Raw genomic sequence first — 72,089 nt, 5'->3', positions numbered from 1 at the left:
AGAGGCACTGGCTATCATTTGGGCGGTCAATAAGTTCAAACCATATCTTTTTGGTAACAAATTTACGTTACTAACAGATCACAAACCCCTTCAATTTATCAAAAATTGCAATAAAAATCAGAAAATCCTAAAATGGAGGATGGAACTAGAAAGCTATGACTACACCCCTATTTACAAACCGGGTAAAACCAACGTTGTCGCAGATGCGTTGAGTAGAAAAATAGAAAATGAAGTCGAGTTAAACTTTAATAACACAAATTCTCCAATTTCAGAAGTCTCCCAAGATACATTTTCAGAAAATTGGTCGAGTCAAGGAGAGGCATCAACCAGCAACCCACCAGAAGAGGAACATAATCAAACCGATGATGGCCAACCAGAAGAAAATCCATCACAATCTAACAATGTTCTTTCTGCAGCAACGGATAACATTTTAGACGACAATGACGAAGATGACGATGACACTGAAACGATTCATTCAGCGCAAACTTCCGACGATCACTTTATTCATTTCACAGAAAGACCAATAAACTTTTATAGAAACCAAATCATATTTAAAAAAGCAAGCTTTACGAGCGACTTAATTTTCAACCCCTTTCCAAAATTTCGAAGAGTGACTATAGCTAGAAAAGAATTTAATCACGACATAATACGTGACTCCATAAAGAAATTTCATGATTACAAGCAAACGGCTATATAAGCACCAGAAAATATTACCCAACTTATCCAAGATGTATACAAAGAACACTTTAATGAACACGGACACTTTGTAATGACTCAAAACTTGGTAGAAGACGTTGACTCGGACGCCCGCCAAGACGCCATTGTGAGCAAAGAACATGACAGAGCCCACAGAGGAGTCACAGAAGTAGAAAGTCAAATTAGAAGAAGTTATTTTTGGCCAAAATGATTGAAAAAATTAAAATGGTTACAAAAATGTGTAAGATTTGCAATATGCATAAATATGAACGTAAACCTTACAACATAAAAATTTCATCAAGACCCACGACAGACAGACCTTTTGAAAGAGTTCACATGGATATTTTCCAAATTAACAAACAAAATTTTTTGTCTTTAGTTGACGCATTTTCAAAGCATGCGCAATTGATCCCTATGGATACTAAAAATTTAACAGACGTCAAAAATGCTTTAGCACAATATTTTATGACTTTCGGAACCCCAAGACAAATCATAACTGATCACGAAACTACATTTTGTTCAATTCACTTGAAAAACTATCTCGACAATTTAAACGTTGACCTCAAATATGCATCGTGTTCAGAATCGAATGGACAAGTAGAAAAAACACATTCGACAATGATCGAGATCATAAACACTAATAAACACAAGCACCAACACTTGAACATAACATCAATGGATCTATTAGCTACAGCACTTTACAACAATTCAATACATTCAGCGACACAATACTCGCCTAACGAGGTCATTTTTAGACAAAATAATATTCAAAACCCTCAACAAATTAACGAAGAATCTATTCAAATTTACAATAAAATAAAAATTAATTTAGAAAAAGCTAAAAACAAACAAGATAAACAGAATAAGAACAGAATTGAACCACCAATCATAGAGGAAGGCAAAAAAGTATTCGTCATTCCTTACATTAGAAAAAAATTAGATCCAAGGGCAAAACCGACAAACGCTCAAGAAATTACAGATAAAACGTTCAAAAATAATAGGCGCGTTAAAAGGCACAAGAAAAACATAAAAAGACTTACATGACATGAAAATCATGTTTTCTAGATTATAAAAGAATAGCCAACCTTTTCTAATATCTTTTATTTTTCAGATGAAATCACTTGCGATCCTACTATTTGTCTCTTCAATCACCGGGTCAACAAAATGTAACTACTTAGGAATTAGAAACCTATCAAACGACCCGATGCTTTTGTTAAAAACCGGAAATTGTAAAATCCAATCAGGGATTGTCAAAATTATACATCCGATTAACATAACCAATTTGGAATCAAACGTATACAATTTTGTAAAAATATCAAGGAAACTAGATACAAACCATCCGATAACAAATTTAGTTATTCAGAAAAGCAGACAGCTAGTAAATAACTTACACCTGTTGAAACCGCTGAAACCAAGAAGAAGCAAACGATGGGACCAGATTGGAACCGCCTGGAAATGGATAGCCGGAACCCCGGATGCACACGATTTGGACATCATCAACAAAACTATGAACGAACTCATAGGACAGAACAACCAGCAAGTCAGGATCAATTCTCTCATTGATTCCCGAATTTCGGAAATAACAGGGACGATCAACAAGCTATTGGAACATGAATCCATGGAAAACAAATTAATAATGGAAGAAATGGATGCTGTAACCCTCCTCCTATACATGGACACGACGAATCAGATTCTAGAGCAACTAGAAAACACAATCCTGAAGACAAAAATTGAACTGCCAAACAGTAAGCTACTATCTCTCCAAGAAATCCTCACAATCGAAGCTATTCTCAACGAACAAGGTATCGAAACGAAATTTCCCGAGGAAGCTCTAAATTATGCTAAGCCAAAAATAGCATCAAAACACGATTTAATGCTATACATACTCGAAGTCCCTAAAATCAAAGGAGACTGTGACATAATCCAACTCATCCCATTAACAGTCAACAATCATGTGATTACCAACATTCCGAATCACATAGTGAAATACAAAGAACAACTATTTCAAACCGAATACCCAGAAAAATTGATTCAACGCGATGTCTTTCTCAATCCCCTGAAAGATAGCTGTACTAATTCAATTATATTTGGAATAGAAGGACAATGCAAATCTGTTTTAGAAGATGCCACAAGAATCTCATTAGTCGACAATAACAAGATTCTGATCAATAACGCAAGAGGCTCCAGATTAGAAACAGATTGTGGGCCACATAATCGTGAGTTGCATGGCAATTTCATGCTTAAAATTTCTAACTGTAGCATTACCATAGATGGGCAGAAATTTTCTTCAGAAGAACGTGTTAGTAATACCGAAGAAATACAAGGAGCCTTTCCAAATCTTACGATGAAGTGGAATACTATTCAGGATCACAACATCTCATTAATCCACAACGAGACGATCCAGAATAGACTGAAGTTAGACTTGATCAAACTTGAACACTCTGGATTCCGAAAATTTTCGCTTACAGCTTTCGGTGGAATATCCACTAGCATAATCATTTTGATAACTCTAACCTTTCTTTGTATCTTTAAGAAAAGAGTAACTATCAAAATAAGGAATAAACCACGGGAAGCAGCAGAAACCAAGAAATCAACAGACGGCTAAGTGTCGAGGACGACACTTTTTCACCCCCCGGAGGAGTTACATACATCCCTCTCCCAGAACCCGAGACAGGATGTATAAACGTGGCGCTCCCAAGCCACGCGCAACCACGCGGTGATCATAATTGCATCGTAAGCAAATATGATCACTTAAATACCGATAGCGAAGGCATGCTCGTTCTCTTTGGTTCCCGACCCGGCAGCAGTAAGTGGTTCAGCAGCAGGAAGTGCAGTTAGCAGTTAGTTTAGTGGTAGTGATTAGTGAATAAGTAAGAGGAATGTGAAAATAAAACTTTTTTTAAAAACATCCTCGGAGACTCGGTCTCATAATTATATACAGTAGGGGAAAGGTTTCCTAAATGGGCCTATCGGGTTAAATGACCCTACGGCTGTTTGATGAAATGGCTGACTAGACAGCTTATCTGACCAATGCATTTTGAGGGTGATACGCATAGAACATAAGGCAAGAAAGAATTTTATGAATTTACAAACTCAAAAAAATTTAAGAAATCATACAACGTTTTGATACATTTTGATGTAATATTTCGACATTTAAAAATTATACGTAAAGAAGCTTAAAACAAAAACTAGGATGGTTTTTGTTTCTTACTCAAATGAACTGAAGAAATTAAACATATTTCAGCTTTTGTGGAGGTTCAATAATGATTATATAGTGGAATAATAGAGTGTTTTTGTATGCCCCCATCATGTTTGTAAAATGCCTCCATCCTAAAATAACAGGTTAAATAGAATAAATAAATGATTTTTATCATTGAACCTTCAAATCTAAGCTCCGAATAATATCTTAAGAGAGAATTGAAGATCTAAAAACAGATTTGATAAAGTTTTTCTCATGGATGAACTGCCTTCATAGTATGGCAACCCTAACTTTTGTTTTATTCCATAAAATTATAATATACATAGAGTTTTATAAAACTTCAGCTTTGTCGTACGGAAATTATTACTTTCTAGCAGTTTCAATGAAATTATACGAAAATATTGCCCAAAAAACAGAAATTTTGTTCAAAACATAAATAGGCGCATTAAGCCCGCACGGTTTGAGGTTCGGCATTTTAGACAACACTTATAATAAAATCGTTTTCTTGGAAACAAAAGAAAATTTTAACATAAAAATTACTCCAATGTATAGAAAACAGATGCCTGCACACTTGTATATAGTTTTTGTACAGATATTCGATGTGATATTTGATAAAATCAGTGTTCTGCTTAATAGGCGCATATAGCCCGCTCCTCCCCTACCGTTCATAATTGTATAGAAATTGAAAGCACGCGCACTGTCACTTCGGATTTGAACTTCTAAAACTTTTCACTTTGATGAGATTTTTTTACCAAATTTTCTGCGTTAGATATATCAACTATCACACTTTTATACCACAAAATTTGAGCTTTCTGAGGTTTATGTGACTTGAGATACAGTAATTCTACGAACATAGAACTTTTTGGACTTTAACCATTCAAACTGCAATATCTCAGAAACTACGCTGCATTTTTTATTGAAGTTTTGCAGAGTGATTGTTAAAATATGAAGTTAGCATGTCTGAAATTTTTGAAAAGTTCTATCGATAGGGTTTACGCGAGTTACGCGAGGTACAATATTTCAGGCATGAACCTCAAAATGCGATTTTTATAGAATTTTGGACGAATGTTTCCATAAGAAAGTTGTATTCTATGTTTAATAATCAGTAAAACTATTTTAAACAAAAAATCAAAACAATATCGCGAGATTCTGCTTCCAAATCACAAAAAGATCATTTATTCCTTTTTTCTTCATTGCTTTTGCCAGACATTTTTTGACTGATTTGTTGATGATGATTATAATTATTTTTTCATCGAAAAACTTCACCCGATTTCGAATCGTATTACAGGCTCCCAAAAAATCGTCTTTGTTTATTTTTTTCTTTCTAGCTTTATAAAAACAATTTTTGGACGACCAAATTTAAAATTATAATGATGGAATTAGAATTTTTCGTTTGATTTACCAAAAAAAAGTGAATTAATCCGAACATATTTTTCAACAAAATTTGGGCAACCGGGCCGGGCCGAACATTTTCTATTTTTTATAATCAAATATCCGGGCAAGCCCGGGTAAAATGACAAGCTTACTTTAGCCTATTCGATTTGAACTTATAATAAGTTTATTCAGAAAGTCTTCAATTTCGAAAAAATTCTAAAAATATATCCAGTTTTCATAGTTCAAAGAAGAAGATCAAAATTTTGCGGTTTAAATTGGATTTATGCAATCTCGATCCAAATTTGAAAAATTTAGTTTGAAATTTGGTTTTTGAAAAATCTGCAATATTAATAATGTTAAACAAAATGCGAAACTATATGAAATTCCCTCGAATTTCTTTAAGAGAAGGTACTTGTGTCTTAATTTTTGTCATTTTCAGCGGAATTGTGCAAACGAACTGACTTTGCTTACATTTAAAAATCGACCTAACAATCAGAATTATAAGCTTGCGGTCTTTTGCAATTTAAATTCCTTATCGAAATAGTAATCTTGATCATTTTAATTTAATTGTGGAACTCATTTACGAGCTGAATCTAAACCTGAATTCTAAATTTGAATTTTCAATCCTTTTCGAAATTTTAATACGTTTTCTGAAATGAACATAAAAACGGTTTCTGAATTTGGAAATATGAACAAAGTATTGAAAAATGTTTCAGAGCCCTCAATCATTTTTCCATAATTATAATTCGGATATTTTGGGTTTCATTGATTATTTGTTATGTATGAATTTTGCATATGATTTCTAAGTTTATCGAGGAAAAATGAACATTCTGGTTAAAATCCTATAAAAAAAGTTGACTTGTTTTTTCATATTCAGAAAAATATTAACTAAATGTAAAAAATGCGTAAGAGTTTCGAAAACCATGAGTAAAATTTTGAATGAAATGTAAAAGAAAATTAAACGACGATTTCAAAACCAGCTTTTCATTTCAATTTATAATGATAATTCAAACCGAAAATCAAGAATACCTGGGTACCTAATCCGAAATATGAAAACACAAATTTGATTTCGATTTTGATTATAAGGAATCAGAATCTTTGAAATCAGTTAAATCTTATATAAAATTTAATAATCAGAAATGAATTACTATCAATACTCTTATTGAGGATATTTTGAAAAACTGTAGCTGAATTCTGAACCTGGGATTAGTTTTTGAGGTTTTGACATCAGTTCTTAGTCAAGATTGTGACTATCGAATAACCTCACCACTTCATCATCAAAATTTGATTGAGAATTACGCTTGCTTTTGATGGACCCTCGGGGATGGAGAAATGTGAGTTTAACCCTCAAATCCCCCCTCCCGTTCCTACGGCCATGTCTCAAGACATGAAAATTTAAAAATTGACCCTAAGACGACTTAGTGTACTATGTCATTGAGGTATAGCCCATTGGTCACTTTGAACAACTTTTATAATGTAAACTAAGGTTGCCCGATTTTTTTCAGCACGTATCCGGGCCAGAGAAACCCAGACTATTTTATCAACAAACCTGGTGAAATCCAGTCATTTGATTTCAAATTGTTCGATTGAAAATCTTGGCATTTGGTCAAAACCCAGGAATTACTAAACAAAACTCAGAAATGAAAATATTGAACTTTTTTTTTCATTAAAACTCATCAGCAGTTTTTAAACAGTATTTTAGGTTTCCAAAAATCCTTTCATGATTATTTTAAAAACATTCGCTCAGAATATTTCGTTTTGAAAGCATAAATAAATAAAATTACATTAAGCGCCGATGTGGCCTAGCGGATAGGATCGCGCTAGTCAGGTTTTGGTGTGCCTGGCATACCGGGTTCGATTCCCGATATTGGCAAGAAAACTTTTGGGTTCGAATCTCATAAATGGCCGACAGGTAAGATGTGTTTCCTGACTATTTAATAAGAATGTTCAATCAGTTGCCAACTGGCCAGGTATATACACGGATGACAGAATAACTGTAAGTAAGCCCACCTGATTGACTTGTTTCCCCAAAATAAACCTATATCAACACAATACTTTCATGGACTTTATGATATAGTTCGGTTCGCAAATCAGTTGCTTCCCGAGCCGATGTCCGTGGGTTCGAGCCCAAGAGTAAACATCGATCACAGTTGTACCGTACCGGATAAGTTTTTCAATGACTGTCCGCCAACTGCATCACGAATTACATGAAGATGTTAAAACGACTATAAAATCAACACAAAAAAGAACCAATACATTTATCCATAACAGTTCATACGAAGTCATGGGGTCCGGGTATGGTGTACGTGGTGCATTGGAGATTCGTCGAACTCAATAATCTAAAGAATGAATGTGAGCACAATTTTAGGCAGAAACTGCGGTGAATCTGTGCACCCATGGTAGATAACCAACATACATACAAATAAACATGGACATTGAAACCTTCTTCTTACATGACCCTACAACAGGGCCGTAGGAAGAACCGTCTCTTGGGTGGGGGGAGGGAAGGGGGGTGGGTGACTGACTTATTTCAATGATATTTTCGCTCAAACAGAGCATGAACTGAAAAAACACAAAAATAAATCTTTAGTACCAATCCGGGGTAATATTGATCACTTTTTTCAATATATTTCGATTATTTTTTCTGTTAAGGGGAATGTGGCATGTTTTAAATTTTTAAAACCAGTACTGGACTCCTATGAAAGAAGAAAATAGATGCAGAAATTTATTAGACCTCTTTAAATTTGATTTAAAAATCGTTTTCGTCTCTGTTCAGAATTTGATGCTTTGGGATGGCATTGATCAGTGTCTATTCTGGCGGTTTTAACGAGTTTTCTTGATCATAAAGGATTCAAAACACCTTATAAGTATTTAGTATTTAGGCTAGTGAAGAAGACAATGTGCAACTCGAGACCCCATACACCCAACCTTCGGGTAGTGGTCATATCACCTCTTGTCTGCAACTCCGATTCTCTACCTCCCCGTGGTACTAGCTGGGGTGCGAGCAACCTTAGCGGAGATCGGGTACCCAACCCCGGTGGATGCTTTGGTCGCATGCAGAATGAGTTAGGGGGCTTCGTACGCGTCTGTTCTCCATGTTAGGGGCGGCGTGCGGAGTGCAACAACGTCCTGGTGGTGTTCGGGACCCAAAACAGCAACATCACGACGGTCCTCCTGTGAGATAGTGGGGTTAGCTGCGGGCCTTGCGAGCCTGTGACTACTAAAAAAAACATAAGCAACGAACAACGAACAACAAATTTCGTATAAGTATTTAAAAATGCTTGTTTATCAATTTAACCTTGATTTTTAAAGTTTTATTTTAGAAATATTTATAATCGAACAAAGAATTATTATGCTGCCTACATCTAGGGGCAAAAATAATTATAATTGCTAAATAGTTAGACCTTCAAAATACAAATGAAATTTTACCTTCACACATTCCCCTAGACCCTCCCACTATTTCCATTTTCATTTTTTCTTCAAAGTTAACGATTTGATAGGGTTCCTATCCATTTGTCCAATACGGGCTTACTCTTGGAAAATGTCTTTATGTTTTAAATATCAAAAATTTATCATTAAATGACTACAAAAATAGCACTCTAACTGTTCATATACAAAGAAAAAAAGTTGTTCTTTCACATTAAACAACCCGTTTGCTTCTAAATGCTTCTTGGTATCATCAGGAGAGCTGTTTGTTTGCGAGCTTTGAAAAAATAGACATTTTAAGATTTTGAAATTAGATTTTTTTACTAACAGAAAAAAAATTCAAATACAAACCAATTTTTGCCTATTTGATACTCAATAAAAAGGCTTTCAAACGTAGAAAACAGTTTTCAAAAATTCAAACTATAGACTGAGTTATTGATGATAATGAGGAAAAGTTTATTGTTGATCAAATTTACCCCGGTGATCAATGTTACCCCGTTTTACGGTACTACATATTTGATTATTAACTTTTAAGTTATTTTCCATTGAAAGTTTTGAAATATTAAGTACCTAGTAATTTTGGAAAATAGGTCCTAAACTTTTTGAAATGGTTAGTTAAATTTGAAGAATGAAGCATTCAGTAACGAAATAGGGAACTTACTTTCATTGTGGGTTGAAATTTTCGAATTTGTTCAAGAATCTAAGAGATTTAGGTCATTTGATTTGGGCAAAGAATATGCTTTTTAAGAAAATCCTTATTTTTTTTTGGGGAAAAAACTTATTCTATGCTTAAATCTAGTAAGATAAATCTACTAAACACTTGGGCAAATTTAATAATTTTTTCATCGATGAAAATTATAAATCAAATTTTCAAAAGTTTATGAGATTATAATATTAACTAAGGTACAAATTTTATTCTTGCAACTCGATCCAATTTTATGATTTTAGTTCGAAATTTGGCTCCAGAAAAAATTGTAATACCTATTTAAAAGATACTCAACATACTAAGGAAATATGGTATTAGGGGAAAAGTTCATATAACGCCCCATGTGGCTAATACGCGCCACCTTTGTTTTGAAGAATCTGAAACATATTTTACAGGCTTCAATGTAAAATATTACCAATTTGTTCTAAATGCTGTGATTGGTCATGGCAAGTATGAATTTTTCTTTAAAATGCCCCTGTGTCGTGATAATTTCACAATTTAGGGTTTTCGTCATTTTGATCTAAATTTTAAAACACTTTCAATAAGGTGTCACCAAGCAGAGAAAAATGAATAAGACAATATTTTCTGACACATCGATAGAGGAGAATCTAAACTATGATTTTATGCTAAAAAATCATACTGAACTCGCAAAGGTATGCTTTTTATGGGTATGTTCTATCACGGTCCATGCGCTCGTTATAACGCGCCAATCGCCAATTTTCATTGAAAATGAACAAAAAGTCTAAAACCATATTTACAGCGTTAATTCAGCCCAAAAAATCTACTTTTCATTTTTTTCAAAATTTTGATTAGTCCATTTTGATTTTCTTTTCAGTCAAAGTGTCTGTAAGTATTGGTGTGTTTTCGGTCTTCGGCTGCTAGGCGCGTATTGAATACACAGCGGCGCGTATTCGCAACACAGTTTTGCTCGGTGGCTTTGAATATGGTTTTTAGAAATCAAGTTTTTGAAGAAACTATAGCAATTTGAGAAATGAAAAATCATAGGCATTTGCAGAAAACACTTTTCTTCAACGATTGCACCCATTTTTAACACAATTTGTACGTGGAATACATAGAAAATCAGCGATTCGCTTAGGTGGCGCATAATAGGGCATGTTCCCCTAATGCAGATGTCGAGCGAGGATTTTCTACCTCTGGAAGAATACTCACAGATGATAGGTCATCAATGTGCGAAAGAACTTTAAATTCTCTGATGTACATCAAAAGCGCCCTGAGGGCATTTGGAAACAAACCCCATCGCGTTCCCATCCCTAAGGAGCTAATAAAAATCGCCCACACAGCTCATAGCAGCTAAAGTCCGTTTCACATAGAATCTGGTCGGACAAAATAGATCATTTCTCTGAAAAGTAATATCGTACAACAAAAGTAAAAATGTCATTTTGTAGGGTTTTTATTGCACTTTAAGGAAAGAAATACATAAAAATCATTCGTCAGCTTTTCGGATGAATTTTCGAACTTTTTTGTGATACCACCAATCATTTTCTGCACAGTACTGCTGGTAACCTCATTCGCAATCTTGTTCCACCACTTTTCCATTTGAGCGGGTTTTTTCATGGTTCTGCCACATTTCTTCAGTTTGCCCTTAACTATTGCCCAATATTTCTCGATGGGACGAAAATCCGGACAGTTTGGTGGATTGATACTTTTTTCAACAAAATCGATATTGTTCTCCTTATACCACTTAAGGACATCCCGACTGTAGTGGCAGCTTGCCAGGTCCGGCCAGAACTTCACCAGACCTTTGAGGGACCGAATGAATGGAAAAACCCTCTTCTGGAGACATTCTTCTTTGTAAACATTTCCATTCATTGTGTCCTCAGTGATGAAAATCTTAGTCTTCTTCCCACAACTACAGATCTCTGGCCAAATCATCAATTTACGAGCAAATTTATCTGCGAAAACAAACTTGAATCTACCCGCAACATTCGCTTTACGCTTCGCAAGGTTAAATTTGTTACCGGGTATTTGTCCAAAATCCATTTCGACGTAAGTTTCGTCGTCCATCAAAATGCATCCGTTGTACAAACAAACAAACAAAGTTTACAAATTGTACCCAAATAGAATAACTTTGATATTTTTATATTCTTTAGATTGTTTTTGGAAGCAAACACACGACTAAAAAAGGCCATCGAAACCCGTAAGATGGCAGAAGTCGAACTAGCTCAAGCGATGCTAGAGGGAGTTTCGACTGTTAGGAAACAGCAGTCTTCAAAAAAAAGGTGCTGCTGACCAAGTTCAAGATACCGTAGGAAAGAAAAAAGCGCGTTTGCTAACTGGCTTCTTCGCCAAAAAGCCGAAGAATTACCGAAGACAGTGGACTACAATTCGTTTTTCATGATACAATTTGTAATCCAATGAACATTTAACATTTTGCAGATCATAAATAATCTTTATTAAACTTGATAACTACAGAATTATCTTTGGCTGACTATTTTAATTGCTTCAAAATCTATTTAGTCACATTTTTTGTACTTCAAAATTACTTTTTTCATTCTACATAGTCACAATTTGGTTACTTTTTTCGGTCCTCAAAGTCACTATTTGGTCACTTTTTTTCAAATTTTGGTCACTAAAGTCACTATTATTTCATTGTCAAACCGCTACCAGCCCTGCGTCCGGAGTATACGTGTTCACCACAATGGCTGACAAGACAACATATCTAATCAATGCTATTTGAGGGTGATACGCCTTGAACATAAGGCAAAAAAGAATTTTATGAATAAACCAACTCAAAAAAAATTTAAAATTCATACAAGGTTTTGATACCTTTTGATGTAATTGTAGTGACCGGACAGGTTTCTGGAGAACGCAATTTTAGTCGTTCAAATTTGTTCAATTTTTTCACGCGTCTATCGCCATCAAAAGTCTTTTCTTAACTCCTTATTCAGCATTTTCCTCTACCGTTCCAAGGATCAGCTTCACGCACACCAATTCATCAATTCGCATGACACGCAGAGACACACACAACATGCTTCGTCCTCCTAATACTATTTGCTTAGGATACGACACTCAGGAGTTCATTTGTGTTCACTCACACGCTTGTAGCTATCGAAGATTAACGGGCTACTCGTTTGACCTAATCCGCTTTACATACTCACGCTCAATTCAGCTCAATCATCTACAGTATTATTTATATACAATTCTTCTAACCATTCCTATTTCCTACAGTAATATTTTGACTTTTAAAAAATATACGTAAAGAAGCTCAAAACAAAAAGTTAGGTGGTTTTTGTTTCTAATTCAAATGAACCTTAGAAGTAATAAAAATTTAAGCTTTTATGATGGTTTCATAATGATTGGAAAGTGGAATAAGAGAGTGTTTTTGTATGCCCCCATCATGTTTGTAATATGCCAATATCCTAAAATAACAGGTTAAAATGAATAAATATATGATTTTGAACATTAAAACTTCGACTTTAAGCTCTTATTAACACCTTTAGAGAGAATTGAAGATCTCAAAACAGATTTGATAAAGTTTTTCTTATGGATGAACTGTCTCCATAATATAGCAACCCTAACTTTTGTTTTATTCTGTAAAATAATAAAAGAAATAGATTTTTATAAAACTTCAGCTTTGTCGAGTGGAAGTTATCAGATTCTCCTAAATAATGAAATGTGGCGGGGTAATGTATGGTGTACGTTAATAATTTTATCTCGTAAAAATGCTCTTTCACTCTTTTACACCTGAAGATTTTCTACTAACTTTTCTATCCATCTTTATCAATTTTTAATTCTGATATTCTTTCTCCAAGAATATACAATTTCAACGATATGCCGAAAATAAATTAACAAAAATCAATTAACGGTGGATAACTTATCTTAGGAATGATAATTATGCATCTAAATTTTGAACTTGAATTCAAATTTGAATTTGATTTCGTTTGCAAATTTAAATTCTTATGTTGTTGGTTTGAATCTGATTTCGTTGTTCCAATATTTTTTATCTGAGTTGTAAATCCAAATTAAAAAAAAAAATCTTTCGATTGATCAATCTGATTCTGAGTTTTGTTTGAAACCCAACTCCAACCACAACCCCCCCCTCGTTCCTACGGCCACCCTACAATAAAATTCTTAAATCATTCTTCGTTTTTGTTTCCCCAAAAAATGTTTAACATTCATTAGAATTTGTCATCATTTTTAATTACAAAACTATAATTTATTTCATAAATTATTTATATTAGTTGACTAATAGTATACTTGCTGTACCAGTAATAATTTGAAACATAACTACAAGAATAACCAAATTGAAAAATTAAATAATTTCTCTTATCGAAAAACATACGAATTGAAATAACTATTTGCAGTGGACACCTTCTGCAGTTCGGTTCTCCCCGGCTGTTTGCGATATCGGATCGCTCGCTGCCGATAAAGTTGACCACATCCGCTGGGACTATTTTCGTTTTCCTCTGGAGGCGTTTTGACTTCTCGTTCGTTGAACATCTGGTTAGAGTTGAGGAAACTCTGCAGAAGATCAACACTGACTGGATTCTGGTAAAGGTCCATAATTGAGGATGGATGCATTTTGTTGCCCACTGCCGGACTGTTTGGGGTTTGTTGACCAAAATGAACGGAGGACAGTCGTTTGGAGAGAGTTTTATTTCGCTCCCGACGAGTTCTAAGCTTCTTAGTTCGTCCTTGGGTTGAGATGCGCGAAGTCAGTGGAGTGCTACAATTTTCCTTACTGGACGAAAAGTTTAATCGTTTGGCTGCACAGGATAAATCTAGCGGTTCGCGGTCACTTCGGGTGGCACGGGAACACTGACACTGTCCATGAGTTGCGCTACGTTTTACTGGACCGGAAGAGAGACGGCACTTCCGGGGACTGTAATAGTTGCCCAAATCGTTGAAAGCAAATGAGTTGTTGTTTTCTATTTCGATGAACTCCTGGCAGTGATTTTCCTTGTTGCAGGAACAAGTGTCTGGCGTTGCGGCTGGGATGTTGATGGGAGGCACTCGGAGGGCGTTTGTTGCCGATAAAGAGGTGCCCACACCATTGGGTCCACGTGTTACGACCCACTTCAGCATTTTGTAAATCTGTAAAAAACGAAAAAAAATTAATTAAATTCTTGTATTTATTTGTCAATTTCTCCAGTGTTAATTTTTTTGTTCTAGAATCAGGTGAAAAAACCAAAAAATAATGTATCTACATTCTAAAATACAACATAGGTGAAAAGTCTTTCCACCCAACTGTTGTTTGCTGGAAACTGTCATTTTCTCTAAGCAAACAGAATGTTGCAGTTTCTTAATACGATAAAGCACTATTACCGCCTGAATGATTCTTATCTCTCGAGGTATCAGTGTATCATATTCCATTGTTATGATATTATACACAAATAAGTAGATTAGCGTGCCCATAATATCTCCCATTAAAGCAACAGAAAAAAGTTCCCTCCCGTTATTGTCCGCTGATGGCGGGTCGGGACATCCATACTGGATTGCATCATCGGGTATTCCTCCCATCCATTCATACAGAGTATGAAACGGCTCACGTGAGACCTTTTTATTCCCGGGCTTTTTCTCTCGGTATCTGTCTGTGATATCCGGGCACGTCCAGGGCGACCTATCATCGTCAATTTGTATCCATTTTTTATGCACCGATGAAAAGCGGCTGGCCGAGGATGACGACAATTGTCCATGGCACCGGAGCTAGAGCTATTTGTTGTAACGAAAAATCCTTCGGGGACTCCGGGATCCGGGCCTACCTTCATGAAATCTCGTAACACTGCTGTTAGATTGGGACATTGAAAGTCCTTCGGGTTCATACTAGGCAACTGTTTTAAAATTAAACACAAATTTCATCTGTTTGTAACGTTTTGAAAGTAATAAAATATTTAAAAGGACAAAATAAAAATTGCCATGATGACCAGAAAATTGAATTGCTTTATAGAGCTGCAATTTCGTGGCACATCGTTAAATCGTTCGTTTTTTTTTATTATCCCATGTGGGTCGTTAGAATCTACCGGTGAATGGACACCGGAAGCTCCGGATAAACGTAAGAGGATCAAGGACTTATTATTTTCTGGGCGCAATTTCTTTTTGATTGAACCTTGCTTGATTATATGCGTTCGCTGTAAAGCATTCAAAATATTTTGGTTCATCTATTGTAATCGTTCGGCCAATGATTCCGAAGGCCTCCCTACCAATTCGATAAATAACCTCTCCGAAGGTGAAATCTCGAGTAGAATGATTTTTTTAACTTATTTGTCCATTTGTATTCCTAGTTTGTGTGAATATTTAGTTGAATTGAAACCTGATATCTGCTGTCCCCAAATTAATGACGTTAGGATTGTTTTCACAATAAGGGGGAAAGTTCATATTACGCCCCATGTGGCTAATACGCGCCACCCTTGTTTTGAAGAATCTGTAACATTTTAAGCCTGCAAAATATTACCAATTTAATTTAAATGCTGTGATTGGTCGTGGCAAGTATGATTATTTCCTTAAAATGCCCCTGTGTGGTGATAATTTCACAATTTAGGTTTTTCTTCATTTCGATATAAATTTTAAACACTTTCAATAAGGTGTCACCAAGCACAGAAAAACGAATAAGACAATATTTTCTGACTCATCGATACAGAAGAATCTAAACTATGATTTTATGCTAAAAAATCATACTAAACTCACAAAGGTATGCTTTTTTTCGGTATGTTCTGTCACGGCTCATGTGCTCGTTATAATTCGCCAATCGAAGTAGGCTGAAAATAGCATTAAGCTGGTAGGTTCTCACTTGTTGATGATGTTTAATGTTTATTTAAAGAGGGTTTAAGCCTTCACCTGCTACCATCACTTGCTGACTGAAATTCAGATCAACATACTTAATTTTAAATGAGGTTTATCTCATTCTATTACTGTTTTCAAATTTTAAGTTAAAATTCTGATTAGGATTCTTGATTTTCATTGCGAGACATCTATAGAAATCAGAAATAAAAAGTTGCATTGAAATCATGGTTCAAATTTGGTTTTGCGTTTCGTTCAAAATTTGATTCATGATTTTCGAATGTTATTTACATTTTCAATGTAATCAATTAAATATTCAATATAAAAATTTTCCCTAAAAAAAATAGAAACGATCCTCAATTTATGTTTCATATTCAGATTCAAAGTTCTTAAATTTAATTCTTATGCAGAATTAACGAAGTTTTATAATGGCGATACAGAATTGAAAAATCAGAATCAGATTCATCAAACCCATACATTTATTGAGATTCACAAGTCGGATGAAAAGTATGATTGAAACTTAAAACATCAGAAAGTGAATAATAGATTCATGAAACTCACTCTTCGGCTCATATTTGTTATTCTGATCTAGAATTAAGATTAACAAAACGTTTTTTTTTGAAAATTTCAGAAATCGTATTGAATTGATGAAATCGGAAACAGATTCCAAATTCAAATTTTGAACTCCGGTGATGAACAAACAGGCACACTATTACAGAACTCGTTATTCAAAAAGTAAAAAGGTAGCACGGGATTTCCATCGCCACCTGAGATATGTATACAGGTTGCGAGTTACCTCAGTTGAGAAAGCGCTCAAATTTTTACTTGTACACCCTCAAAAATCACATGTAGATGGACCAAAAAATCGGGAAAATCATGATTTTTATTTTGATGCCAATGTATTAAACGTCGAGATCTGGTGTTATTTCGAAAAAAAAAAATCTTGGTAAACTAAAATCAACTTTTCAGGACGTTCTTGGGGAAATCGTTGGCTCTATATGGAATGTTTCTGAGTTTCCTTATAAAATAAAGCAAATGCAAGAAAGAGTGAGAGCTATAATATCGTCAGTGAATGAAGGAAAAGAATCGCATATTATTGGGATTGGGCCTGCTAAAAAGAATAAAGTTTGCTCTTTACTCTTACACAGATTTCCACAAGAATGACAGCTGATGGGAGTGGAATTGGAGTTAAGGCTATTGCTTTCTCTGTTTAACACATAAGAAATCGTATACATACCGGGATTGCGAGCGCGCCCATCGAAAATTTGCCAATCTTTCTAATGTTGTAATGAAAGGTGGTATAAAATTTTGAAGAAAAGAAAAACAAATCGAAAAAATTTTATAATGTATCTGAAAAGTTAATTTAAAGTACGACAATGGCACAGTTGGTTAGTGTTCGAGTGTAAATTTTGGAACATGAATGTTTTTTTTGATTAAGCAGCAACCCAGCAATCATTTTTGTGGTTATATTTTTATGCACGTTCTATTTACATTATAGAATAATCGTATGAAAGTTGAAAAAAAACAGCATTTTTACCTACTAAAGTGGAGACAATACACATACATAAATTGCATTTCTTTCTTAAGTGACGAAAATTACACCAATTGGGCGTTATTCGATATCTTATTCTTACTTATCGGAAGGATGCATGAGAGCGCAAGATTTAACTTTCATAGCCTTCAAATTGTTGCCAGCGACAATATTTTCCAGTTCTCTCATTGGTCGATATTCCTCAATTCCCAACTGATTTTAAGCCTCTGGTTGCACTGTTAGTTGCAGAGAGAAGATGACAATGATTCTCTCACTTGAAGCTCGCGCGGGAGCAAAATCATTACAAAATTTACAAACATGTCATATCGCGGATATCGGCGGACTTAATGTCATATACGATTTAAACAGACTTCAGACAACATTTTATACGATCTTTTCACTGTGCAGTTGGAGCTGCGATTCGCAGCGACTTAAGATATCATTTCTGATACGATTTTATGTTTGCTGGGAAGTTTTCTAACGTTTCGATGGAAATTCAGAACACATTTTCTACATCCGATCAAAGATTTTGATTAGGTATAACTAAATACGGTTATTCCTATGGAAGACTCGGCTTCAATTTATTATTCCGATGAAAGTTTTAAGTTTCGATATTCCGATGAAAGACTCGGATAAAAATTACTGAAAATTCCGATGAAAGATTAGGAGAACTTGATTATTCTGCGGGCTTGTGATATAGCTCAGTTGGCAAGTCTGTTGTCTCCTGAGCCGATGTCCGCGAGTTCGAGCCCAAGAGTAAACATCGAACACAGTTGTACCGGATGAGTTTTTCAATAACGATCCGCTAACTGTAACGTTGATAAAGTCGCGAATGCCATAATGATGGTAAAACGACTATAATAGAAACAAAAAAAAAATTGATTATTCTGATGAAAGGTTCAGATAAGTTTCGTTATTCCGATAAAAGACTCGGATTGATTTGGAAGACAATTGAATGGATGACTCAATGAAAAATGTCTCTGGAGATAAATAATGAACATTTTTGTTTCGATGACATTTTGAAAACATAACCTTAAAGTAATCACCAGTCGGCAAATAATATCTTTTTTCAATGAAAGACTTTGGTGCAAGAATTCGAACACTTTTTGTTTTCCCATTCAAGACTCGGATATGAGTTGATATTCTGATGAAAGACTCGGATTGATTTTGTTATTTTGGATTTAATTTAGACATTTCGATCTCGACCAAGAACATTCCAATTAAAAAAAAATTTTTGTTTTCGATGAATATTGAGATAATGACTGAGAAGATTGAGATTAAATAACTCCTAATTATTCAGAAGATTTAACTTCTATGAAAGATTTGGATAGTGAAAGATGTTAATTGGAAATTCAAATGATTAAAATTAATAAATATTTCGGATAACTTGTATTAATTGTATTCATTGAATATTCGCTCTTATTGAATTTCAGGTTTAGACTCTGCTAATTTTTTTTGGGATTGAGAAGACCAAACGAAAACAGAGAAAAGGAAGAGATGAGGAAGAGAGAGATTTTTAATAACAAAACCGAAAATCTATATATATAAAAATGAATTTCTGTCTGTCTGTCTGTTCCCTATTGACTCGGAAACTACTGAACCGATTTGCGTGAACCTTGGCATGTGGGGGTATTGGAGGCAGGGGAAGGTTCTTATTGTGGTTTGAGACCCCTCCCTCTCTCATAAAGGGGAGGAGGGGCCTCTCAAACAAAAGACAATTTTTTGCATAACTCGAGAACCAATCAAGCAAATGATATTATCTTTGGCATGGGATGGTATTTGGGAACGAAGAATATTTGTATGAATATTAGATACCCCTCCCTCCTCTAAGTGGTGTGATAGGAAGGGGGGAGGGGGGCTACCTTACAATTTTTCATATAACTCGAGAACTAATCAAGATATTGGATCCAAATTTGGCATGGGAAGGTATTTGAATATTATTTGAGACCCCTCCCACTTTTCAGTAGAAAGCGGAAGGGGGGCTCTTTTATATTTTTTTACATAATTCAAAAACTAATAAAGTAAATGGAACCAAATTTAGCATAGGAGGGTATTTGGATACGAAAAATATTTCTATGATCATTTGAGACCCCTCCCTCATTCCAGTAGGGAGATATATAGGGGGGACCTCTTTTAAAGTTTTTTACATAACTCAAAAACAAATTAAGCAAATGAAACCAAATTTGGCATGGGCAGGTGTTTGGGAACGTGACATGTACTAATGATTGTTTTATACCCCTTTCTACTTCTAGCGGGAAGAAAGGAAAGTGGGAGGAAGTTTCATACAGTTTTTACTGTATAACTCAAGAACTACAACAGCAAATGGAATCAAATTTTTCACGGAACAATATTTGGGTACGAGAAATGCTTCTATGAATATTTGGTATCTCTCTCTTCTTCAAAGAGGAGGATGAAAAGAAGGAGGAAAGGTCTCCCTTACAATTTTTACTATAACTGCAACTGTAATCCACAGAATCCTGAACACAGGCAAACCTGAGTATTTAAGATCACTTCTAGTACCATTACGAAGCTCTCGAACTGGTTGTCTTGTTATTCCACGGCACAACTCAGCTTATTATGGTAATTCGTTCTTCGTGAGAGGTATCGTAAATTGGAACGTTATCCCTTTCCATATCAAGTTAATCAAAACTAAGTCAGAGTTCAAAAAGGGTTTATTGGCGGGGCTTACGGGTTAAGAACGACATTATCATTAACATTACGAAGTTTTGAAATAAAATAAGTATTAGGCAAGTAAATCACGTGAAGAACACTTTGTAACAAATTATAAGATTGTATCTTACGTTACATAATTGAAATAAATAATAATAATAATAATAATAATAACTGGAGAGCTGATCGAAATTGAACCATATTCGGCATGTGAGGGTATTTGGATACAAGAAATGTTTCTATTATAAATTGAAGCCCCACCTTTTCAGCGGAAAGATATAAAGGGGGAAACGGGGGCTTCCATACAATTTTTTTTTGCATAACTCGAGAATTAATCGAGCAAATGAAACCAAATTTGGCATCAAAATGTGTTTGAGTACGAAAAATACTTTTATGAATATTAAGTTCTCACCCCTCCATTCAATGGGGAGAACAGAAGGGGGGATGGTACTCCCTTTCAAGTTTATGCACAACTCAAGAATTTACTACGCAAATAAAACCAGATTCGGCATGAGATGGTATTTCAACACGAGAAATTTTTCTATGTGAAACAATTCCTTTCTGGCAGTAGGATAATAGAATTGGGAAAATGGGAAGGGAAGAGAAAAGCTTAAATATAACTTTTTTTTTACAAAATCCTATAAATGGACAAAATTTAACATGGAAAATCAATTGGGTATGATTCTATGATTATTTGACACACCATTCTCCTTTCAGTGAGTAGGTACATAGGAGGAGGGGGGTAAGGCCAATACAATTTTGTTAGCATAAGTTCTCAATTTATGCTATCTATGCCAACAAATGGAAACAAATATGGCATGGAAAGGTACTTGTTTACGAGATATGTTTCTACGATTGCTATAGACCCTTACGCTTTACAGTGTAGAGAGGGGAAGAATGGAAGGGGCTCCATATAATTGTTTTTGTAAAGATTAAAAAATTATCAACCAATGGGACTATATCTGATATAAGAGGATTTTTGGGAACGAAAAAATGGGTATGATTATTAAAGATCACGATCTCCATTCAGTAAAGGGTGAAGGGAAGGACAGGGGGGCTCTCTTATCAGTTTTTTAGCATAAATCCAGAATCAAGCAAAAACAACCATATTTTATAAATTAGATTGTTTGCGAACGATTCATTTGGGACCCTGCTTTTTTAAGGCGAAGCTTAAGGAAACAGATAAAAATTATCAGATCTTTAACACAAATTTATAGATCAAGATTCAGAATATAAGTTTAAGTTATCTGTGCGTTGCAAATCGAAACTCCAGCTGCAGTTCTCATTTTATAGCGGTTGCTTATGAATTACGTTACAATTTGATTTAGATAAAATAATCCCAACAAAACAATAAAAATTAAAATAATTCCTAAAAATATCATTTGATTTTGAAAGGTGTAGCAAAGTACACCGGGTCAGCTAGTGACAAATAAAAGGAGAGGAAAGATATTTGTGAAGAGGGAAACTAAAGACAAGAGAGAATGATAAATGGTAGAAAAGAGAATTAAAAAACTAAAGAGTGAATTCAAGTGACAAAGTAAATTAGACAAAGAGAAAATAACAAAAAATACAGAGCTTAGGATAAATTCTGATTAAATATTCTGATGAAAGAATTGTTTTTTTTTTGGATATTCCGATGAAAGACTCGGAGATCTTGATATTCTGAGGGCAGATTCGGATAAGTTTTATTATTCCAATGAGAGACTCCGATTGTCTCGAGATAACATTGGTATGTTTACTCAATGAAGAATTTATCTTTGATGAAAAAGGAAATTTTTTGATTCGATGGAATATTTCGACATTCTGATAAAAGACTCAGAAACATTCCGCTGAAAGACTCGTACATTATTCAAACTTCCGATAAAAGACTTTGACGCAAGACTTCGAACACATTTCGTATTCCTTAGGAAGACTCGGATTGGAGTTGATATTCTGATGAAAGACTCGCATTTATTTTGTTATTCTTGGACTTAATTTAGAGATTCTGATCTCAGATAAGCTTTGATAATTTTTGTTTTTGATGAATATTGAGATGATGACTGATAATATTGAGAAGAAAGATTCCTAAGAATTCAGAAGATTTAACTTCGATGAAAGATTTGGCAAATGAATAACGTTAAATTTATGTCTCAATTGGAACTTCTTATTACAAAAGTTGACAAATATTCAGGATAATATTGAAAGACTTACTTTTATTTATAGAATACTTGTGTTAATTGAATTTTAGATAAAAACTGTGATAATTTTTATGGGTTTCCTGTATTGTTGAGATTGAGCTGAAATTTTCCACAGATCAGTTGTGGTTAAAGTCAGATAACAATTGCAAAATCCATTTTTTTTTCTATTTATCGTTCGTTTATAATAAAGAAGTTATGAAGCAAAGAAAAAAGCGGCCCATGATACTCCACACTCCCCTATTATTTTCCGTTTTTCAACTTTAATTTTGATTTTGAATCGAAAACCCGATCCAAATTGTTTAATTGTTTAACTGGCACCCTTTCGGTGAGTAGACCGGTTAACCAAATTTATATAGTGTATTTATGTCTACGGCCGACAACGAAGATAGTTTTGGATATTAGCAAAAAACCGCTAAAGCAGCGAGCGCGAGTGATATCTCAACGACAAAAATGTTGAATTAAGTTATTTTTGAAGAAAAATTAATAAAGGAACAAAATTGAGACAAAATAACAGAGATAGAGAATAGAATAAGCTTACCAGTTTTCATTCTGGACGTATCCAGGCCGGACAATCTATTCATTTTTACCGAAAAACCTGGCAAATCGGGCATTGGATTACGAAGTTTACAACTTAAAAACTGGACCATATTCGGACAAATCCGACCAAAGTCCAGATATTTCCCATAACAATCCAAGAGTAGAGGTGAGGCACATGAAAATATCTTTGTTTTTGAGGCATACCAGCGATGTTTAAATCGTGTTTCACAATTGCAAAAAAGAATATTGCCCCAACTAAAAAATCGCCTTTATCTTCATATTCAGAGTATTGAATAATCAACTCATCATAAGAGTATTGAATAATCAATCAGCAGAATCAACTTAAAACAAAAGTTTATGATTAGGGGAGAATGAGGATACTTGATTCCTTCCCTAGATCTCGAAATACCTAGGACTCGAAATACTGTATTTATCTAAAAACTAGAAATTTGGGCCTAAAAGTATGTAATGACTCTAGTGTAGAAGACATACTTTTAGAATTCTCATTGTCTGATGCTAACAAACTGTGAAGTGAGAACTTATATGGCAAAAATAGTCAACGGACCTTTTAACTTTGGATTTTGCTTGATTTTTACATATGGTCATTATTTATTTTATTTACATAGTATTCCGTCTCACGACATAACTTGACGAACATAATTCTTAAAATTCACTCGGTTCATAGCAACCGTTCTCCAATTTCTCGGGCACCCCACGTTCGCCAGATCACGCTCCACTTGGTCTAATCACCTCGCTCGTTGCGCCCCCGCTCGTCTTGTTCCTACCGGATTCGTAGCGAACACCTGTTTTGCAGTATAGTCGTCCGGCATTCTCGCAACATGTCCCGCCCAGCGTATCCGGCCAGCCTTCACCACCTTCTGGATACTGGGTTCGCCGTAGAGTCGCGCGAGCTCGTGGTTCATCCTTCGCCTCCACACTCCGTTCTCCTGTACGCCGCCAAAGATGGTTCTTAACACTCGTCGCTCGAATACCCCGAATGTACGCAGGTCCTCCTCGAGCAATATCAATGTCTCGTGCCCGTATAGAACAACCGGTCTAAAGAGCGTCATATACAGGTTACACTTCGTGCGAGGGCTAAGTCTTCTCGACTGATAATTCCCGGAGGCGAGTGTCATTGTCTGCGGTAACCAGTGAGCCGAGATATACTATCTCCAGCTCGTCGCCGTCGATCGTGACCTTGTTATTACTGGACGAACCCGCGGTCGCTCTCGGATCCGCAGGCCAGCATGTACTTCGTCTTGGACGTATTAATCATCAATCCAATCCTTCCTGCTTCGCGTTTCAGTTTGCGGTAGATCTCCTCCACCGCCGCAGATGATCTGCCGACTATATCAATGTCATCGGCAAAGCAGATAAGTTGACTGGATCTGTTGAAAATCGTGCCCCGCATTTCGCCCACCGCTCGTCGAATAACACCTTCTAGCGCCACGTTGAACATCACCTTGTCGAAGCCCCCTGCGCGATTCGAATGAACTCGACAATTCACCCGAGATCCGCACACAGCACTGCGTTCCATCCATCGTCGCCTTGATCAGTCTGATCAGCTTCCCGGAAAAGCCGTTCTCGTCCATGATTTTCCATAGCTCGTTACGGTCGATCGTGTCTTATGCGGCTTTGAAGTCGATGAATAGATTGTGCGTAGGATTTGCCGTAATGTGAGTATCTGGTCCGTCGTTGACCGTCCCTCCATGAAGCCGGCCAGATGACTTCCCACGAATCTGTTTGCTTGTGGCGTTAGGCGGCGGAGTAGGATTCGGGACAACACTTTGTAGGCGGCATTGAGGACAGTAATCGCTCGGTAGTTCTCACAGTCCAATTTGTCGCCCTTCTTGTAGATGGGGCATATTACCCCCTCCTTCCACTCCTCCGGTAGCTGTTCTATGTCCCAGATCCGGATTATCAACCGGTGTAGGCAATCGGCCCACCTGTCCGGGCCCATTTTGATGAGTTCAGCTGCGATGCCATCCTTCCCAGCCGACTTGTTTCTATTCAGCTGGCGAATGGCTTCCTTAACTTCACTCATCGTTGGGAGTGGCTCCTCTACGACGTTATAGCTACGCCGGCGATGTAACTTCTCCCAACAACTTGGTCTTCTGCATGTGTGCCATTCAGGTGTTCATCGATGTGCTGCTTCCACGATTGTCCGTCAGGATGCCCCCGTCCTTATCCCGGCACATTTCGGCTTGCGGCACGAAGCCTTTGCGGGATGCGTTGAGTTTCTGATAGAACTTTCGTGTTTCTTGGGAACGATGCAGCTGCTCCAGCTCCTCGAGCTCCTCCTCCTCCAGGCGGCGCTTTTTCTCCTCGAAAAGTCGGACTCGCTGCCTCTTCCGCTGTCGGTGATTTTCAACATTTCGACGGGTGCCTCTCTGCACTACTGCCGCCCGCGCGGCATTCTCTTCGTCCATCACCCTCCTACACTCCTCGTCGAACCAGTCGTTCCGTCGAGATCGCTCCACATAACCGATGACGTTCTCCGCAGCACTGTTGATGGCTGTTTTGATGGTATCCCAACAGTCCTCGAGAGGGGCTTCGTCAAGCTCGCCCTCTGCCGGCAGCGCTGCTTCGACTGATTGCGCGTAGTCTGCCGCGACCTCAGGTTGCTTCAGTCGCGCGATATTTAACCGAGGCGGGCGCCGGTTTCGCGTGTTGTTCACTACGGAAAGTTTTGGGCGCATCTTCACCATCACCAGATAATGGTCCGACTCGATGTTGGCGCCCCGACAGGATCTGACGTCGATGATGTCCCAGAAGTGTCGGCTGTCAATCAAAACGTGGTCGATCTGTGATTGCGTTTGGTACGGTGATCTCCAGGTGTACTTGTGTGGGAGGCGGTGCTGGAAAAAGGTACTACGTACGGCCATTCGTTTGGAGGCGGCAAAATCAATAAGTCTGAGGCCGTTTTCGTTAGTCAGCTGGTGCGCACTGAACCTTCTAATTGTCGGTTTGAATTCCTCCTCCTGGCCGATCTGAGCATTGAAATCCCCGATGACGATCTTGATATCATGTTTACATATGGTCAGGGCTCCCTGAATTAAGGATCAAGTCTCCTAATATCACAATTTTTTTCCTCTCACGAAAATGCTTCTAGTTCATCTACGGGTTCATGTATCGTTCTAACTTTTGGAGCATATAAACTTGAAATTGCACGCTGTCAGAAAATACAAAAGTCGGTGAGTTGCTAAATTTTTCGAAAAGATATGATGAAAATTAGAAAAGGGGATCTAGTATTCCCATTTTCCCCTAAAGGTTATGGTTAGAAAATTTATTGTCTCAACCATAAATTCACACTTGACCTGAAACTTTTCAATAATGTCCGTTTACATAAGGTAAATGTTTCCAATCTTTCAGTCATTTTAAGTTCCGATATTTTTGTTAGCCCTTATCATTACTTCACCTTCCATGTGGGCTTGTGATATAGCTCAGTTGGCAAATCAGTTGCTTCCTGAGCCGATGTCCGTGAGTTCGAGCCTAAGAGTAAACATCGATCACAGTTGTACCGGATAAGTTTTCAATGACTGTTCGCCAATTGCATCGTTGATATAAGTCACGAATGACATAAAGATGTTAAAACGACTATAATTGAAACAAAAAAATTACCTTTTATGTTCTTATCAAAGAAAAATTACCCTTAAAAGAAGCAAAACAAAAATATGGTGTGCTTTTGTTTTACTACATTGCGAGATTTTTGTTTATAACTAAAATACGTTCATATTTATAATAAACGCTTTGTTTTCATTTCTTTTTAAATTAATATCCTTATACTTTACGAAGACATACATAAGCACATGTTTAAGGCAAAATATTCTGAAACAGCAGCAGATAGAGATATGACACAAGAGACTGTGACTCTTTTCCTCCAATGGCGACCGTCACAATTGGATCAGAAATTTTAAATGTTTTCAATTTTTTGTAAACATGTGTTGATTGTCGCCATTGACATCGCCCAACAACATAGCTGTGGAAGCGAATTTGTAATTTTGGCAGTTCAATCTTTCTTAGCAATTCTTCATAAGCAAATACTATCGCACTTGCATTGATTTTTTTCCACTCGTGATCATGATCCTCATTATCACCGCAAAACTGTTCAAATGATATGAGATTCGTAAAATAAACACAGTGGGCTTTTCTGAGGATAACAAAATTTAGCTAAAACTGATACCTTATCTATCCTCATTTTCTTCAAAAGATTTGAGAGCATAACGATGTCCAATTTAGCTATTATCGAAAAATATGTGATGCCTTATGTTGGTATCATTGTGCTTTTCAAGCTCTTGGTACAACTGTAAAATGTTTGCCCAGTTTCATAAACCGTTACCATAAAAGGCCTAAATATCTCATTTCCTATAAAATAAAAAAAAAGAAGTTGAGCAATTCCGCAAAATTATATTTCTTACGAACCAAGAAACTTATTGCATGTCTTCCGACTTTTCTACTCACATTTACGATTTCTTCATTCTACTTCAAGCTGTCGTTCAATTTAATTTTTGCGAATAAAATGCAATTTTCGAGTCCTGTCTTCTGAGAAGGATCGAGTTGAATCTCGAAAGCATTCACCCCTAGCCCAAGGCACCATGAGAGTTATCTAGCGTTAGACAAATGTGTGACCTTTTCCATTCAAATAAACAACAACCCTCATTCGAGAAAGCTGGTACCAAGATTTGTTAAAGGAAAAGGGGGAAAAAGAACCCCCGAAAAACGTTTTGCGATTGACGTTATCAGTCGAAGGCGATCTCAATTTATGCATCGGGTGCCATATTCCAGCGAGCGAGGCCAGCGACCAGCAACTTTTTTCCTTCTCTGAACATTTTCAAAGGATGAGAATCGAATCAACAAGGAGTAAAGGAAAAAAAAAGTATCATGTCCTACAGACATGTACATATTTATGTAAGGATGTGCGCTATGCATTTTTATGCTCGCAAGATAGCGGCTGCCATTATCTGATTGTTTTGACCTCTTTCTTCTTATTAAAATGGCAAACAATGGAAGTGATGCATATTGCACAACATCTTTCATGATGATTATGGGAGCATCTCGAAATTAGAAAGATGCTGATCTTTTTGTAATGGAAATTTAAGTTATGCGGCCTCCTTTCAGGGATATCTGATAGTTTCATCGCGGGGTTCACAGCTTAAAATATATATTTATTTTAGAAAAGGTGTGGATTAAAAGAAGCAAATTCCAAAATGTTGTTCAAAATAGATCAAATTTTAAACTTTTCTTTCCAAAAAAAATTATCTTGTCAATGGTTTTGTCATTTCTCATGTAGAAAATATAAGAAAATTCGATTCGATTCGAATAAGATTTTCAAAATTTTCCAAATTGGTTTCGGGATATATTGAAAGATGAAATATTAGCATCAGTCTGAGATGGTGAAAAATGGTCCCAACATCTGCTCGTCATTTTTCCACGTAGGGGAGATGAGGGCATAACGAGCACCCGAGGCATAATGAGAACTACGCTTTTCTACGAAAGTGCGTATTTTCTTGAATAAATTTTCATGAGGATTTGTTTCGTACTTCCTATAGTTTTAATTTTTCACAAAAAAGGGAATCTCCTTATCATCTTTACAGAGATATTTAAAAAAAACTTGCTTGGTTCTCAAGTTACGAAAATATTATAATTTTTGAGCACCACGAAATAAGCTCTTATGATCTTAAAATAACCTTGATCTATAATGTACGCACTGCAACATGATGTACACATTGTTTCTCAATTTTTACCATCATAAAATTTTTGATTTTTCACTTTTATCAATTTTAAAACACGTTTTTACTTAAATTTGTTGACTAGGGGCATATTGAGCACCACATTATCGAGGCATAATAAGCATTTTCTGCCGTAGAATATAGCAGCGAATTAAAATTGATTTATAGCGTCACACCTTGACTAGTTTTCATCCGACAATTTAGCCTATTGGTAAGGTGTCGGAGAGGTAATCAAAAGACTAGAGTTAGATTTCTGTTCGAGGTGATTTTTTTCCATTCACAATTCATGATCGATTTTTTTATTGTTACATTATACGGCTAGTAGCATCATCCTCCGAACAAAGCCCTTAATGTTTGAGCGTGCGTGAATTGTTTGTATTCTACAAACAGACCTAGATTATTTTGTTATTGCTTTGTTTGATGAATCTACGACTCACCTGACTTCATCGAATTGAATTCGCTGCTAGATTCCCCGGCAAAAACGCACATCTTGTTCTGATTAATGGTGCTCATACTGCCTCAGGGGGGGTTCTCATTATGCCTCCACAGTGGCTGGTTTTCAGCTTTTGGCAAAATTTTTTAAAATGCATTTTTTAACGTTTTCATCTAGTTTTTCACGTTTCAGCCCGTTAGGGAATAGGCCTTTCAAGTGTCTGAACACGAAACAATAATGTAACCTCCATATTATAGCTATTTTCTATGGTTAAATAACCGTTTTCCTTAAGGTGGCCATTATGCCCCCATCTCCCCTATTGTTCTTCTCACATTGCATCGAATCAGAGGCGCCAAAAAGTGGCAACCTCAAAGGCTAAATAATTGCGTTACGGTTTGTTGACAGATTTCCGAAAAAAAAAATCAAGAAACCGATAATCTGGGACAGTAGGGAAGCAACCTGGTCCCGGCAAAGGTGCAAAATCTAAACAAAAGCTTCCCCGCCGGCATTATTTATGATGCAATGTGTTCTTGCAGAACACTTCCTTAAACAGAAATTTTCTCCCTGAAAAGATGCATTTGCACCAAATACACACCCCCTTTTTCGGAAAAAAAGAGAGGAGAAATTCCGAAAAAGAAAATCCATAAACTATCGACTCTGACGACGTGCGACGGAAAGATGTTTTCGCAATTCCTTGATCAAATATCCCGCTAGACGAGATGAGAGTCCTTTCTTCGTGCTAAATTGCCCCCTAGCGTTTGCCAAAATCAAACATCTTTCTTTAGGGTACCAAATTTAGGACTCCAGGCAAAAGCCCGCAAAGTTTTACGATTTGTTGACGAGATCACCTGGGGCGAATAGAGCTAACAACTTTCTTTTATTTTGGTTTTTTTCGAATTTCGCTCTATACGTTCCCGGGGTTCACTTTCTCCCTCGTTTGTTTGGGTAACCTTACAGGAACTTACGGTGCAGATCGAAGAATGGCAGAAAGATGACACCTTTTTTTTGAAAATCGAAGAAAAACGATCTTGCAAAATTCGGGTTTTTTTCCCTTGATTCGTTCCAGTTTTCGAAGCTTTCTAATGAATTATAATTTATCATCACAGATCCTGCGGATAAAGGTGAAAACTTCGTTGGAAATATCAAACTTACCAAAGTTTTGATTTTTTTTTTCTGTTTAGGAATCTGAAACTGGCTGAAGTTTCAAAGGCTCACAAATGCACTTTTATTACCTTTGAGTGATTTCCTAACAATCATTCTAGTATACCCAAGGCCGCATTAAGGGAGGGGCAATGGGGGTAATTGCTCAAGCCCCCCGAGGAAAAAAAAGTAGTTTAACATTACTATTACTTTAAAATCCAGTCATGTCCGTATATCTCCGGGAAATAGTCTGAGGAATCTGGAATGCTTATCTCGCAATAAATAAACATCACTTTCTCTCAATACACTGAGGATCGCGAAGAAATCCTAGCCGAGAACCAGGTTTTCCACGATGAAATTGCCACACTATGAAATTGCTCTACCTTTTTAAGCGTTGGGTAGAATTTCATGAAAATTTGGGTGGATTCAGTTCATAGTGCATTGTTTACATCCTGCATCAAAACTCGCGGAAACGGAGTCGAAAGAACAGCTCGTGCGTGATAAAATCTTGCGCATTCATCACGAGAACAAGGATTTCTCGCATCGTTCTATCGCGATTCAAGGATCGATTGACCACTGATCGGAAGCCCAGAAGTGAAGGAAAAAGTATTCCGTACAACACCAAAAATCACAACTGCGTAGTTGGGGCCTTAAACCGAAACCCGAACTCCATAAGTTTTGTCCAGAAGACCAAAACTAAGGTTGGGCTTCGAACGTTCAAGGTACCAAAGGCCCCTAATCGCGACAAAAAGCAGAACAAGTCCGCCAAAACCCGTGCCAGGAAATTGTACCTCAACATGCTGACGAAAGTTGAATGCTGCGTCATGGACGACGAAACATATGTGAAGGCCGACTTCAAACAGATCCCCGGCAACCTGTTTCCAGGTTTGGCAAGCCATCTGTACGTGCGGGAAGCGGAGTGCACTTTTCGTGACCCAGGACACGATAAACATGAAAGAGTGCCTCCAGAAGCGGCTGCTGAAGGCCCACAATGTCCCAACAATCTTCTGGCCGGATTTGGTCTCATGCCACTACTCCAAGGACGTGCTGAAGTGGTATGCGGACAAATTTCGCGCCGAAAATGATCAATTCTCTCAACACTCCGGAACTCTGCACAATCGAGAAATACTGGGCGATTATGAAGCAGTTAAGGCCAAGGTGTGGCAATTGCGTGTGGGCTGTTAATAAAATACGAGTAAAATGGTAAAATAAAATTTTATAGTTATTTTTCAATCCCTGAAAATTTGATGGCAATCGGATGAAAACTCGAATTTTGCGAATCAATTTTGTGTGTGGCAATTTCATCGTGAACATCCTTTAGGTCGGCATTCTATATTTCAGAACCCACTGGATCAAATTCATCATTAAATTTATAACATTTGGGAAAAATGAAACGGCTTTAACGGGGACAGTAGGAATAACTTTTTTTTAGCTGTTTCGGAATTTGAAAAATTAACAGTAATAATAGTTATTTTTAAATAAGTTTAGCAGTTCAGTATCCCACTTTCATGAAGTATCAACGTCTTGCACAGTTACAAGTTATATTGCATGGACATTAGACTGTCCCAAATTTGTATGGGAAATTCAAAACCTGTGAAATGTTATGCGCTGCAGGTTAAAATTAATCCTAGGCCTAGTACAAGATCTCATGCCAAATTCGGGCCAGATCGGATCACGTTTAGGGGTCGCTCAACGAGCCTGAAGTTTGTATGGGATTTTGAGACATTTTGTTCGGGAGAAACATGAAAAACCAGTTTTTCATCAATAACTTTGGTTCCCGTCGGCCGATTTCTTTCAAAAACGGGTTTTCTTAAAGCCTAAACTATGAAAAATATTTCTTCCGAAGACTGCATTTCAATAAGAGTTAAGATAAGAAAGTTATAAGGCTTCAAAAATGGATTAACTTTTTTAAGGATGGTATTCATCACTGTTAATGAGTCGAGGCGGTCGAACATATTGACGCCTCATTACCAGTGCTGAATACCACCGTTAAAAAAGTTAGCCCATTTTTGAAGCCTTACAACTTTTTTTTCTTAACTTTTATCGAAATGCAGTCTTCGCATGAAATATTTTTCATAGTTTAGGCTTGAAGAAAACCCGTTTTTGTAAGAAATCGGCCGACGGGAACCAAAGTTATTGATGAAAAACTGGTTTTTCATGTTTCTCTCGAACAAAATGTCTCAAAATTCCATACAAACTTCAGGCTCGTTGAGCGACCCCTAAACGTGATCCGTTCTGGCCCAAATTTGGCATGAGATCTTGTACTAGGCCAAGGATCAATTTTAGCCTGCAGCGTATAACTTTTTCAAAAGTCGGGTCATTTGGGGCACTCTAATGGACATGAAACTGTAACATTCTATGTGAGGAATTTAAAGTATATGCAATTTACGAATAAATTCGTGTTTACTTAAATTAACCAAAATACTTTAAGGGACCCGAATAATTGCCGGGTATTTTTACATTAAAAATAATGAAATGAAGATAAATGTTGAAATTTTTTCAAATTTTAGATTTTTCGATCTTAGCTGGGAATAAACTTGATAAAACCGAGCAATCTGGAATGCTCATTGTAAAAATATAAGTGGTCGGGATTCAAGGGTAAAACTGGTGGAACAGTAGCATTTTTTCTTATAAATATAAGATCATTGATATTGCCCATTTGGCGAGTGTTTTCAAACTGATTTGTCACAACCATCCGGAGTGAAGCACCTTTCACTAATAGCCACCTTGCCACTTGCTGTCATTCAGAATTTGAATCACGAAAAGTGATCAAAGTAACCGCAGGTAATTTTAGTTCCTTTTTTTCCGTTAGTAAGAACGTTAAGTGTCGGGTCCTGTAATACGTCGTGTGTTATTTGTGTAGTTAAAAGTTCTTACGTTGGCACAACCCACTAAAATGAGTAACCGCAGGTCTTTGCAAACGAAAAGTCAGAAGCAGAGCAAGTGTGCTAGTGAATTGAAGTGCCGAAGGTAAAGTTGTAAATCGTTTTAACGAAATTCTAATTTTTCCTAATTTAGTGAGTTAGTTTAGCTACGACCAGTTGTAAGTGGTAGAAACATTCGACAAATCTTAATTGTTATATGTATATAATATAATATATAATATGTTATGTTATATGTATGTATGTAATCAGGTAAATTTATGCAATAGCATAGATAAATGATAACCTAACCTAAATAAACTAATCTTCCCAGCTCACATGCTGCGAAACCATACAGTACACGTGCTACCAAAGTTGCAAGTACAGATTAGGCAGAAGGAAACTAGACGTAAGTCATCAATTTTACTAAACTAAACGTATTCAACTAAACGAAATCCTAAACAATGTGGCAGTTAATGTAGGAAATTTCCTATGCAATTCTATCATATAAGGAATTTATTAACGCCACCGAATAAACGTACATATTGTTTAATAAAGCTCGTTTGAAAAAATCGGAAAATTCTGTTCTTCTGTCTGCCGCTTACGCAACACTGCACAGTGGGGATTTTCGAGCCAAAAAAGGTACCCAATTCAGGCAAGGACGTTTTGCTCGAAAAAACAACCATTTTTTATGTAAAAACTGAACTATGTGAAAAACTAATTGTTGAACAGAATGCTGCACACAGCTAAACGTTTAGTTGACGAAAAAAGCCTGGATCGCCCCCTTTCCCCCTAAATTTTAACTATATTTTGTTGACTTGATAATTGATATTGGTTTAAAAATGATGAGGCCCTTCTCGTCGATGCAACAGTCACATTCAAACCAATCTCTTTTAATACAAGGACTTTTTTTATATTTCAAGAATTTAGGGGAAATGGGTTCGATTGAGGCTTTTCTCATCAACTGAGCGCTGAACAGAACTCATCATATAATATATCAGGAAGTTTAGAAGGTTTAGCGGTGTACTGTGTTCTATTCACAATCATTTTGATGAATGATTCAATCTATTTTGTGCGATTTCTGACCCATTCTCAATTGTTAAAAAGTTTTTTCCAAGTAGATATATGGCATGATTCTAGGGGAAATCGGGGCAATTGAGATTTTTATTATTAATTGAGTTCTTAACTATGCCTTTCAATAGATAGAACAGTAAGTTTAACACCTGATTTAATTGAATTTTTAATTACCTTGCTGGTACTTTCTCATTTGGATATTTTAAATCATATTGCATGAATTTTAAAAGACAAACGCCGTCTTAGCCGATTTAGGCTTTACAGACTGAATAAATGACGTGGACAACTTAAGATTAACATTTAACAACCAGTACCGAGATGGGAATCGAACCCATGCCATCAGTGGACCAGCGATTATTGTCGTACCACGCTAATCACTCGACCACCGAGACGTACGTAGACGTACGTAGAATTTAAGAATGAATTTAGGGGAAATTGAAGAAAATGAGACACTTCTCGTAAACCTAATGCTAAGCGGGGTCGATCAATTAATTAAGAAATATGTTCAAAATCTGATTCAATCACTTTTGTGCATTTTTGATGCTTTCAAATTTGTTACTACGATTATTTGGTACAAATCGCATTATTTTAGGGTGAGTTGGGGTGATTGAGGCTCTTCTCGTAAACTTAACGCTAAGCGGTGTACATCATTCGATTTAGCAACGAATTTTACACCTGTTTCAATCATTTTTGTGCATTGTCTGATGCATTGTCATTTGTTATAATTATTTTTTTTCCACATATCTCTCGATTTTGGGGGAAACCGGGGTGATTGTGGCTATTCTTGTAAGTTGAGCACTAAACGGTGTACACCACTCGATTAAGCGACAAATTTTACACTTAATCACATGGTATTTGCATTTGATATGTGAATTGTTCAATTGTGAAATTTATGCAAAAAACTTAAAAACAGTCAGGGGAAGTTGGGGATATTAAATCGTTTTTAATCCTTTCAGTGCAAAAAGTGACACGGTTAGCTAGAAGATGAATAAATCTACCAAGAATGATTTTTCATGATGAATAATTGTTGGATTACACTTTGTTTGACTGCAATTCTTTGAAACATTTCTTATATTTAGGGAAAAAGAGGCAAAATGAGCCACTTGTCGTAGTCAAAACAAAAATTGGAGTATACCAATCGATTTAGCCGACATTTTTACATGAAAATGTATGGTTTTTATAACTTTTTTTTTGTTGCGAGGTAGATTGCTACAATCGGAATTATAACTTCATACCAGGCCCATGCAAAGGACCCGTCCATGGGGGGGGGGGGGGGGGGGGGTTTAAATTCAAATTTAGCTGGAATTAATGACAATACCAAAAATACACAACAAACCAACCGAAAAATTAATAAACTTTACTGTTACGATTTCAAATAAATCAAAATCAAAGATTTAAATCAATATTATTTCCGGTAAGTTGATAAATTAATGAATAAATAATTTAAAATGGATATTCTTATTCTGAAATCAATATATTAAGTCAATATTTTCGAAATACCGAAAACGAATGCGACTTAAAATTCGAATAAAATCAGAATTTGAAGTTTTGTACATAAGAATCAGCGCAAAGAAAAAGAATGCATAAAATATAACAAAAGATTTATAAAAGAAATTAAATCCGAATTCTAAACTGAACTTAAGATCAGCTCAGTAATTAATCGTGGTTGTATATTTTAAAGCAAAATGACATTAATGTATCATTCATCATTTTAATTCACAATTTTTTACTTAATTTTCAATTGAAGGGTTGAAAAAATCCTCTGTTTGATCTTAAATTCGAATTAATATTTAATCACGATTAGAAATGTGAACTTTCTATTAGGAAAAAATATCCATTTTGAACTCAAGAGAAATTATTAAAATCACATAGATGATGACTGAATAGAATTAAAAAAATATATATATATTCATCTTTATTTCAAGAGTGTCAGTGATCAAAGTCAAAGATAAAATTAATTTTTATCTTGAAATTCTTCCAGTCATCAAAATAAAAGGCTACGAAAGATATAAAAATCCATATTTCTAGGCTTCCAAGAAAATAATGTTTGCCGAACAAAAAAATGCAGAGTTGAAGAACAAAGATAAACTTATAAAAAAATGAAAATATTTCAAAAAATCTCATCGGTTCTACTATAAAATTCTGTAAATTTATTTGAAAATTAAAATTAAATTTAAATTCAATTTATTGCCTTTGTCGGTAAAAATTATGTTGTTTTAGTAAGATCTTTGAAAATAAAAATTTGTTCCATGAGGAACAAATTGACGACATGTGATGCAAATGCTTCATATCAAATTCTACTCACTCATTTTATATATCTATTCATTTCTCTAAACTTTCTCTTCGCCTGTAATTTTCATAGTCTTGAAATGTTCTTACTAAATGAATATAACTTTCACTAAGGTCGATAAATTAAATTAACAAACATAACTAACGGTGATTAAACTCTTCATAAATTTAATCACAATCAAAATGATAAATTTTCGATCCCTATGATAGATTCGGAAGATTTTGGCGTATTTACCCCGAATCTTTTATCACATTTTTTCAAATTCTTCTCGTTTGAATAATATGAAGTTCATAAGATTAAAAGTGAATCAGTGTTGACTTTAATCAACCATTGATAGTTGATTAACTAACAAATCTATATGAAAGAAACAAAAACTCATTCTGAAATCGTTTATTAAACTTTATTGAATTCAGGAATAATATTTTGATAACTATGATGATAATGATGTTGCATGGTCCAAAAAATAAATTTCAACAGTTTTTTTAAATTTTGAATGACAAGTTTTTCTAACATTACTGCAGAAAGTTTGAAAAAATATATAAATTTAATTTCATATAACAAATTTGCTTAAGTCTGCAAAACGATATGATTTTAGCATTAGAAAATATCTGAAATTCAATTTAGTTAATACTTCTTTAAAAATGCGTTGAAATTCTTTTATTTCACAGGATTGGGAAAAGATAACAAATAGTAAACCTGGGATCTTGATAAAAGTAGATAAAGGTATCCGAAATTTTGTTTGTTATATTTTCAAGTTTTGTCAGAAAAGGGAAAAAATTTCTTAAAAATTCTTAAATAGTTTTAAGTTTCAGGGCACGAAAATTCATCAAAATTAGTTTTAAAATTCATTGCACCCCAGAAAAAGGTGAATTTTGTGGCACTGTGAAATTTATCAAAACCCTTTAGAAGAAGAACAAAAAAAAATTGTGACGTAAATTGATTTCTTGAATAATACTTTGCATCTGTATAAAACTTGTAATGATGCAAACAATTTTTAATTATAAAAGTGATTAGTAATGAAGTTATGGATGAACTTGTTTAGGTACCTTTCTTAATAAAAACCCATTTCAAAGACGAGGTAGGGTTTTTGCGAGTCGAGATTTTAGTTTCAATACAAAAAGTTTATTAAATTGCATGTCGGAATTGATAATTATAATTAGTTTCAATTCATGACCGTCATATACTATTGTAAAATGGAATGTTTTAGGCCCAGATTGATTTAGAACTAAAAACCGCCGAAGGCGAGCTAATTTTCTGACATATTTGTTAACATTGATTTTTTAACACTTTTTAAGATCAAATAATGTCACGTTACTACGATAAATTCATTTCTTGAATGAAAATTTTACTTGGAAAAAATCGTCATGGGGGGGGGGGGGGGGTGTTAAACCCCTAAAACCCCCCCCGTTCGCACGGCTTCATACCCTCATAAATAGGGGAAATCGGGCAAAATGAGGCGTTCAGAGTCTTTTAATCATAAAGCGGTGTAGACCATTCGATTCCTCGTGTTTTTTGCATAAGAAATGATACCTTACCAGAATTTAGTACTATTTAGGCGATCGTCACAGTAATAGCACTGACCATACTGACTGGACACTCGATTTCGTTTACTGGATAATTTTTCCAACAGTACGCAATGTCGATTCCAGTTATCCAGTTAAATGCTATCCCAGTTAGGAATTGCCACCCAACTTTAAAAATAAAACACGCAATTTCTACGATAAAATCGGGCTAAAAAGGACCATTTTTCCTACAGGGCATTTTTTGTCAATTTTTTAAGGATCGCCACCTACCGTTGGTATTGCGAACCTGCAAAATCTGACAACAAAAAATTAGACAAAAATTGGTTGAATTTTTCTTCTAAGTGTCATGTCAGTGTGGTCAGTGGTAATAGGTACCTTTTTTTTTTATCAAAAATACCCACTATGCACTGGTTCGTCAAAATTTCAGTCAATTTCCAGAATTTTGAAATTTTATGTTATTTTTGTTTGTAACTGTACACCCTTCTTTATAAACGACACTTATCGGAAAAAGGATTTGAAAATTTTCCCACTTCTGAGTCTCATTGAAATCATTCTGGCTGGAGTATTCGTGAAATCAGTTGGTTTGTGTTCAACATTTTTGACGAACGCTATCAATTTTCACGTTGAGAACTTTCCATACCATTTCTCGTATTAGAAACCGGAAGTGCACCAGGAACGAACAGTTAATTAGCGTTGTGTGCTCCTACTTTTTGTAATTTTTTTTTCATTCTCTCTCCCCGTTTGATTAAGTTCATGAGTCACGTAAATCACGCGACTCAATTTTGTTCTTCGCCGAGACAATCGTAGGTCTTTAGCAAGTAGGTAGGTATCACTTGCCTCAGCGCACACTTTCGAAATGTCATTTAATCAACGATCCCCCGCAAGCACCGAATTGAAAGTAGGGAAAAAACGCGAGAAGGAAGGAACACGGAAGGGCTAATGTTTGACAAATTTTCAGCTGCCTCAAGTTGGGCTCTAATTGCCATCGATGGTTGTGCGGTGGGTAGTTTTAAGTTCTTTTTATATTTTGAAAGAGCTGTAAACATGTGCTTTTAGGCGAGTTGACATCCAATTTATTTCCTTTTTCCCTAGGAGCTTTACAGGTGTTTAAAGGTTAGTCTGGTGACCACCCTCTAGTTTTCGTTCGCTCCATTTGTGAAGCCATAATTTGACAATCACACGAAATCACAAACCTTTCTAGCGCCAGCTGGTAAGTCAGGCGCGGTCCTATGGGGGGGGTGATCGGGGTGATCACCCCCCCCAAGCGGCAAAAAACCGTTACAAAATACTCGCAAACGCTAGAATTTCTATGAAAAGTTCGAACATTTCCTAGTGGATGTTCTATGGAATTTTCAAAATTTTCCACTCCGTGGGGGTGATTGTTAAATAAAAGAATTTATTAATTTCTTAACTTCCTAAAATTGGAAAAAAATCGCTGTAACTTGCAATCCCCTAGACCAATTTTCACCAAATTACTTTTGTTATGGCACCTACACAGTGTTGAATTCGAAATTGCTGACCCTATATGAATCTTTTATAGATTTTTATACAATCATATCTATTCAATTTTCCAAAAATACTGAAAATACTACTTTTTAAATTAGAGGTGATGAACAAAACCTGATAAAAATTGAGTTCAGGAATATACCTCCAAAAACAGGTTTTAAAACAAATGCTCCAAAAACTTGCCTTTGTATTAATTTTTCCCAGATGAGATAAAACCAGTGATAATAATATCCCGTCATAACTCGACTATTTTCTCGAGAACAAGGACTTTTCATTGAAAAATAGTATAAGCTATAAGAAATCAACCCTTTTTTATTTTCATTTTAAATTATACATTATCTTTGAATATATTAAATGCATGAAGCAAAAATACTATTTTTCACTTATTTACAAAATCATTCGTTTCAAATTTTTAACTGTATCTTTCGATTCAGTTACAATAAATTTTAAAATCTATGAGAGCTGCATTAAGAGAAAACAATCAAAAATAAAGTTCCGAAAGTTGCATACCTAAGAATTTGATTTTAATGATTTTTTTTTAGAATTAAATTTATATTTAGAAATTGAAGAATCGAAACAAGAGTTTATATTAATTAGTTTTTTCGAATCACGATTCAGCAAAATAACGATTCTGAAAAATAATAAATCATTCAGTTTTAAATTCATAGCAATTGTTCACACATTCTCAAATAAATGTTTGGATTTCAAAGGTATTGATGGAAAACGAGAATCACTATAATTTTGGTGAGAGTTTTACGATGATATTAAAAAATTGTAGATATTTTGAGATTTTTTCACATGTGTTTATTTTTTCATTTGTAAAATTACATTTTTATCGGAAGGTTCTTTAAAGAGTTCTTAAATTGATAATTTTTAAACTGCTCAATATACAAATGACGAAAATTATCTTTTTGTCAACAATTGATCGCAGTGAATATTAAAGATTCGCAGATTGTTTTATAAAAGGATGTATATGCTATTTAAAAGGATATCAAAATAAGTATGTAAGAAAGTTTGTTAAACTTCTCTTATATCTAACTTTTTTTTAAATATAAACCTCTTATTAATTTAAATGAAATTTATAAGGGAAGAGGAGAAGCAGTGTGCATCATGGTCGTGAAATATTGTTTTTTTTAGAAGTATATCTAATCAAATTCATCCATTACTTTGATGATTTATCACATAAATCCAAAAAATTGTTTTAATCAATACAAATTTTATGCTGATATGAAATATTTTTTCAAGAACCCAATTTCAGCCTCTATTTTTTATCTAAATGTTCAACTCCACATTCAAAAGGGTTTTTTATAAATTCACATAGCCACAGAATTAAAACTATTTTAAATGAAAAGAATTTAAGAGCTAATTTTGACTTATGTTGGTGCCCTAAATTATTTTCAAATAGGTTAAACATTATTCAAGAAAATTCTGCACTTTTCTGACAAAACTTTTAAACATTACAATAAAAATTCGAAATAAGGGTTCATATCACATTTTTTTCCTCAAGAACGCAAGTAATGTTGACTTCTGTGAAATTTTTTAAATTTAAGTTTTCTGCTTATTTACTGTTCCCAATTTTGTAAAATAATAGACTTTTAACGAATGTTTAGATAAGTAATGACTACATAGGATTTAAGATATTCCTCAAAGTAGAAACCAGATCGTTTTTCAGACTTCAGTAAATTTTTCAATAAAATAAAATCTTTGTTTTTTTAAACTTTCTTTAGTCAATAATGCCAAAAATTCTTGTGATTGAATTATTAAACACTGTAGATTTTTTTTTAAGATCATTCATCATCATGAAAGTAGTATTTCTTAATGGAATAAAATATAATCAACATGTTCAGAATCAGTTTATTTTCATGTTAACTTGTAAATTCATCAATTATCAATGATTGATTTCACTCAAAACTGATTCTTTTAAAAACTCTATACAAACTCCATATCACCAAAACGAGATAAACAAAATCGAGTTGAAGTACGAGTTCTACTAAATCAATCATTGAAACATAGACACCAAAATGCTATCTCTTGCATTATTTTGGAAAGACGTTTTTATTAGAAAAATCATTTTCAAATGTTATTAACTAATCTTTTTCATCTTCATAAAGCTTAGTTCTTTTAGAAATGGGACAGTTACGAATGCGTGTATCTCGAAAACCGTTCGTTTGACCTAAATACTTTCTATGAAGCAAATGAAGGTAATTTTATGATGATTCATGAAAAATTTTAAAAAAAATTATTTATCGTTTTTTGTAAGAAAAAAATCTACTTTATTCTTGGTACCTCCCATCGCGCAGCGCACACTTTTTTCATTAATGATATTGATCAGTTTTTCAAACATATACTTCGTCTAATCTGAATTTTAAATTGCTACATCCTCCTCCTTCAATTTCTGATACTTTTAGGTCCAATACTTCTCTTTTAAATGAAACTGAGTGCAATTAAGTGGATTCAGCTGTTTCGAAATCAACAAAACTTGGTTATTTTTGAGCCACTTTAAAGCGTTTTACGTAGAATTTCTGCTAGCAAAATCTGACAATAACGAAGTAAAGCCATCATGAGATTGAACTTAAAGTATAATCGGTTAGTCTAGATCGTTGGTTGCGAAGAGTACTTACAAGATTACTCTTTCAAGGCTTTTAAAAACAGCGAAAACAAAAGTTTTATTTTTGAAAATTGTTGCTTTTTTCAACAGGTGCGGAATTTTGGCAAATGATTATATTTTATACAAAACAACCAGCAAATACATACTTTAATATGCTCGGGACCTTGCCACGAGCAGACATGGTATAGAATTCAAACGCAGAAATTTGTTTGAAATAGGGTATTTAATAAGGTTTGTTATTCATTAGAAATCATCTATCATGTTGCCTCGGTACCGGTTATGCAGCTTACGAGCTCTGGAAATAGCAAAAAATTGTTGTTTAAAGTTGGGTTTGAATGACTCATTACTAGGTAACACTTTCAGCTTATCGGAGAATTTTTTTTCGAACATTTCAGCGATCCACCCTAAGTTTTGAGCTTATTCCAAATAAAAAATGCTGCTAATGAGACTTGACTTCTCAGATGACCCTTAACCGTAGTTGCCGATCATGTGCTTCACTTTAATGCTTAATTTGAAATTTTTGGACATTTTTGACAGTGTTTGCATACTTTTCCACCACTCACACACAGTAATTCTTTGAATAATCAACGGTTTTGTCAGCTATCAATTTGATAATGATGGATTTTGAAGGAAACTGTGCAAAATTATTTTTTTCATTTTCTCTTGCATCGTTAATATCTCAAAAACGCATTAAGTTAAAATTTTGAGAAAAATATGTCAGAAAGTAGTTTTCACAGGCAGCAAAATGCTGTCAAAATTTTGAATGTCCGATCACTAGTAAACGAGCTATTAGCAAAACAAAGTGTCCCATTTCTAAAAGAACTAAGCTTTATTATATTTAAATTTATGAAGAGTTAATCATCGCGATTTTGTTTGTTAATTTTATTTATCGACCTTATCGATGAAAATTAAAAGAACATAACTAAGAACATTTCAACATTATGAAAATTCTTGTCAAATAGAAAGTTAGAAATGTATGGATATTGAAAATGAGAAAGTAGAATTTTATAAGAAGCATTTTAATCACATGTCATCAATTCATTCCTCATAGATAAAAAAATAAACAAATGAATAAATGAAAAAAAGGGATCAGTTTCGTGTTTGATCGTTAAAGAGCTCTTCCATTTCCCGAATTGTACTTTGTCAGTGATGATGAATTGTTGTTGTATTTTAAATACATAAAGTTATAAACTTGATAACTTGATAAAATTAATTATTTTCATTTTTAAATTAATCATCTACTTATTTCGAATAAATTCTCTGAATTTCAAAATGGATATAATTTCCTCGTCGATAATTCACATTTCAAATTGTGATTGAATAGTATTTCAAATGAATTACATTACAGAGGAATTTTTCAACTGAAACTAAAATTGAAATTGAAGAAAAGAAATGTAAATTAATATGGTTGATAATTTACACTATTATCAATTAAATATTCTGACCTGATCTGATTTTTTGTAAGAATTCGAGTTTAATTTCTTATCAAATCAGGTGTTATATATGATCTATTCTTCTTCTGTGCACTGAATGTTATGCCCGAAGCTTCAAATTCTGGCTTTATTCCAAGTTTTAATTCGCATTCCGTTTTTGATGTTTTGAAAATACTTGCTTGAATTTTTTTTTGCTCAGAATAAGTATCAACATTTCGAATGAATTATTAATGACTAACCGGAAACAAAATTGATTTGAAATTTTGATTCTGATTTAATTTGATTCGTATCAGTATCTTTTTTTCGAGTTTGTGTGATGATTATGGGTTTCAATATGGTTTTAGAAATCAATTTGCTAATTATTGTCCTTTTTTTGGTAGATATTTTATAATTTCTAACAAAATTTGAAATTCGAAATCCCTCACCCATGGACGTGTCCATCGCACGGGTCTGGTGTGCAGCAAATATTAAAGTCTCATTTGAAACTGCACACAAACCCCCCTCCCCCCATCCCCCCACTCGCACTCTCCAAATGAACGTTTTTTTTTCTCTATATATTTACGTTATTGACTGATTTTTGAAAATTTGGAAAATCACCCCCCCCAAGAGCCAGCTCTAGGACCGCCCCTGGGTAAGTTATCCTATACCAACTTTTAATTGGAACATGATTCATTTCCAGCAGATTTGGACGAAAAAAGGTCAACGCCGAGAAAAAGTCGTTACATTTGCCAGTAGGTAATGAAATGATCGAAAAAGGGTCAAACTTGATGTTAGGAAATTTATTCATCGTCCTGTAATAGGAGATACTCGGAAAATTACATTCATCAAATGTAACGTTTCCAGTTGGTACAAAAACCATATGGCACAGTCCGGTCAATTCAGTCAGAAGAACAGTAGGAAGGTTTATTTAGCAGAACATTTCCGGTACAACTCCCCAACTTTATCGGCAGCGTTTAATCTTGATCGGCTCGGAAGCCGAACTGAAACAATTGAGGATGCCATTAAAATGTTAATTTGTTCCCGAAAGTGCCGGTAATACATCAACCCCTTGGGATGGAACATGGCCAGGCCAGTTCCATTAATCCCCTCCCTATGCTTTGTATTGTGCCTGCGAAAATTATGTAAATTCCGTTAAACGCGTCCACTTTCTGGATAGTTGAAAAAGGTTTTCTTTGGATAGTCCTTCAGCTATTAGCCGTTCACAAGAAAAGGGTCAAATCCAGGATAGAAAAAAAAATCACTCTTGAGTAGCATATGGAGTAATATTATGTTTTTGAAGTATCGGACAATTGTTTTGAAAAGAAGTTTAATTAATCAACATGAACAAAATCAGCCTCAAGTTGGAATATCTAGAATTTAATTTGTATGTTTAGTTAAAAAAGTCTGAAGAAAAGTAATTGTTATTTATTTGTAAATTTGAAGAAAATTGAGGATTGATATCTTCTTCTTCAATTTCTGAGCGAAGTTGTCTTCTGACAACCTCAATTGGTGGCCCAGTAACAGAGAGGATTGATATAAGTAAATTGTTATCTCCCAAATTTAATGTTTTACCGTTTGAGATAACAAACATTTGCCAACTATTATCACCAGCTTGTCTTTGCACTGCAATGCAATATTAAAACAAAGCTCGTAATCCAGATCAGAGATGAAGGCCTATCCCCTTGAGGTGGTCCTTATCGAAGGTCAATGGTCACTTAAAGCCGTCCCAAAGTTTTTCGGTTTAAAATACAAAAAAAAAAAAACAAGCAAAGCTTCGCATGATCCGACATGCGACCTCATAATAAGCAGTTCGGCAAAGTACACACAAAGGAGTGGAAACATTTCTGGGTTTTTTTCGGCAGATCTTAGGGCACGATTTCTTTGAACGAAATTTCTGAGTGAAAAAAAATCTAGTTAGTTTAAAACAAGGTCATTAAAATATCTGTTATCTAGGTTATCTGGCTTTTAAACTAAGTAGGCGAGGAGAGCACGGTGTAGTGGGATTTAAGGTGTGTATATATAGAAGTTGTTACCGTATATCAAATTCCCTATTCAGCCATTTTTATTTAGGCTTTGCAACTGCGGAACTCATGGAGTTTGCTTACCAACAAACCACAGAAAAGCTGAGCAAATCAAGATGTGTATATATAGGAGGTATCACCGAATATCAAATTCCCGATTCAGCCATTTTGGCAATTTAGGCTATGCAACTGCGGAACTCATAGAATTTGTTTACCAACAAACCACAGAAAAGCTGTGCAAATCTATAGGGGAGAATGAGGATACTTGATCCCTGGGGATACTATATTCCTAAGCTATATCTCGAAACTGGAATGTCTTACAAAGATCAAATATTCTAGAAAAATGTGCCAAAATGAGCAAAATAACATTGCTTGTAGTTTAAAAAATTTTAACAAAATAATTGTTTGAATAATCGAAATTTGTTTGAAAAATTTCACAAAATGTAACTTGAAGATCTTTTTTCATCACTTTAAAATGTTCCTTACATGGGAAAATCATGAAAAAAATATTTGTTCCAATGTATCAATCGTTCGAGCGTAAAATGAACTTCATAATGCCATATTTTCAAAGTAATGGAAAACTCTCAACTTTTTTCAGAAAAAGTTTTCTAAAATGTTGATTATGGGTACAATTGATCCCCTAGAGTTGGGTACAATTGATCCCCCCTTCCAAACGGCGTATTCTTCTTCTGAATTGATCGATATGATTGCTGATAACGAAATTACTAATTTTTATCCAAAAACTAATATTTAGCAAACAATTGTCTGAAGAAAAGAGAAAAAATAATTAATTTTCTCTTAATTATAAAAAATAGCGCCTTTAAGTATGCAATGTTATTAGCGTTGAGACAAAGTTATAGAATTTTCTTCTTATGTCTGCTATAAATTGTGAAATGAGAACAAACATGACCAAAATAGTCAATTAACATTCTATCTTGGGGTTTTGTTTGATTTTTATACAAGGATTAGGGCTTCCTGAATAAAAGATCAAGTCTCCTTAAAAAGGGATCAAGTTTCCCATAACTTCAGAAAAATCGCAATTTTTTTACTCCCACGAAAATGTTTCTAGTTCATCAACGGGTTCAAGTATCGTTCTAATTTTTAGAGCATAGAAACTTGAAGTTACAAGCTGTCAGAAAATGTCAAAGTCGGCGAGTTGCTAAATTTTTCCAAAAAGATATGGTGAAAATAAGAAAAAGGGATCAAGTATCTCCACTCTCCCCTATATATATATAAATGAATTTCTGTCTGTCTGTCTGTCTGTTCCCTATAGACTCGAAAACTACTGAACCGATTTGCGTGAAACTTGGCAGGTGGGGGTATTGGAAGTAGGGAAAGGTTCCTATTATGGTTTGAGACCCCTCCCTCTCTCATGAAGGGGGGGAGGGGCCTCCAAAACAAAAGACATTTTTTTGCATATCTCGAGAACCCATCAAGCAAATGGTATCAAATTTGCCATGGGGTGGTATTTGGGAACAAGGAATATTTATATGAATACAAGGTACCCCTCCCTTTTCTCAGTGGGGTGATAGGAAGGAGGGAGGGGGGTTACCTTACAATTTTTCATATAACTCGAAAACTAATCAAGATATTGGAATCAAATTTGGCACGAGAAAGTATTTGGATACGAAAAATATTTCTAAGATTATGTGAGACCCCTCCCGCTTTTCAGTAGGGGGATATAAAGGGGGGAAGGGGCCTCTTTTTTATTTTTTTACATAACTCAAAAACTAATTAAGCAAATGGAACCAAATTTGGCATGGGCGGGTATTTGGGAACGTGACATGTTCTAATGATTGTTTGAGACCCCTTCCTTCTTCCAGCGGGGAGAAAGAAAAGAAGGAGGGGAGTTTTATACAATTTTTACTGCATAACTCAAGAACTACAATAGCAAATGGAACCAAATTTGGCATGGAACGATATTTGGGTACGAGAAACGCTTCTATGAATTTTTGGTATCCCTCACTTCCTCAAAGAGGTGAATGATGAGAGGGGAGGAGAGGTCTCCCTTACAGTTTTCAGTATAACTGGAGAGTTTATCGAACAAATGGAACCATACTTGGCATGTGGGAATATTTTGATACGAGAAATGTTTCTATTATAAATTGAAGCCCCAACTTTTTTTCAGCGGAAAGATATAAAGGGGGAAAGGGGGGCTTCCATACAATTTTTCTTGCATAACTCGAGAATTAATTGAGCAAATGAAACTATATTTGGGCATCAAAATGTATTTGAGTACGAAAAATACTTTTTCTATGAGAGACAATTCCTTTCTTGCCGTAGGATGATTGAATTGGGAATATAGGAAGGGAAGAGAAGGGCTGTTTTTTTTTATAAAATCCGAGAAATGAACAAAACTTAACATGGAAAATCATTTTGCTATGATTCTATGAATATTTGACACACCATCCTTCTTTCAGTGAGTAGGTACATATGAGGAGGGAGGTGAGCCCAATACAATTTTGTTAGCATAAGTTCTCAATTAATGCTAACGAAACCAACAAATGGAAATAAATATGGCATGGAAAGGTTACGAGATATGTTTCTTCGAATGTTACGCTTTACAGTGTAGAGGGGGAAAGAAAGAAGGGGGTTCCTTTTAAGTTATGTTGTAAAGCTTAAAAACTTATCGACCAATGGAGTTATATTTGATATAAGAGGATTTTTGGGCACGAAAAAATGGGTATGATTATTAAAAACCACGACCACCATTCAGCAGGGGGTGAAGGGAAGGACAGGGAAGGAGGCTTTCTTATCAGTTTTTAACATCAATCCAGAGAATATCAAGCAAAAATAACCTTATTTTATAAGTTAGATTGTTTGCGTACGATTAATTTGAGACCCTCCTTTTTCAGGGCGGAGTTTAAAGAAGCAGATTAAAATTATCAGATTTTTAACACCAATTTAAAGATCAAAATTCAGAAAATTAGTTTAATTCATCTTTGTGTTGCAATTCGAAACTCCAGCTGCAGCTCTCATTTTAAAGCGGTTTTAAAATAATGCCAACAAAACAATAAAAGTTTGAATAATTTCTGAAAATATCATATGTTTTGAACAAGTGTAGCAAAGCACACTGGGTCAGCTAGTAATCTTATATTTGTAAACAAACTCATTGATAGCCCAGCTCACTCCTCGCCTACTTACTGTGAAAGTAGGAGAACCTCGTGTTTCAAAAAACCTTGGAGCAAATAATCTTATGGAGAAGTTCGAATATGGTTATTTTTCAACCAAATGGTATTCTGGAGGAGAAGTTGAAAAATGGTTATTTTTCAACCGAATTTCAAATGAGCTGCTTTTTTAGATTCATAAGGATTTGTTATGAAATTTTCGATAAAAATTGTCATTTTTCGTTCAATCGCAATATCAAAGAAACCGAAGAAAGATTATGATAGTATTTAGTATATTTTTATTCTAAAAAATTCTTGTTCTCAACGGGAGTGCTTGTTTGATTGCCCTCGGAGTCTTCTTGGCAAGGACACATGATTTTGTTGCGGTCTTTAATGCATGCAGTTAAAGCTCCAGGAAATATTTTACTTCCGATTCGATGGAATTGTCGGAATGAGAATTCATCCTTTCCCGTAAGGCATCGAAACCTTGAAAGTAACCGGAGTGGTAGTCCTATTTAAATGGTTCTGTTCTGCCGACATTTAATTGAATTTTAGAAGGGTGGCATCAGGGTGACGGCAAACAAATCTATCACGTCAGAATTTCCGCAATTCGGTATCCAGCTGCTCGTCCGGAAGTTATCCTGATTTGCCATCCTGAAATGGCATAGGCAAGTTTTTCTTTCCAACTTATCGCGGAGTTTACTTCCGTTACAAGCGGAACTGTCAACGATCCACATATTGGAAAGAAAACAAACCTCATGGCTTTTCCGGCCTGCCAGCGGTAGCCCGCTGTTGGATGTACCTGGTGGAATTTTTATGATCCTAAACAGGATGGTCATAGTACTTGTTAGCTGACTATGAGAGCAGGAAGAATGGTATTGAAAATTGGTCTTAAGTTTCCTACAAATAAATTTTGTTACCTGTCGAATTCAAGGATAGCATTAATTAGCAATCAATTACCTTCCAGCAGCGAGTGTGCTTGGTTATTTGATCCCACAATTGAAATACTTTTAACCCTTCCGGGGAAATCCATCCGATATCGAATAAAAAAACTTGCGAAGAACGCGTACAACTTTGCCATTATCAATATTTGTTCGATTGAGGTTAAATTTTCATTCTTTTTTTCGGCTAATAACCGAAAACTTGGGATATGGTTAAGATTGTATCATGAAATATTGATGAAAAATAACCATATTGGCAGTTCTGCAGAAAAAACTAAAAAATGGTTATTTTTCATTAAATAATTGGTTAAATTGGTTAAATAAAAATGAGCGTGCTCGTTATCTTTGTTTACAAACTAGCAGTGTGCTAAAATGAAAAGGCATGCTTAGGTCTCAGCTGTTCTATGGATTGAAGGTAAACAAACGCGACGAAGCATTCAACATTGCTGATTCTGAAATTTCAGAGATCGCATCACCTTCTGTTTAAAGGGTGATACGGTCAAAATGTGGTCAATACCATCTTGACGAATTTCTTTCAATTTTGCATTTAAAAAACCTGAACACCCCTCATTTTGAAGGTGTGTGTGTAGAATGTTGCTCCAATTTTGATTTTGCAATTCACTCTTCAGTTGTCAAAAAGCCGTCCAAGGAAGAAGAGCAGCTTATCAAAATTTTGCTCGCGCATCGCGAAAATCCGAGCTACTCGCACTGGATCGGGGAGAAATCGAAAACCGGAAGCCGCTGAGACGACAAAGAGAGTTGCCGGTAGTTTCACGCGAAACCCTAACCTCTCTCTCCCCGAGATGCCGCAAATGAGCTGGGTGTATCGTCTACAACCGTGCATCGAGCCAAAAAACGAACCGGACTATCGACTTACAAGAAGGTAGTGGCTTCAAATCGCGATGATAAACAAAATACGCCGGCCAAAGCGCGATCCCGAAGGCTGTACACGACGATGCTGACGAAGTTTGACTGCGTGGTAATGGACGACGAAACCTACGTCAAAGCCGACTACAAGCAGCTTCCGGGACAGGAGTTTTATACGGCAAACGGAAGGGGAAAGGAAGAAGATATTTTCAAGCACATGAAACTGTCAAAGTTCGCAAAGAAATATCTGGTTTGGCAAGCCATCTCTACCTGTGGCTTGAAAAGCAGCATTTTCATACCTTCCGGGACTGTCAACCAAGAAATTTACGTGAAAGAGTAAACGTCTGCTGCCTTTCCTGAAGAAACACGGTTGTTCCGTACTGTTTTGGCCGGATTTAGCATGTTGCCATTACGGTAAAAAGGCCATGGAGTGGTACGCCGCCAACAACGTGCAGGTGGTTCCCAAGGACAAGAACCCTCCCAACACGCCAGAGCTCCGCCCAATTGAGAAATACTGAGATATTGTCAAGCGGAACCTAAAGAAGACAATAAAAAAACTGCTAAGGACGAGCACCAGCTGGCTTTCTGCGGCGAAAAAGGTGGACAAGGTGGCTGTACAAAATCTGATGGCAGGGGTTAAGCGTAAGGCCTGGCAATTCGGATTTGGAAAAGCGGAAGCCTAACTGAATACTTTTCCTAAATTTTATACTAATTAAACTTGAAAAAGAAATTTAATTTGATTTTTTAAATAAACGATTTTACCGATTTACACGCGTTTTCCCTTGACCAAATTTTGACCGTATCACCCTTTAAGCACGCGGGCTGATTGTCTAAAGTGCCATCAACTGTTAACTTTATGGAGCTTATAAATTCAAATTGACAACTTTTTACAGAGGATTTACTCCCGACACTTAAACGGGATAGGAATGTTAACATCCCCCAAAGGATCCACTCACATCCTCTCGATCCGGAAATCCGGAAAAAACCCATAAGGAACCCCAACCGAGAGGCCGTCATCCCTGAGAGCTTATCCTTTTTTTATCGTCCTCACATAATGACTCAGAGATACTTTCGGTAAATAGTTGTTTGTCCCTTGGAAGGCAGCAAAAAATTAAATAAAACCGGGCATCCCTTCTCGCCCTTATGTGATTCAATTTTGTTGTGGTCATTCTGGTTCTGGCGATTTCGTTTAATTCGGAGATTTCGTGATTGGAACCGTTCGATATGGCCTCGCAAAACAACTCGAATGAGCGTATGCCAAAAAATCGTTTTCCAAAAGCAAATACAAATATGTACGAATGTACATACATACCCATAGCAATTTTATTCGTTCCTTCGTGGAACCTTCGAACCGGTCAAGAAACCCCCAAATTATAGGATATGTATGGTTTCACCCTTTTAAGAGTAGTTTGGTTTGTTTTTGTCGAACAAATTTTCACGTGAGCACGTGGCCTCGGAGTCCCCTTTCGAATTCGAACCGGACCAAGGGCAAACATTTGCGCTGGACAGAAAACGTGTTTCCATTTGAACCCTTTCGGCCAGTGGCTATTTTCCACGGACCATTGGCACATTTCCTCAGCACCGTTATCTGCTGGATCGGTATCGAGTTGTGTTGGTACCTTTTGCTGGGTTTTTGGCACTCTGACTGGCGTTGGACCACCAGATTTTGGGCGTGATTCTCTTCCACTTGAAAGGGACGAGGATGCTTGCTGCATCGAGAATGAAGCCGTGACACGCGCGTGTATTTCTGGGCGCATTTCGGATTTGATAGCACTTCCACTTATCTCGAACCTTATCGGAAGGTGTAAATCGCGATATTTACTGGGTGGTTATTTGTGTGGTTTCGGATAAGGTTAACCCCGAAAAAAGCACCGTGGTACGGTGGCCATATCGACGGGGAACAACCGGTTTGACCGGGTTATTAAGGATCTCTGCTTTCGGGAAAATTGTAGGTAATTTTAGCTTCTACCGTTTGCTGATAGACACTTATTCGGTGGGCAATTATCTGCCCACCATTCGTCGTTGTCATTTGAAGTGATATACTCCTAATCCGTTAATTGATAGGCCAGGTTCAGCGATTAGCGGACATTGAGCCCTTCAGGCAAACTGAGTATAGAACGCCCATTCAAGCCGTGAGTTGTTTATTTATGGACAGTTTTGAAATAAACAGAACTGTTAATAAGAACGCCAAATGAAACTTTAGAATAAAAGTTTACTAAAGTTTCACAGTTTGCTTGCTTATGCTTATGCTTATGCTGCGTGTGATACATACACAGCCAGATCATGTCAACATCCCGGTGTGTAGTAAAAGTACATTTACTACTCATCTTAACTCGGCCGGGTCCATTGTGCAGTATTGGACGCAGACACAACTAGAACACAGGTGAGAAGAAACGTGGACAACAGTACCATACGTTTCCATGATTATGAAATGTTTGAAACACGTTGGAAGCACATTTGCTAAAATTCACTGTGCTCCTTGATGATGACCCATGTGAATTCGTCCTTCTGTGGTTGGAAATGAGGGTTTTCTGCACAGAAATCCAAAACATTGCAGTATAGATTGAATCAATTGATAAATTTCAAATTTAAAATTACTTTACTGAAAGTTTGATCAAACTACATGTTTCGGATTATTGTGCACCATCATCTCTGGTCATCGACCTTGGATATAGCGCCTTTACTCGTTCTTGAAAATGAATATTGGAAGAACAGAGAAAAAATTGGTACCATCACTGATGAACTGATGTACACGGACAAAACCAAACAACCCACTGCACTACTCACTGCTGGGTTGATTAGTGTAAAGAAGAAGTAAGTTAAAAGTACCCACTATACTATCCGACATTTTGTTTTCACGTTTAGACGCGTGTGTATAAATATGCCGGGTGTTGTGATTTTTATCTCCGCGGCCTGCCGTTCGTCTTCGACAACGTTGACCCTAGATTGCGGCAAAACCTTAGAAGAAGTTGAAGGTAAGTTATTATCGTTATTCTACATTCAATTGTTACAAAACGATGGAGTTCCGGTAATTTTTAAATAATATTCTTTTTTTTAGATTGGCTGAGGCTAAATTGTGCTTTGTGTGACTCTTCGGTTGGAGCTGACGGGAAACCAGGAAGCGATTGAAATTTCCACCGTCCGGAACGTACCGACCCATGATTAATGACCATGGAATAGACAGAAGCTTTCGATGCCACAGTTCACATAAGAGGTTGCCTAGCTAGTTCCGGAAACACCTGAAAAGTTTTCTGGTAGACGCTCCGAAACCATCAGGCAGCAAAGTACCCATGCATTTCTGTCCGCTAACAAATCAGGAAAGCAGTTCAGCCCCGGAAACCGGCTGTCCTTAGTTCCTGGGATAATTTCCAACGGATTCCAGCCGAACATCCGTATGAAGTTCTAGGTAAGTTGCTTTTATAAAATTTGTTTGTCACTATATATAGGGTGGTCTTTATTCTCAGGTGCTGAAAATTCGACCAAAAATACAACCTTTCGGCGTGTTGCCCCAGCAGCCGATAGCTAAATTGAGGCTAGAACCTAGACTAGAATGGTGCTATGCTGCAGAATTCAAGTTGTATTATTGCAGGCAAATGATTACGAAAACATAAAAGATTCGGGAATTCTAAAATATTAAGAACTAGGTAGTACTTATTAAATATTATCATCAAATACAAAATATTCAAATATTGTACTAAATCCTATCATCCGGAAACCTCATTATGATCCCTGAACTCATTTATTTTAATTTTGACTAAATATAGTAAAAAACATTAATTTTACTGCAATTTTGGCGTTTTTTTTTCGATTTTTTACCAAAATTAGCGAAGTACGTCATTTTCACCCACTGGGACCTTAAAGCACAACTACCTACTTTTAGGTAGTTGTGTTTTAACCTACTAGTAAGTTCCTGCACTGAAGTGGCGATTTACGTCAAAAGTACCTAGAGTGGGTTGTTTTTTTTCTGTCCGTGTACAAGCTAAGCCTTGTTGTTGTTGTTGTTGTAGTTTGGATGATTATGGCTTGAGGAACTATGCCTCATATCCGCCAATTAACTTGGGTTTGACGTCTCAGTAACGATATTACGTTACACTTCTAGGTGTGCCATTTGTAGAAACCAATTAACCCTTTCCTTCCCATGGTGATCCACAACTTAGCACAGCTCGCATTTGAACTGGGCGCTTTGGATCAACACAATTTTTTCACCGAATGTGAAGATATGAGTGAAAAAACATTGCACGAAATTTGAAGAAAATCGGTTCGCTAGGTTTTGCTTGGCAGATCAAAAGCTGCAAAAAAGTCGAATTTTTTCGAATTCAAATGAATTTGTCATTTGTTGTTCAATAACTTGACAAATTTTGATAATTTCCTTCAAATAAAAATACTGACGTGCAGAAGGTTGCTTATGCAAGCAGAATCAAATGATAGTTTAGTTAGATTTCAACTAAAACATATAAATTTTTGAGTAAGTAAAGTGAATCACTGGTGATACACTGGGAATAAAACGTACTTTTTTTTTTTCTTGTGAAGCTTCTTATCAATACTCAAGAAAATCATTTCGTCAACAAAAATTCGCTTCAGGATAGTTATTTCATCTGCTTAAATGACCACATGTCTCGAAATATTTGTCAAAGTTCGTGATTTTCTCGAAAAACGGCATGTTTTGTTTTCCTTGCGCAAAGTGTCATGGCGGCCATTTTTTCAAGGCAAAAATTAAAATTTCAAATATTTCAATAAATAGACTTTCGAGGGATGCGTATACCAAAGAAGTTTTTAATCAAATAGGATCGTTTTAGTTTGTGATCAATAAAGTGACGAAATTCCATGTTTTTTTGCAATTATTTCCTGTTTTTCATTTGCATCCTATGTGTTGTTATCTTCCCAATGGAGCACATATGATCCACCTCAAAACCCAAATTTATCAAATGGATCATTAAAGTAGGCTTAAATTATGCATCTTTTGTTCTAGAACTTTAGCTGTAAATCAATATTTCTATTTTTAAAACATGAAAAACCTAGTGGGAAGGAAAGGGTAAAAAAAAAAGAAACATTCCTTGTTCTCTAATACGCTCCTATGCCATATTTGATTCTTTTTGTTTAGTTCTTAAGAGTAATTATGAAAATTTTAAGGTTCTAGGGATCTCAAAACGTCAAGGCAACATTTCTTTGAAATTTTCTCGATTCGTTTTCGAGTTATTTATAAAATTGTTTGGATTAACCCTCCTCACTTCCTATCACCCTACTGGAAGAAGGCATAAGTCTAAAAGCATCAAAGCATCATGTCTTGTTCTCAAATACGCATCCATGTTCTAAAATTGTATGGGCCCCTCCTTACTACTTCCTATCTTTTTACGGGATGGAGGGAGGGATATCAAATTATCAGAATCAGAAACTACTCTCGTGTTCGAATACCCTTCCATGACAAATTTGGTTTCATCTGCTCGATTAAATCTCGAGTTATGCCTAAAATACTATACGGAAGACCCCCTTCCTTTTTCTTTTCCTCCAGTGGAAAAAGAGAGGGCCCCAAAAAAAAATAATAGTGAAACATCATATGTATCCAAGTAACCGCTTATGCTTAATTGTGTTCCATTTGCTCGATTTGTCCTCGATTTATTCGAAAAATTGTATTGGAAACCCCTTCCTATCTCTGCACTGAAAAGAAGGAGGGGTCTCAAAAATTAATAGAAATATTTTTCATTCCTGACTATTCCGATGCCAAATTTGATACCATTTGATTGATCAGTTCTCGAGTTATGCATCCATGTTTCATTTGTTCGGAAGACCCCCTCCTCCCTTCAAGAGAGGGTGAAGGGGTCTCAAACCATAATAGAAACATTCACCGACCTACAAGACCCTCCATGCCAAGTTTAAGGCAAATCGCTTCAGGTTTCTATCTTAATAACGTCACATGCCACAATTGGCTCCAATTGTTTGATAAGTTTTCGAGTTATGCTTAATAAAATATGAACAAAAAGTCCTCCTCTACTCCGCCCTGACAAAAGACGGGTCCTAAATTATTCGTACTCAAACAATCTCTCTTTTAAAAGATTGTCCCTTTTTACTAATAAGTGCTCAATTTAGGCATTAAAACCTGTATGTGACACCCCCCCTCCCTTTCTCCTTCCTATTCTCCACAACTTGAAGGAAATAGGCGTTTCTTATAGTCATGCCCGTTTTAACCCGAAAACCCCACATTTCTAAGATAAGTTCTCGAATTGTGCAATTGTTTAGGTGCCTCCCTCCTCCCTTCCTGCCTTCCAATGGAAGAAAGGAGAGTTCGCAAGTATTCATAGAAATGTTCATCGTATTCCATTTGTTTGAATAGTTTTCTAGTTATGTTATCTCCCTCTCCCTATATCCTCATTAAAAGTGTGAAGGGATATCAAAGATTCAGGGAACAATTTATCACACCCTAATACCAGCCGATACAATATTTGGTTCAGTTGTTGTTATTCAGTTATACAAAAAGTTGTAAGCCCCCCTCCCCTTTTCCTATTTCCCTATTGGAAGGAAGAAGCGATTTCAAATTATCATTAAAACGATAATCGTGCCCAAATACCCTCCCATGCCAAATTTGGTTCTATTTGCACGATTCGTTCTAATACTCCCACCGGCCAAGTTTCACGCAAATTAGTTCAGTAGCTTCCAAGTCTACATATAAGGAATAAGGATAGACAGACAAACAAATAGAAATCCATTATTAAAGGGCATTTTGAAATGAGTGTTAATGTGGAATTATGATTTTTTTAAATTTTGATATCCTCTTATCAAGCGTAGTCTTCTGACAGTTCATTCTCAAATTTTTATATGAAACTAGCGAACTCCGTTTCGCTTTCAACTTGGAATATGTTATGAAAAGTTTGTTTGAAAGTCTATTGCCAAGCATTCACCAGATGCACTTCCGATTAAGTAAGATCACTTTTTCGATCGTCTGCTACTAAATTTGAAATCAGGAATCAATTGACCCCCGTGTATTGATTTCAACTCGATCGTTACTAAACAACGCAATTATTGCAAAAAAGTTAATCCGCTTTCGGTGGCCTCTTATACAATCTTTGTTATTTGAAATCGATTGCCCTTCCCTAAAAACTCCCGTGTGCAAATTTTCAAAGCAATCAATTGCATAATAACGTCAATATTGCTAAAAATAGTGAAAAATTAATTTATATTGACGACCCCTAGCAAAAACATTTGACATCTGAAATCGATTGACCGTTCCTAAACTACTGTGTGCAAATTTTCATCCCAATCCGATATATAATAACGACGATATTGCAAAAATATTGATAGGTTAATATGGACGACCCCCTTTGCCGGCCCCTTACACTGAATTTGATACCTTAAATCGTTTGCACGTAACTCAAAACTATCGTGTACCAATTTTCATCTGAATAAGATGTATAATAACGTCAATATCGCAAAAACAGCGAACAGTTCATATGGACGACCCCTTTGGCTGACCTTTTAAAACACTCATGTACAAATTTTCAACACAATCCGACGAAAAGTAACGTCAATATCAGGAAAACAATATTTGTCTTGTATGGACGACCCTCTTCTGAAGGGATCATCCGAAAATCTGAAAACAGTTTTCATCATTCCTGGTCCTAATGAGCATTCATGCCAAATTTCAGACATCTAGCTCTTAAGACGGCTGAGTCTATAGAGGACAAACAAACAAACAAACAAACAAACATACATACAGAAATTGCTTTTTATATACAGACCCCGTTCGTTTTTGGCAACATTCGATTTTGGCAACATTCGATTTTGGCAACATCCGATTTTGGCACATGTGCCAAAATCGAACGGTTTTTAGAATCTACATTACCTTCTAGTTTTCGCTATAACAGGACCAATCTAATTTTGATTAACACCATAAATACGTTTTTACATTCAGAAATGGTGATGAAATACAACAACAAAAACAAAAGTTTTTTTTTAATTTATAAAGTACTCAAAAATGACAAAAAGCTGAAAAATTCAAAAAGCTAAAAAACAAATACAAACAAAAGACTCAAAATGACAAAAAAAAACAACTAAAAAGTGATAAAGAACAACAAAAAACAGCAAATATGACAAAATAACAAGCATTATAAACAAAATAAGAATATTTCAAAATACATGATAAAACATGATAAAAAATAGATAAAAAATGACTTAAATGGTCGGAAATTGACTAAAAATAACGTTAATTATAATAATAATACTTATTTTTAAAAAATAAGAGAAAAAATTTGAGAAAAATAAACCGTTGGATTTTGGCAACAGGGAACGGGGTCTGTATACAGATAGAGCTTGGAATCATTCCAAAACTAGAATAAGAAAATAGTTACGAGAAAAGATGATTTATCAATTAAATATTCTACTGTTAATGAACTCGAAATTTGCGAGTTAAATGATTTTCTAGGACTATTGGATGTGCTTCTTGCAATTCATTTTTAAGCAAACGATATGCTTGGAAATAGTTTTCAGTAATTGCCATTTCAACCAAAATTTAGATATTTCCGAGGTTAATTCGCATTTTATGCAGAACTACAAACCAACCAAACCAACGTATTTTTTGTAGAAGCTCATAAATCTGGGAAGTCGAATTTATGCATTTGAGGACAGTGGCGTATAAGTCACTGGCATCAGAAATATGTTTAATGGAAAAACTGTAGAATTCAATACAATGCTCGCTATTTTTCATAACAACTACGTCATCATTCTGGAAATCTGCAAACCAATATGGCGGATGAGGTAACCTGTTATTTCGAAGAACTTTGGCTGATCAGCATTTAAATGAGACCTCAATAAAAAAGTATCTCTAGAAAAATAAAGCGTTAAATTTTATATTTGTATTTGAATTTATTCATTCCTCATATTAATATTTTCATATTTCCTCCACTCTTTATAAAAATTATATCTACATTAAAAATTTGGATACTTAAATAATTGATCATGAGCTTTCCAGACGTTAGCTTTGTGTCATGGCCTGTGACTGAATTGATGGTATTTTCCAGTGTTCGGCATCGCTAACTGAAAAGTTAGCGGCGCTAATTAGATCGCTATCGCAGTCAAAGTTAACGATCGCTAATTAAAGCCGCTAAATGTTTCGTAAAAGTTATCGATCTATAATGAAACGCTAATCGCTAATCGATAGTAGACAGTTTTGAAAAAGATAAGCAAAACACAAATTTTTCAGCCATCTTTAATTCTAATATTGACCAGAAAAGTTGTTAAATGATATCAATAGGGGCAGTTCTCGAACTTATTTTGTAATATTTCTGTACATATCAGTTGCGTCAGTCCACTTTTAGTTTTAGCTAGCGTATTTGGTGGAAAGTAAAAGGAAAAAAATGAAATAAAATTTTTCAAAATATTCATCCGCTTATTAATTTTTTACATCAGTTAATGCAAAGATTCTCTTTAGGTAGATGTTTTGTTTTCTCCGAAATAGTTTTTCATCTTTATGACATTAATACACTTATTTTGTTCTGGAAATTTCAATTTTCACAACTTTTTCATTTCTTTTATATTCACAGAAGGCTTATGCTTAAGACATAAATTCAAGTAAAGACAATTAAAAAAGACGCTCATTTCTATGATTCCAGTCAAAATCGAGATCGAATAGCTTCTGAAATAAATCTTTAACGAAAATTTAAATACTAGATCGGATTCAAAATTTTAAATCTGAAAGATGCCGAATTTATGATCTAAAAGTCTATGGCCAAATTAACACTTCAAAGAGTTAGCGTTCTTCAGTTAGCGGAACTAAAAATTAGCGGAACTTCCTTATCCGCTAGCTGAAAAAAAATATAGCGAGAAAATTAATTCGCTAACCGAAAGTTAGCGGACTAATTAGCGATTAGCGGATAAGCGTTTTTGTGCCGGACACTGGTATTTTCTGTTTTTGATATGTCATCTACACTCAACCAGAGTCATGAAAAGTTAAACATTCTGTTATTGAATTTGAAAACATATATTTAACTGCTCATACATTTGATCTTTCCTGCCATTTTTCACTATTTACTTCAACAATTTAAATGATCGATCTTGCAGAGATCGATCATTTTGCTTCGATTTTTTAGGTGGATCGATCCTGAAACCATTCAGCTGAATCGATCTTGGGAATCGATCTTTTCCAGGAGATCGAACAATCCTAGTATGAAGCCAATAAAGTCACTTTTGTATCTACGAACTTAAATTTTTCCAAAGCACCGGAACTGAGACTCATTGAAAAATACTGGGTTATTTTGAAGAAGGCACTCAGTGAGCGGCTCAAAGAGGTTAATTTCGAGGAAGAAATGGCGAAAGAGTAAGTTTCTGATGAAAGAAGCTGATTTCAGACGTTGAACTTTTTTTTTGAATATTATTAAGCTTAATGTACGATTGTACGAATACGGTATTGAACTAAAATCATGTAAAAATACCCAGAGATCACAAACGGTTTCTTGTTTATAGTATGAAATCTTGGAAGAATCGGTCAAATAGGTAATTTTTTACAGCCTTTTTTACTGTGATGCAATTTGATGTGATGCTAGCATATTGTGCTTTAATTAAAAAACCAGGGCTAGAAGCAATCATGAGGCAAAAAAGTAGGGGAAAATAGTAACATTCAAATGAAATTAGGGCAAAATAAGTGACCACAACAAGCCAAAACTTTCATCAATAGGGGCTTCAATAATTTCAACCAATAGATCAAAAAATCAATTTGTAATTTTAAATACAGTTTTATAAGGATAAGGCAAACAAAAAAAAGTTTGTCAAATGTTTCAAGGCAGGCATTAGACTGAGTCAGTTTTTGGTATTTTTTTTTAATATATCAGGGCCTTAGTTCTTAAAATTTTCGATTTGGTTCAAAATTCATCCAATTTTTGCCGAATTTTAAAGACAAATTTTCATGAACAAATCTTAATTTTCAGGATTTATGGGAAAACTTTGCTTTGCAAAACAAACATGATCTTTCTTTTTACTTTGGAATGCGTTTTGTCGCTGTTGTGCCAATTTTTAAATTATTTAAAAAATATTTTTCTGATATAGAACTGATACCTGAATATTATGCTTACATTTTTTAGCTGTATTCAGTACCTACTTTAAAAAATTTCAAACTATTTTAATGCATCAAAAATACAATTAGCAATAATAAAACTTAAATATCTAAGTGTTACTAGACTTGAATAGCTATTCAAACAATTCAAACAATTGAAAAAAACAATTTATTTTTTGGCATAAATATTTTTAGTTAGAGATCCAAAAAGTTATTTCCACTTGAAAAAAATCAACGGATTCATAATTCAAGCAGAAAAAGACTCAAGAAATGTTTTGAAGGACATACCGTATAGAAAGTCGAAATAAATTCACAAAACTTGAAAATACGAATAATTGAGGCCGGCCTGTAAAATGAAATTGAAATAAAAATGCAGAAGCAAGTTTTTAGAGTTAAAACGTAGTTATTTGTAAGTAAAATATCAAAGCTAGTGACTTTAGTGACCAAATTTAAAAAAATTTACTTGTGAGTGACCAGCTTAAAAAAAGGGACAAAGTTACTAAAAAGTGACCAACTGCTAGCAATGCAGATTGACCTTTCTATTTTTTAAATTAAGAGTCGAATAGGGGTCGGTGACACAAAGTTTGTTTATTTAACGTTTACCGCATTCATATGCACCTTAACGAACCCAATGTTGAACCTTCCTAATGGATAAATCCAAAAAAGTTTTTCATGTTATCAAAGCGATCATCAAATGGACATGCCATTTTAACCTGTTTTTATTACTTCTACCTACTTTCATATAATTTATAACTTTGTATTGATTACGATAATTTTACCCCATAACAAGGAGAAAGTTTACATTCCAGGGACACCATATGTCACTGGACTCATGCAATCTGAATTCCTGCAAATGACATCTAGAAATAGTGCACAAACATGAACGAAAGTTCTCATCCCTACGGTCACTTTCATCGTTTGTGCACAGGAATTCCCGCGTCCTGTTTCGTGTTTTATGTCTTCCTAATGAGCGACCATAAATCACTCGGCCAATCCAAACGCAAACAAACAAATCCAGATCCCGTCATATTTCGTCCGACCTGATGCCTAAGCCTGAGGGTGGCCAACGAAAAACCACAAACAACAGTAAACAAATCAACTCGCCTGGACTGGACCGAAATGGACAGTTCAGGCAGGACAATATCCGAAAATGTCAAGGTCGGTTGCGCCCTTTCCGGTTGAGGATCCTTGTTTGTTCCTTTTTTTGGAAGCGCCACACGTCCCACGGAATGTTTTTAAAGGAAAACTTTCTCCTACTATGCGGATATGTTGTGTAGGCAAGTTAGCTTTAAGGACGTCCGGTTGCACTTGACATGACGGACGGTAAATAGCTTTATCGGTAAACTAGAGCCATTAGCACCTGGAGTTTTCCCGCTTCGCTGTCGTTTTAATGACGGGAATGAGTAGGAGTTTATTGTCCCAACAGCAGCTGCCTACCGGAAGTGTGAGCTACATCGGTTGTGGCTGCTTAGAAACTTTCCCACAATTTGGTTTTGGAGGAAAGTCTTCAACAGTCTGATAATGAGGTTGAAGACATCGATAGGAAAACCAAGAAAACAGTTTTTTTTACGAATTTTTGGTTCATATGACCCGAGACCAAAGTTGAATAAGGATCAAATGGTACACGATAAATGTTGTCAACATTTATAATTCCATGTGAAAATCGGTTACATTTACCTTTCATAAATATGCAAACTTGTGGTTCGAAACATATCACTTCATTAACTTAGAAAAAACTAAAACTATAATCTTGTACATCACTCTACAAAATCGTTGACGTTAACCACCATGATTTTTGCCATAACTATCAATAAAAGTTTCCATGACGGATAGTGAAATTTGAACTATTTTTTTTTACTGAATTACATAAGACAACACTTGTTCATTTATCACGCACTCCTCTTCCCGCAAATATTATCATCTCAATTGTGTCTTGAACTTACCTTAGGATTTGCTGAATCTCGAACTACACGTGTTATTTAACTGTTCCAAATTTTCACGTGTCAATTCTTTGGTTATCCCCGAATCAGCGGTTTCAAATACCCTCCAACTATCCGAAAACACACGTATTCACGTTTTTCCAGCAACGAAAGTTCCAAAAGATCCCTCACCGTGTTATCCTCTTGATCGCACGGTAGCAAATCACAGACTGAACCAGTAACGAGACTCTTAAAAATTAAAGGGATCCTCTGGTGAACTGGCCCGGATCCGAAAAAGAAAAGTCCCATACCAACAGGCGACAAATCCCGTAGAGGAAGGGTCCCAAAAACAAACCAGGAAGAAATCCCACCTCAGCATGTAGGAAAGTATATTCGCAATAACCTACACACGTGTGCTCCTCTTATAGGCAGACGGCGGCAACGCTATTCAAACCGTATGGAGCACATCTCTCAGATTTCCCCTTTGTTTCCCCTCGTTTTGACAGATTTAAGCTTTTTTCCTCAGATTTGAGCTTTCGTCTCCTATGCTCTCAAGGCAAAAAAAGCTTAAATCTGAGGAAAAAAAGCTTAAAAACGAGATTCACGACCACTTATTTAAAAGATGTTGGTCACACGATACATAGACAAATCGTGTAACGTTGCAGCCATCTGCTTATAGGACTGGTTTTTTGGAAGAGTGCTTCCAGTGTTGGTTTTTAAACTCCCGTATCCTGATCCCGGGATCCTTACGATGGGACTGGTCCTTGGGAGAGAGTCCTTCGTTCGAGAGATGAAAGGATCAGATCATGGATGTGTGTTCCTCATCGTCGTTGTCGATGTAAGGAGTCGCATGCCGTCGTCTATCTGTGCCTTTTTGCTTTCGTCCTACCCAAAATGCATACAGAAGTCCAGAAGAGTGTGTTCGAGAACCTATTCTTATGCCACGCGGTTTTGCCTTTTGCGCCACCTTTTCCACGTTTTATCCTTTTTATTTCTCCCGGTCCTTTGGCTTCGTTGAGTCGGTCGAGAGAATTCCTCCGAGGATGTGTGGAGGTAACCTCTTTTACGGGCTACCTGAAAAACATTTCCTGATCGTTTTGATAGGGAGTAAATTTAATTTTTCTGGTCGACCTTGCGTATTCCATTTCGTCTAATTTTTCTGGTTCGGAAAAGGCAGGGGCGCAGATGCTTCAAAGACTCTTGAAGTGGTGGAGTGCTGTTTGTTTGAATCCGGAAAAGGTAGGTAAACTTTCCTATAAATTTTAAAACAGAAATGCATCAGAAAGACATAAGAAAGATATCCTAAAGACATCAGGAAGACATCTGATAGATATGACAAAGACATCAGAAAGACATCAGAAAGACATCAGAAAGACATCAAAAAGACATCAAAAAAAGCCAGAAAAATAACAGAAAGACATCAGAAAGACATCTGATAGACATCAGAAAGACATTTGATAGACATCTGATGGACATCAGAAAGACATCAGAAAGACATCAGAAAGACGTCAGAAAGACATCAGAAAGACATCAAAAGACATCAGAAATACAACAAAAAAACATCAAAAATAACCAGAAAGATAACAGAAAGACATCAGAAAGGCATCAGAAAGACATCAGAAATACATCAGAAAAACATCAAAAAGACATCAGAAAGACATCAGAAAGACATCTGATAGACATCTGATAGACATCAGAACGACTTCAGAAAGACATAAAAAAAACATCAGAAAGTCGTCTGATAGATATCAGAAAGACGTCAGAAAGCCATCTGATAGACATCAGAAAGACGTTAGAAAGACATCAGAAAGACATCAGAAAGCCATCAGAAAGCCATCCGAAAGACATCTGATAGACATCAGAAAGACATCAGAAAGACATCAGAAAGACATCAGAAAGACATCAGAAAGACATCAGAAAGACATCGGAAAGACATCAAAAAGACATCAAAAATGGCCAGAAAAATAACAGAAAGACATCAGAAAGACATCAAAAGACATCAGAAATACATTAAAAAGACATAAAAAAAACCAGAAAGATAACAGAGAGACATCTGATAGACATCTGATAGACATCAGAAAGACATCAGAAAGACTTCAGAAAGACATCAGAAAGATGTCAGAAAGACATCAGAAAGACATCAGAAAGACATCAAAAAACATCAGAAATACATTAAAAAGACATAAAAAATAACCAGAAAGATAACAGAGAGACATCTGATAGACATCTGATAGACATCAGAAAGACCTCAGAAAGACCTCAGAAAGACATCAGAAAGACATCAAAAATGGCCAGAAAGATAACAGAAAGACATCAGAATGGCATCAGAAAGACATCAGAAAGACATCAAAAAGACATCAGAAAGACGTCAAAAAGACCTCAGAAAGACATCTGAAAGACATCTGATAGACATCAGAAAGACATCAGACAGACATCAGAAAGTCAGCTGATAGACATCTGATAGACATCAGAAAGACGTCAGAAAGACATCAGAAAGACATCAGAAAGACATCAGAAAGACATCAGAAAGACATCAGAAAGACATCAGAAAGACATCATAAAGACATCAGAAAGCCATCAAAAAGACATAAAAAATGGCCAGAAAAAGAACAGAAAGACATCAGAAAGACATCTGATAGACATCTGATGGACATCTGATAGACATCAGAAAGACGTCAGAAAGGCATCAGAAAGACATCAAAAGACATCAGAATGACTTCAAAAAGACATCAAAAATAACCAGAAATATAACAGGAAGACATCAGAGAGACATTAAAAAGACATCAGAAAGAGATCTGATAGACATCACAAAGACATCAGAAAGACCTTGGAAAGACATCAGAAAGACGTCAGGAAGACATCAGAAAGACATCAGAAAGACATCAAAGAGACAAAAGAAAGACATCTGAAAGACTTCAGAAAGACATCAGAAAGACATCAAAAGACATTGGAAAGACATTGGAAAGACATATGATAGACATCAAAAAGACATCAAAAAGATATCAAAAGGACATCAGAAAGACATTAAAAAGACACCAGAAAGATATCAGAAGGACATCAGAAAGACATATGATAGACATCAGAAAGACGTCAGAAAGACATCAGAAAGACATCAGAAAGACATCAGAAAGATATCAAAAAGACATCAAAAATACATCAGAAAGGCGTCGGAAAGATAACAAAATGATAAAAGAAGATGAATTGAAATAAATTGAAAAGTTATAAAAAAAATCAAAATTACAAATTGCAAACTTACATAAGAAGATCGAAAAGACAAATAAATACAAAAAAATAGTTTAAGGCGGAGAAAGATTCAGAAAAATAATGAAGGACACAGGAAGACACTGTCAGATACAGAAGACAAAAGGACAGAAAGGCAGTAATATAAAATGACTTAGAAAAAATACAGATAGACTGAAAAACATATTTAGATTGAAATCGTTAAAACTTGTTTCAGAAACGCGCTGCATTAGACTGAGTCAATTTGAGGTGATTTTAGAATTTCTCAAGCCCTGGGGTAAAGTTGTCAAAATCACAGAAAAATCTGTAGGTTAACAGATTTTAAAGCAAAATTTCATCACAGAATCTGTGTCACAGAACTCAGAATTTAGGGAATATTCACAGGTATTTTAAATTTGTTACGTGTTTCTTAAATTTTATTTATGATGTCAATATCAATTTTGGATTTCTAAGTTTAGATGGGAAGAATATGATTAGATTAGTAATGTTAACTGATTTTGCTCAAGTAAAAGTCGACAAAGTTGTTCAGCGGGAAATTTCCTTTAAAGAATTTATAAATTCCACAGAAGAAGCAAAAATGATATTGATTTTTCAGTACAAAATATTCCTAATTTTCCCAAAAAAAGTTTAAATTGACTCATGTAAACGTTTCTTAAAAAATTGCAAAAAATCATGGATGAGTTTTGAACCAAATCGAAGGTTTTTAGAACCAAGAGTTGAAGAATTTCTTAAATGACCCCAAATCGACTCATTCTAATTCTGCATTCAAAATTATTTACAAATTTTAATTGAAATTGTAAAAATCTTTTTGTTTTTTCTAAAGTAAAATCTTAATTCAAAATCTCTATTGTAGAGAGTTGGTTTAAAAACCCTAAAAAAAGAATTCTCTTGTTATACTTTACTATCCCCAGATAACACTTTCATATTTTGCCGTCCGAGATTACAGTCATCGTGCCCAAAATTTCCAGCCCCCTTGGGTGAGAGTCTTTAACAAAAATGAATGGCTTGTTCTACATCCATCTTTACACCATTAAAACAAAGCTCTTGATCCAGATTACAAATCTTGGTTTATCCTCTTGCGGTGCTCCTTATCGATGATCAATGGTCACTTAAAGCCGTCCCAGTTTTTTCTTTCGGTTGAAAAAAAAATGAGGACCAAATCTGCACCTGATCGGGCGGCATGCGGTCGGCCCTAATCCACCTGATTTTGCTCATAACAATTACTTTAAGCCGTTCTGCAAAGTACACAAAGCGGAATGGATTAGGAGAAGCGTGTGCTTTTCGTGTTTTTTTTTTTCTTGAAAAGTGTTCTTTTGCCACAAATCTTGCGGCATGGTTTTTTGAACGATTGAATGAGAACAAACAAATCTTTGAGATCTAATGCCGGCTTATTTTTAGTTTTGGTGGATCACCAATGAAATTTGTTTCAGAACGTGGAGGTTCATCGTAAGGCTAAGCAAAGCTCTGAATTCCGATATTCATATGAGTGCACGAGCTCTTCTACCAAAAACAAAGCACTGAGATGAGCACAATATGTGAAAAAATTTCTTCTTTCAGGACCAGCCCGAAGCGAAAGAAGAGTGGTTTCGACATTTCTTTCTTGGTGATTGGCATACACAGAAGGACATACTGAGGAACGTGGTGTAAAGTGAACTTTGAAGGGTGATACGGTCAAAATTTGGTCAATACCAATTTGACGTATTTCTTTCAATTTTGCATTTAAAAAACCTGAACACCCCTCATTTCGAAGGCGTGTGTGTGTAGAATGTTGCTCCTATTTTCATTTTGGAATTCACTCTTCAATTGTCAAAATGCCGTCCAAGGAAGAAGAGCAGTGTATCAAAATTTTGCTCGCGCATCGCGAAAATCCAAGCTACTGGCACGCAAAGCTGGCAAAATCGCTAAAAGTTGCCAAATCAACCGTTACAAATGTAATTAAAAAGTTTGAGGAACGTTTGTCGTCAGCCAGGAAGTCTGGATCGGGGGTAAATCGAAAACCGGAAGCCGCCGAGGCGACAAAGAGAGTTGTCGGTAGTTTCAAGCGAAACCCTAACCTCTCTCTCCCAGATGCCGCAAATAAGCTGGGTGTATCGTCTACAACCGTGCATCGAGCCAAAAAACGAGGCAGACCATCGACTTACAAGAAGGTGTAGTGACTCCAAATCGCGATGAAAAACAAAATACGACGGTCAAAACGCGATCCCGGAGGCTGTACACGACGATGCTGACGAAGTTTGACTGCTTGGTAATGGACGACGAAACCTACGTCTAAGCCGACTACAAGCAGCTTCCGGGATAGGAGTTTTATACGGCAAAAGGAAGGGGAAAGGTAGCAGATATTTTCAAGTACATGAAACTGTCAAAGTTCGCGAAGAAATATCTGGTTTGGCAAGCCATCTGTACCTGTGGGTTGAAAAGCAGCATTTTCATAGCTTCCGAGACTGCCTTTCCTGAAGAAACACCGTTGTTCCGTACTGTTTTGGCCGGATTTGGCATCTTGCCATTACGGTAAAAAGGCCATGGTGTGGTACGCCGCCAACAACGTGCAGGTGGTTCCCAGGACAAGAACCCTCCCAACACGCCAGAGCTCCACCCATTTGAGAAATACTGGGCTATTGTCAAGCGGAACCTAAAGAAGACCAAAAAAACTGATAAGGACGAGCAGCAGTTCAAGGCAAACTGGCTTTCTGCGGCGAAGAAGGTGGACAAGGTGGCTGTACAAAATCTGATGGCATTTGGATGGGATTTGGAAAAGCGGAAGCCTAACTGAATATTTTTCCTGAATTTTATACTATTTAAACTTGAAATAGAAATTTAATTTGATTTTTTAAATAAACGATTTCACCGATATACATGCGTTTTCCCTTGACCAAATTTTGACCGTATCACCCTTTACTTCGGAAAACCGTCTTTTATACGGGAAGGATAATACGAAGTGTCCTGCTAGTCATTGCTATCCTGGACGCAATATAGGATCGCCCATCCACCCTCCTCACCATACCCAAGAAAGAGGTATGTCCCAGAATCAAAACCTTCGAGCTGAAATAGTTCCTTGGCTTACCAAAATACTCCATGCCAAATTTCAGCTCATTTTGTTGACCCTAAGGGGTTGGTGAATTTGCCTCAACGACCCTAGATCATTTTTTTTAGTTAAACTGCAAAATTCACACTTTTGGCTGTAACTTTTATGCACATGCACCGATTGTTTTACAAATTCGATTTTCTTAATATTTTTGTATACGAGCTACGATAGCAAATTTATAAAGGGTAGAAGAGAGAAATGTACATTTAAATTTTGCAGAGCAAATTCGACGACCTCACCGGAAGCTCCAAGGCAACAGGTCTCAAAGTCAATGTCGGAAAGATCAAGTCTATGAAGATCAACACAGGAAATCTTTCCAAGTATTTGTTTGGTGGTCTGGCAACTAGATCTCAAATGAGGAACTCCATCGCCGGTGTCATCAAAGGGTGCTAGAAATTGAGATTCGGGAACGTAATTGGAGATGAATTGGGCACACGCTGCGGAAAGATGAGAACGAGAATTGTAGAGAGGCGCTTGAATGGTCGCCGCCAGATCTCAATGTTGCAGATAGCCACGAATCGTTAGTTCCTGCCACTATCAGTCACGTGTTCTGTCTGCTCTCAATTTAAGCAATTATTAATATTGAAAGCAATTATTAATATTGAAAGCTATTACTTCTGAATTTAAAATTTATAATTTCTTATAATTTCTTGTCATATTGTACAATGATCATTTTGAATTTTCGTAGCTCCCTAGAACAATTTATGTACTGACCTAAAAGTTTGGAATTGTCTGGAAGATATATCAAAAGTCTGGAAGTCTGGAAACCTCAAAAATGTCTGGCAGAAGTTCAAAAAGTCTAAAAGATTCAGACAAAATCTGGAAACTTGATATCACTGCTCGTGGCGGCAAAGCTTAGCCCCCGAAATCCGAACTGTCGACGAGAGTTTTGACTGGGACCAAGTGAAGACGCTGGCTCCAGATCGTCAACAGTGGAGGTCTTTTACCACGGCCCTATGCGCTGGAGAATCGACGCGGGGCTATTAAGTAAGTAAGTGTGCATATCCTTCATGTCATCTCTACATTCCTTCTCAACTCTATTCACAATTGAAACTTTTCACGTATCGACATTGGTTTTTTTGTTCTTAATCAAAATTTTGTTTGTCAAATATCCTTAATCTTTATTCTAAAATGCATTGTAAGCAAAAGCTGTTTTTTTATTTTTCCAAATATCCTTCCTCTTAATTATTCAATTCTTTCTTCGCACAGACTTTTCAAATCTATAAAATTTTATTTATTTTCTTCATATCCTTCATCTCATCTCTTGTGCCATTCCTTCTTTATCCACTGGAATGCCAAATCATAGCAAACAATCAGCAGTAACAGCTTTATAATCTGCGCTTCCTAAGCCAATCCGTTTTGCTGTCGGAGGTCAGATTAGAAACATTTTTTTCCCGTAGAAGCAGCCTTAAAAATCTGCGCTCCCTGTGCCAATTCGCCATTCTACCAGAGACCTTATCAAAACAACGATCAGCAGCAGCAGCCTTAGAAATCTGGGCTTCCTAATCCCATTCCTTCTTTTTCCACCGGAAGGCCAAATCAAAAAGAACATTTAGCACCAGCCTTAAAAATCGGCGCTTTCTCTTTCTCAATTCCTTTTTTTTTACACAGGAAGGTCCAAAAAAACCCAACAGGAGCAACACTTTTTAAAATCTGCGCTCGCTATGCCAGTTCCGTCTTTATTCACCAGAATGCGAAATCATAACAAACAATCAGCTGCCATAAAATTTGTGCTTCCTAAGCCAATCCGTCTTACCACTGGATATCGAATCAGAAACTTTTTTTTACGTATCAGCAACCTTGAAAACCTGCACTCTTTGTGCTTACTCTACCAACTAAGCCATGGTACAGTGGGAATTTTCGAGCCAAAAAAGGTACCCTATTCAAGCAAGAACGTCTCGCTTGAAAAAACAACCATTCTTTATGTAAAAACACGAGGAATCGAGTAGTCTACACCGCTTTCTGATAAAATGATTATAAACGTGACGATACTTCACTGTCGTACGAACATGCTGATCAACAAATAATTATGTCTCGAATGGCGCAGGATTTGGACACACTTCACGGATACTTCAATTACAATTCGCTAAACTTGGACAAAACCAAGTACGTCATTTTTAGGACAGCCAATCGGCGCATTGAATGTGAGAATCTGCTTCAGACAGGTACAACAGTAATCGAAAAAGTTAAAACCTTCAAGTACCTTGGGCTTATCTTATCTCTTATTTCTGAAATGGGATGCGCACG

General features: G+C 35.8%; 1 protein-coding gene across 1 annotated transcript; it reads right to left on the bottom strand.

Moving 5' to 3' along the window:
* Positions 1 to 13,611: 13,611 nt before the first annotated feature.
* LOC129745564 (uncharacterized) lies at positions 13,612 to 63,775 on the bottom strand. The gene is made up of 2 exons (XM_055738704.1): positions 63,545 to 63,775; positions 13,612 to 14,456 (listed from the first exon to the last, which is right to left on the bottom strand). Exon 2 carries the CDS (start codon positions 14,445 to 14,447, stop codon positions 13,689 to 13,691), a length of 759 nt encoding a protein of 252 aa, XP_055594679.1. The 5' UTR covers positions 14,448 to 14,456; positions 63,545 to 63,775; the 3' UTR covers positions 13,612 to 13,688.
* Positions 63,776 to 72,089: the final 8,314 nt, after the last annotated feature.

Source organism: Uranotaenia lowii, chromosome 2 (assembly GCF_029784155.1).
Source record: "Uranotaenia lowii strain MFRU-FL chromosome 2, ASM2978415v1, whole genome shotgun sequence".
NCBI classification, from domain to species: Eukaryota; Metazoa; Arthropoda; class Insecta; order Diptera; family Culicidae; genus Uranotaenia; species Uranotaenia lowii.
The sequence above is the reverse complement of the archived record's forward strand: the minus strand, read 5'-3'. Positions and strand labels throughout refer to the sequence as shown.

Bases quoted from the DNA above. Each gene is read 5' to 3' on its own strand.
- LOC129745564 (XM_055738704.1), bottom strand. From the start codon at position 14,447: ATGCTGAAGTGGGTCGTAACACGTGGACCCAATGGTGTGGGCACCTCT.